The 72,089-nt window shown below is 42.1% G+C and overlaps 3 protein-coding genes across 4 annotated transcripts; 2 read left to right on the plus strand and 1 right to left on the minus strand.

The window, feature by feature from the left end:
• The first annotated feature begins 3,292 nt into the window (after positions 1-3,292).
• peli2 (pellino E3 ubiquitin protein ligase family member 2) lies at positions 3,293-17,062 on the plus strand. Its single transcript, XM_083924096.1, has 6 exons — positions 3,293-3,573; positions 9,727-9,856; positions 12,194-12,295; positions 13,401-13,598; positions 13,819-14,007; positions 14,214-17,062. Exons 1-6 carry the CDS (start codon positions 3,470-3,472, stop codon positions 14,790-14,792), a joined length of 1,302 nt encoding a protein of 433 aa, XP_083780222.1. The 5' UTR covers positions 3,293-3,469; the 3' UTR covers positions 14,793-17,062.
• Positions 17,063-24,280: 7,218 nt separating this feature from the next.
• Positions 24,281-49,326, plus strand: tmem260 (transmembrane protein 260). The gene is made up of 16 exons (XM_083924490.1): positions 24,281-24,536; positions 27,787-27,818; positions 29,439-29,590; positions 38,517-38,694; positions 38,822-38,935; positions 39,661-39,840; positions 39,984-40,024; positions 41,288-41,374; positions 42,466-42,574; positions 42,995-43,167; positions 44,321-44,492; positions 45,175-45,314; positions 45,958-46,134; positions 47,303-47,356; positions 47,627-47,711; positions 47,892-49,326. The coding sequence occupies exons 1-16, from the start codon at positions 24,428-24,430 to the stop codon at positions 48,150-48,152; spliced, it is 2,064 nt and encodes a 687-aa protein (XP_083780616.1). The 5' UTR covers positions 24,281-24,427; the 3' UTR covers positions 48,153-49,326.
• A 20,148-nt stretch (positions 49,327-69,474) lies between these two features.
• Positions 69,475-71,486, minus strand: otx2b (orthodenticle homeobox 2b; the record flags this gene model as incomplete). Of its 2 annotated transcripts, none has more annotated exons than XM_083924780.1 (3): positions 69,475-70,098; positions 70,691-70,842; positions 71,390-71,486. In XM_083924780.1, 3 exons carry the CDS (start codon positions 71,484-71,486, stop codon positions 69,475-69,477), a joined length of 873 nt encoding a protein of 290 aa, XP_083780906.1. The 2 variants fall into 2 exon arrangements, with proteins under 2 accessions (XP_083780906.1, XP_083780905.1); XM_083924779.1 differs by having other exon boundaries at positions 71,354-71,486.
• Positions 71,487-72,089: the final 603 nt, after the last annotated feature.

Consider the following 72,089-nt stretch of genomic DNA (forward strand, 5'->3'; position numbering starts at 1 on the left):
ATTTAGGGTTTCTACTAAAACAGAACATGTTTCCCTCTGTCTGAAACGCTCCGTTTTAAAGTCTGTCTCTTTAAGCCCATTGCTCAGTGTTTCCGGATCTTGGCACTTTCTACCTGTATACTGTGTAGTATAGTTGTGACATCACAGCTCTGTTAAAGGCATGTTTCTGAATGTGGACTATGCATTTCTCTTAATGCATTTGCAGTAGTTGTATAGCACAAATGTTTTAGATTTATCTTCACCACTACTACCTGTCTATTTTAAAAAGAATAAATACAGGTTCTGTACGACCGGACCAGACTTGACTTTAGGTATCTGACCAGAAAGCTCTTACTCTAATCTTTCGCATGTTTAAAGGCCTTTAAAACAACGGGACTGTTGTGCTAGCTGGGGGGTCAGGTCAGGGGCGTGAGCAACATGGGATCAGCACATTCCTCACATTCTCCCACACTGTCATGCTGCAGTCAGCTGATTGGAGATCTGGCTTTTACCTTCATGGAAACCTCGCGGCAAAACGGGCATTGCTGTATCTTCAACATACTCGTTAACAGGATAACAGGGAGTGCCTTTCACTACTTGCTGCTGGGGGCTGCTGTTATAAGTACACAGTCCCCTGTAACGTAACTGGGATATGTCTTCATTTCTGTTTGCATACATTTCACTGTATGATGATCTTAAAAGTGACTAATTTATGATGATGTTCTAACAGTTCTGTCACTTATATACTGTTTGCGTCTCACAGTGCAAGGGAAAGAATGCTGTCCCATGTTGGCAAATGAAAGATTTTTAAAAAACAGCAATAAATCTGCCTGAGGTTACACTTAGTCACAGACACTTGCGGACAGCCTCATGACTTCCATAGAAAGTCTGATGCGTAAAGCCTGCCAAAGAGCAGCGGGGAAGCTAATAGGGAGGCTTTGTCTTTCCTATGTCATCATTGCTCATGCTGATGATCTCAACTGCGCAATTTAGCTTGTTGTGGTGGGTCTCTGCTTTGCATGCTTCTTGCCTGGTAACATTTAACTCCTCCTCCTAAACATAGATTCATACTCACACTACGCCAGCACAACTTCAGCAAAGCAGCCCACTCCCTGCATCTGCTCTCCATCAGTGTGGTATGTGCTAGAGAGCCTTTGATCCCCCCCCCAACTCTGTGTGTGTGTGTGTGTGCCTGTGTGTGCATGCGGGAGGGTGAGTCAGACAGACATAGAAAAGACTGTAGTGCTCGTTTACACAGACAATGCCCAATGGATGAAAGCAAGCGGAAAGAGACAGTGACACAAAAGAGCAGTAAACATTCATTATACCCACAATTTTAAGTCCGGCCCTAGGCCTGTAGTTAAAGGCCCAGTGCAGCTTGATCCTTGTGCACAACTGCTGAAGGAGCTGAAGTTCACTCCTCTGTACTATTAATGGACAAGTATGTGCAGCTATGAACAGAACCAACAAATGCCACAGATTAATCAGAGTTGTATTGCTCACAAACAGAATAACATATGAGTGTATCTTATAGGACTGCAGAGTTTAAGTACATACGGCTGGGGAGGCAAGTGTCTTCATGGGCCCCAGTGACCCCCTACTACCTTTTGTTTTTGTGTCAAGTGTTATTGCACTTTGAAACTGAACACCAGTTCAAACAGAAGGCCATAATTGCAGAGGCCATAAGACCACTGAAGCTGGGGGGGCTGGAGCAGTAAGAGCCCCTCCAGCCATGCAGGTTCTTGTGAAAACAAGACAGAGGCAGTAAAATGTTGATGAGACTGCCAGACAAAAGTGGAGAAGTGGCACATTCATCAGAAAGGTGTGAGAACCACTGGAAATTGTAAGAGAGGTTCTTGACATCCACACAAAACGTGTGGACATTTGGTTACATTGGACAGTCATTGTCAGAAGAAGCAATAAAGCAAATTACTAGGCCTTGGTATTATTATTAGATTGATTTGCATCTTTTCACACAGAGCTGGGTGACTAATAAGATATTGCATAAAGAAATAAACACATACCTGTAGGCCGGCACCCAACAAAAGGAAAGATGAGAACAGGAAGCTAGACAACAAAATGAAACAATGATAATGAGCAATGGTAATGTGGAAATAAAACTCCTGGGCATGCAGATAAATAGCTACGTCATTAGGTTGCATAAACAATCACATGCATTAGCCAACTGCAATAAAGTCATAATCAGATAAAGTTCTTGAAAGAACCCCAGGGGTCACCAGTAAAATAACTAAACCTGATTTCACCGTCCTTTCACTCTCTGCATGTTATCTCAGTCAGGGAATGTACCAGGGTGATTATTTTCACCATGTGTTTCCCACTCCTGCCTCACCCTCTGTGGGTTAACTGCCTGTGTCACTTTAATACAAAAGCAGTCATATCTTATACAATTGTGTGCTGAAAAAGAAGTGATGCACATGAATCTTTATGTGCAGTGAAGCCGGGGAACAGACTGAGTTTGTCGCTAAGGCAATGTCCAAGCATGACCCAGATTAAAAAGCAGGAAAAAAATATGTTTTTCACAAGGTACAAGGAGGAAGAAGGAGTATTTTGACCGGGGGTTGTGACAGATTATTTATTTATTTATTAACATTATTTATTTTCTATGGTGAATATATATACATTTGTAAATATGTATGTTTTCTTATTGTGATGTGTGCGTACATACATACAGAATTTAACAAAGTGTGTTAATGTATTAAAGATAGGATATGATAGAAATATGAAGCGATTCATTGTGATTATACTATAGTAGTATCACTATAGTAGTGGATATTGGGTAGGGTTGAATAAGATGTTGCTTCTTCCTATTCCTTTTCATGTTAAGTTTATATTGTATTTTTTTATTTTACATGTTCGAAATAAAGCATCAATTCATGCCAGCATTCAAAGGATGTTATGACGAAGAAGTGCGTAAACCCCTAATTTCAGGAAACTGGAAACTTTGCAAACATATCAAGAAAAGTACGACCCCTTTAAGAATTCCCAGATTGTACTCTTTGTTTACATAACACAGGGTGCGACCCATGGACCATGTGAGGTGGCAAAAGTATGGCGTTTTACTCCAACTACCATAACATTGTTTACCCAACAATTCATTAAACGCAAAATACTTCCCTCTTCAGTAATAAATAACTTGTATACCCATACACAGCACACTTTAGGTCAAAACAGTATTTTAAACAAATATTTGGTTCACTCCCCCCCTACAGAAAGTAAAGAAAAAGAGAATGGTACATCCCGGCCCTGCTGCTCGCTGTTTTTGTATCTGCTTCAGAGCGGATTCAACCGCCAAGTAAGTTACATTTTTGCCATGTCACGCTAAAGACGTTTGAGACCAGTTTATTTATAGAATAATTGGTTGGTGTGGTGCGCAGAGGCGGATATATGATCTGAAATGAGAGCCCATCGTGTTTTTTGAAGGTATTTCCCTGTGTTTTGTCCTGAGCCGCTGTTATTACTGTATAGCTTAATGTTACACAGTGAAGCCAGAAGCCTCATGTTTTCGTCAAGCCAAGAGGAGCACTGCGCCCCGTCCAAAGACCCGGTGAAATACGGGGAGCTGGTGGTGCTGGGGTAAGTTTTACCTCGCTGTTTTGCTGCTGTATATATAAATATACATGTTTTTTCATACGTTACTGAATCAACGTTAACGTGAATGGGAGTATTTGTCTTTGAGGAAGCTCACAAGAGGGGGCACGCACATAGGTAACTCTTGAGTGTTGTGAAAGTTTTGAAAATAAGGTGTGTTCTGTTTTTTTTTTTTATAATGTTAGACAAACTAAGTTAGTTACCTCCCCCAGGAAAAAGTGTCCAGTTTAGATTCACGCGCTCACGTTACTCCACTAATGAAGACACGTGCGCAATCAGAAATGTTTAGGTTGGTGACGAAGTTTAATTCTCTGACAAACTGGGAAAAAGGGCAACAGTGTTGTTATATCACAACCGAGTGATGTTCACCACGTAGAGACGTTCAGGGACAACTTAAAAAACCCAGGTGAAATGAAGCCCACACTCAGCAGCAACTGTGGGACCAGGGCGCTCCTCTTCCTACCTTTTAGAAGTTGGATTCATGGGGTTTCAGGAATTCGGAAGTGGTGATGGTCCCCTCCCCCAGCCCCCAGGGTTCTCCCTATTTTCACAACGTATCTGTAGCTCAGACCGCACAACTTCAGGCTGTAACTTTAAGACACGTCCTGAAAGACACAAGGCCTGGTTCGTTTTATTTACAAGGTGCTAAAATGGGCCTACAGATCATTGTTGGGTCAATAGTTTGAAATCGCACACCTTGCTTATCCCCAACACAAAGTATATTTACACTCACAAATGTCTGTCTGTCCGCATGGTCAGGTAAGTATGGAAACCAATTTCTGCCAGTGTGAGGGAAAAAAAGATCCTGAAAGTCATTATAATGAGTTTGTATCTCAAAATAATGAGTTTGTATCTCAAAATAATGACTTAGTATCTCAAAATAATGACTTAGTATCTCAAAATAATGAGTTTGTATCTCAAAATGATGACTTAGTATCTCAAAAATAATTAGAAAGGATCTCAAACTTATAGCCCCTCATTATGATTACTTACAGGATCCTTTTTTTTCATCACACTACCCACTACACACAAACACACACACACACACACACACACACACACATGGGTACACACTGTGACCACAATTTTGGACCACCAAAGACCAACTTCAGCGTAGAGTGGAGGGTAGTCCTATGTATAAAATCCTATATCATGATACGCAATTTTCTATCAAATATCCATGTAAATCGTGATATAACCTAATAATGGGGAAAAGTGGAGTAAATGTTTATGGATACAATTACCAAACGGGATACATCTATCATCGCTAATCCAACAAATGAAACACTCGGAACCAAGAACTGTTTCTACTAGAATCAAAGATTTAAACCATCAATCACAATTAGCAAAATAGTTGTTGATTCATTATGTCGACTAATCAACTATCTGCTTCAAACCTGCTGTAAAAGTTGGCATCAAATAGTCAGATCTTGTTTACTTATTCATTTATCAGATGTATTTTTAGACTATAGACTATTTAAATAATATACTCTTATTAAGGCAAAGTTCTGCCATTATGTTTATACGGCAGTTTACATGAGTTATTTGGCATCGTTTGTTAGATGTTAAAGGCTTTTGTAGAAATTATTTTTTCAAACACAATAGTTTTGGCGTACTGAAACTATCAAATTGACACCTGTATTTGAAAATGTTATGCAAGGCAGTTATAGTGGCGGTAGTATATGTTAGTCTCATCCTGCCAGTGAGTAAAAACAGTCTGGTGTGGCTTTTTCTTTGTTTATGTCAGAACTATTTCTAGACCACTAGTGTGTTTTTCAGGATTTGTTCAGGAGAAAGTGCAGCCTGATATCACTCTCAATCAGGATAATCACGTTTTATATTTATAAAGTGTTTAAGGGAAACGGCTGCCACATCTAATGGGACACCTGCTGTGTTATCAGTGATTGCAGCTGATTTAAGATTAACATTTTTAGGTGTTTGTGCTGCGGAAGTAACACCTAGCTTTTGTTTGAACCACTTGAAATTAGATGCTTACAAACGTTATATATGCAGAGCATGGTAGAGGGTGGTTTTGTCCCTTGCCCTCCACCCATACACTCACAGCCATACTGCTTATTATAAGGGACAAAAAAGTGCTGACTGCTTATTACCCCAGGCTGAACATGTGGCATGTTTGAAGCTGATACTTTTGTTCTCTCCCCTAACATAAAGACACATATTCGAATCAGATGTGACGGGTGTATAATCACTGCCATGACATCACATCCCACTGATACAACTGATGGTAGACAAGATAGCTGACAGCATGGAACAAAGCTTGTCTGAGCAGCAGTTCCCTCAGTGGTTTGTTGCCATGACCGTGGTGGCTCTTATTACTTGCATGGCTGCCCCCCATCTCTGCCTGGGTGGATTGGCTTGGTGCTGTCCAGTGAGAGGGGGGTAGTGGCTGCGTGGGCATCCTGAAAATGAAAGGATGGATTGATCAGGACTCAGCCTTTGCCTCTCCTCAGCTTCCTCTGTCCATTGTGGCTGGGAGACTGGGCCTATTGATTGAACGTTGTACATTTCTCCCTAAAGAACCACTCGGTAAAGGAAGTGTACAAATCAACTTGAACACATCTTTGGTGCAAACTGGCACCGATTGTTGAGATGCGATGCCTTTTTTTTATACCATTCATTCAAGAAGGCGAAGAGTTATCCTTTTGTGTTCCTCAGCTCAACAATAAGGTCAGAGTGTAGGTGAAGCTGGTGTGGTTGTCAGTGTCTTGTGCAGGGTTATATCAGTCAGATGGATACTTGGGGCCATGGCAGCTTAAGTCTGAGTCAGTTGACTGATGCTCTTCTCACTCACTGTGCCATCTGGCTTCCTCCCATGTAGTGATGACATACTGTTGTATTTGTACGGTTTATCAACCTATCTGAAGCACTAATAGCCTGTAGTCTTTTACTTTGCAGCATCATCTAACCTCTGTGCCATCTTGTAGAACCCTTTAAGGCCACCCTTCCTCTGTGTCATGCCAACGGGGGTTATAACAGCTCAGCATATCTCCTCCTCATTCTGCGAACAGAAACCTTTCATGTTAGCATAAGAGGTAGGAGGTGCTGTTGGCTCCTTAGTGCAGCCCTGCAGGATAGGTGATACGCCAGAGTCTTGTAATCCCTGCTCCTAAAGTATTGGAAGGTAAATCCGCTGTCTGTCTGGCACAGGTCAAAAGGGAAAGCGATCACAATTGGTTGGAGTGCTGCTTTTTAAAAGCCTGTCCCAGCTGATGTGACGGTGGCGGTTCCTAGATGACAGGATATTGTTACTCTATGTAATGGTGAATAATAGAAGGCATGTGTGGCGTTTCTCAAAGAGCCAGGGTTATATTCTACAGTTAGAATTCATCATGGCGAAATGCTAAGCTGCATATCATCTTATTGTGTGTTGTATGTGAGGAGACATCCAGAAACGGGTATCCAGCAGATAGTCATCCCCCAACGAAGTAGACATCTGAATGATATATAGGTCTTATATTGGAATGTACAGTGAGCAGCACGCTTGTTAACTTGGCTTCTATTGCGCGTTTATTAATGAGACCATCAGTATATCTGTTCCATATGAATTACATTTTTATGATCAAGACCACATAAAGGATTGCTGGAGAAAATGTAATGGTTTTTCTCTTTAATTTTGATGTGCTTTCTGTCTTATACATTGTTACCAGAGTGGATGTCTTTGAAAAACCACCACCATTAGAAAATAATTGACAATAGAAGTTAAAGCTGAATAGCCTTTAAAATGGTGAAAATAGTTAAAATACTAATACAATTATTTATCCACAATTATTTGTCATTTTCTTTCTGCTGTCACACTTTCAGTGTTTCCGTTGTAGTTCTGTCCACAGTATAGTAGATCTCTGTGGGTGGCTTGTTCTACAGGCCAGCTTTGTGCACTGTGCTGACTGGGACCATGTGTTTCCATGTCTGGCCAGCCGTGAGGAGACATGGGACAGGTGGACGAGCTTGGAGGGAGATAGGGAAGAGCAGAAACGGGCTCTTGTTGCTACTGTTGCATTTATGTTGCAACAAAGAGGAGAAATGTCGGACTATGTAGTGGAAGGGAGAGCTCACTCGCTTATGATGTGTATTGCTATGCAAACTTGAGAGTTTTAATAGTAATATTTCGGTTTTCCAAAGTGTCTATTCAGCACACTGTGGTTACATTTGAGCGTGTGACAGAAGGTCTGTGTGTTGGATGGGAGTAGCGCATGTGGTGTCCCAGCTGTAGGAACCAGCTGGTGGATGGGGAGAGGGACACTCCTATCGGAAGGGGCTTCTTCATTCACAAAGAGCTGCCTAGGTTAGGGGCCTCACAGCAGACTGAGGGGCAAAACAGGAGTCCGATATTGAGAAGTGAGAACCGAGAATGTTCTTCGGTGCTCTTCTGGTGGTGCTGAGGCTTTGAAATTGAGATCTTATGGTTTTGTGTATCAGTGTAAAAAAATCTAGTTATGAAACATTGGGCCTCATTCAAGAAGCAAAAGACAAATACATTTTCTCATTTGTTTGTATCCACAATTTGTTCTTATTGTGTTAGTACTCATAGGTTTTTGGGATTCACCAATGTTTTCTTATTTTTGCTCATCTCTTAGGTAAGAAAACATTTTTTAACGAGTGGTTGAGAGCGTTCTTACCTACATAAGAAAATCTGTCTTGTTTTTATAGTCCCCAAATTGTTTGTATAACGCAACAACGCGTATATGTTTGAGTGTATCATTTGTCACATGGTCCGTGTATCTTTTGGATTACAGTCACTTTACCTTTATGGACTCGTACTAACATAGCGCCTTTCTAGTCTTCTGACTACTCAAGGCGCTTTCACACAGACATTCACACAGATGGCAGTGGATCTACATAACATCTAATTTAATCTAACCATTCACACAGACATTCACAAACCCATGCGTAGCACAAGGGGCAATTCATCGTCAGTGTCCTGCCCATGGACACTTCGTCATGCGGACTGGAGGAGCCGGGGATCGAACACACCTGAGTCTATATAGCCTATATGTTTATTAGTTCTCTTATTACATATGCATATACATTTACTAAATACCCGTTTACAGACTGTTTACTTTCACTTTGTTCATTTGCAAATACTGTCGATATAAATGTATACAGATTACTTTATTTATAGTTTATATTTATTTTATATTTAGCCCTATAATCCAACTCTACTATTATGTTATAGATTCTCATTTTGCTTTTACTTGTGTGATTTTCTTTTTTAGACCATATTTAATGAGCATTGTTTGAGGGAGCCTGAAATCATATATTTTTCATGCCAACGACTGCTTCTCGTAATTCTCGTGGACATGGCAATAAATAAGTTAAAACTTGTGGTGTTTGTTTTAAAAACATCATATCATGAATATCATAAAGTTTCAAATATTAAAAATATATATTCTACTCATTATACCGTGTTTTATTAATATGTTTGTGATTTCTCTGTAACACCAGTAATGACACTCTGTAAAATAACAGCGTTTTTTTGGTGGGATCTCCAGTTCAGTTGCACACGGCACAACACCTGTCCTTATGTAACGCTTAGGGGTTAATAAACAATTATGTAAACAATTATGATCAAGTGGGATGCATCATTTAGCCCACCTGAGTAAAAGCAGATTTGGATGGTCAAGGGTTGTTGATGCATCTGGATTCTGGAGTTGACATAAATTCCAAAGAATGTTGCTCGATGAGGCCAAATGTGTTTCAGTCATGTGAACCACTTCTCCACCCAGACTGTGCATTCCCAAAGTGATAGCAAACCTGACGTGCATCTTAAACCCTGCTCCTTCCTGGGTCACAGAGCCAAGGAACAGCTGCAGTTCACACAGAGTTGGCTCACTGAAATCACAAGTACCAGAGTGCATTATGTAATAAGAGACATTATCCAAGGTAACGCTTAGATTGCTAATAGGGTGCATTAGATTGCCGCTGATGTAATGCATGGCAAAGCTCCTTTTCCGAAACACATGAATGTTTCTAATTCTCTATGTCTACTTGATATGCTTATGAGAATTGAGTCTGTAAATATCATTAGAAACAATTGTTTGCAGCTAAATGTTTGCATATTCATATCATTGTTAACTTTTTGCTAATGTGCTGTCCTTCCCTCCACCCCTCCTGTGACAGGTACAATGGCTCTCTGCCCAATGGAGATCGGGGTAGACGGAAAAGCAGATTTGCGCTATACAGGAGGACCAAAGCCAATGGTGTTAAGCCAAGCACTGTGCACATCCTCAACACTCCCCAGGCAAGCAAGGTACAGGAGACATCAGAGGATGAATAAGTGATTTGTTCAGCAGACTCTCAGTGAGAATGAACAGTTGGTTGCTTGACGTTTGATGTATTTTTTAGACAAACGAATAACCGAGACATTGGGTGATGAGTAAATTTCCCATTATACTTAGGCAGTTTTGAATTCATATAGTGCTTAAACTTAGCAGATTACAGGTAGAGGAATCTCAGAAGGGAGGTCTTTCAGCAGAATGGGGTTTCAGTGACTTCAGTGGCTCATGGAACGTGCAGTGAGCTCCTTTACATTATTGTTGGCAGGCCTTAATATTGACATTTCCAGTACAATAACTGTAGTTCCAACCCGAGCCTCATAGCTTTTCTTTGCACCAGAGTGCATGCCAGAAACTGCCCCGTCCAGTATAACACGTCGGCCTTCTTGCATTCCTGCCTTTGGTTTTCCCAAGCAAAACTGCTAAACTTGCGATAGGACCTCTGCACCTCCTGGAGGCCAATATTCCAGACACTTGTTGGGGAATTTAACTCGCTGGCCAAAGGCCCTGGTTCAGGTTACTCTCACCTTGTGGAACATGAATCCTGATATCTGCTCTGAGGTTTTTCTATGACAGAGACTTTTTCATCACAGAGACTGTGCATCATTCCAATCGAGTTGAATGTTGTGCTGCGGTGGCCTATGAAATCTTTTTAATGTACTCCCACCTCCAGTTCTTTTTCAGACAGTTTGTGCAGAAAACCATGTTGCGCAGGACCTAACTTTTTTCTTTTTTTTTAATCTGCGTAGCTCAACTGAACAAACAGTGCCCATAACACAATTAGTCACAAGCTGTATCAGAGATGGGAACTGCTGTAACCTTCTTCCCCTTTCAGCACTGTTGCTCCATGCCCTGTTACCAGGCCTGGGATTAAGAGGGTGAACTGAGTAGGAAGTTGTTGGAGTTGCCCGACCCTGCACTCCCAGCTGTACACACGGTCAAATATAGACATTCCCTAAGAGACAATCAGGGTGGTCAACTTGATGGAGGAGAGGAGAGTCTTCATTTTTGAGTAAAGAGAAAAGTTAACCAAGCCATCGCCCGTTTTTTAAATTTTTTATATTTTCTTTTCTACAGCAGTCCCCCAACCTACATACGAATGAACTGAGAATGCTCTGTGGCTCAGAAGCTGAGAGGAAAGCTCACGTGTTTGTGCACACTATGGTGTTCATGACAGATAATGCGGAGCTCCCACAATGCCACTACCATCCTCCTATTCAACCCCCCCCCCCCCCGCGCTTTCTTATTTCCCCATTTGAACTCAGTTACTGCATTTATATGTGGAAGTGTGGTGGTTTACATTGGCCGTTTTCTTTGTTTTCACTCCTTCCAATGAGGGAGACTGTGTGTGGCATTTGGGGGTGTGGTGTTGTGCTTTTAAAAATATGTAACTGTTTTGTTGTGAGCATGGACTTTTTTTTTTTAGCCGCTGAGTAGGTGGAGCACCATTTGTTTGTAGCGGTGCAGTCAAGACAAGACTGCATGTGATGATGACATTTGTCCCCATCTGTCTCTGATGTTACTGCAGAGTGTGGTTGCACTGATGACCCACTTTCTCTCTCCCTGTTGCACGTGACAAAGAGGGTTGGGGGGGTTTGGGAAATGGAATCCACAGATTAGAGCGCAATGATAGTAGCATGTGGCAAAGTGTTGATTTGGAGCTGGGTTTGAGTTGCTTTAACCCACCCTGTCCCTACCTCACTACAGAGGCAGTTTAGCAGTAGGCAAGCTGAGGCCAGCGAGGTGGTTTACGACCACTGGGAGTGTGACTTTACATGCTCTTCTTTGTTCCTTTACCAGAAATTCCTGCCACAGATCTTTGGTTGCAGATAATGTTATGAAGAAAAGTTCTTGCGTTATTGTCTGCTATAAACAACACTGTAATGATATATTGTAATAAAAAGCCTGAAATGTTGTGCTTTTGTAAATAGCCGAGGGGGAATAAGGGAAAATGTATATTCCCTTCCAACAAGCGCTAACGTTGTTGTTCAATCTTAACATGTGACTCATTAATGAGTGCTGTGCATTTTAATAGTGGGGTTTGTTTTGCCTTGATCTGTAATTTAACTTGAACACCGATGCAGTGATAACGCATATGGTAGTGTTGCTCTTGTTTGTGAACCTTTGGCATGCTCAGATCCAGTATTAAAGCCACAAGCCAAGACATCAAAGGGTTTCACTATAACACACAATGGTAACCCCCCTTGTTGTTGGCATGCGTAAACTTAAATTGTTAAAATATGTATTTGTTTTGTTAAATATTGTATCACAATTCGCATCATGTTTGTAATGACTTGCTTGTTATATTTCAGGCTGTGCACTGTAAAGGCCAACACAGCATCTCCTACACACTGTCCAGGAACCATACAGTCGTGGTGGAGTACAGTCATGATAAAGACACAGACATGTTTCAGGTAAAAAAACAAACATGAAATTACAGTAACCTGTTAGGTTTGCACTTTGAATAACCTTTATTTGATTAGGGCTGCAACTAACAATTACTTCCATTATTGATCCATTATAGTGTCCCAGAGCCCAATTGGGATGTTTTCAAATAGCTTGTTTTTTATGACAAGCTTGTTTTACTGTACTTTTTTACAGTCCCAACTCAATAGTATAAAGTTAATACTATATATGATGAAGAGAGGCATCAACACCTTATATTTGAGAAGCTCATATATATATTTTTTCTTTGAGACCAACTGGACTATGAAGAAATTCTCAAAATAGCGTTTTATTTTCTGTTGATTGACTAATGGTTTCATTTACTGAATTTTCCAGCTCTATATTTTATTAGGAATATTTGCAGCTGCACATTTAGAAATATGAACATTTAGGTTGTTCTACCCTCCCTGGATTTAACACTCAAGCAGTGAGTGCGTGTGTCCTGTATGTGTACTGTCAACTGTTCTGTCTGTAGCATTAATCTGAATGTACAACAAGGAGATGATGGCCAGAGGGAAGTCAGCACTGCAGACACGTGCTTCACATTCGGCCCATGTGTCTTTGAACAACACTGGATAAATAGAAACACAGACAAAGCAGAGAAGGGGAAACTTTATTTGAAAAAAAGGACTTCAGGACAGGTTTGAGCTGAAAAATAGAGGAAATGAAAGAGGGAAATGCTTATTTTAACCTCTGCTTGTTCAGCTGAGAGCTTGAGAACTGTTTGGACATTTTTCAAAGTTGAACCCTGTGGTCTGCTTGAATAAGCCTGAAATATTATTTTTTAAGAAAAGGAACTTGGATTCTCCTCAGAAATGCATTGATATAACAACAATAAACTGCTGCTGAAACTTGCTGCGACATGACACAGTTTGGTGCATGCACTGCAACATGATCTTGTGCCCCGTCATTCAGATGTCAAACCGCCACAAACTGACAAAGTGCCTGACGAACTGCAGTTCAAATGTCTGCAGGGAATTAAAAAACTATTTTTTACCCATGCCAATACACTGACAAGAGAATTCAAGAAACCATGTAATAATAATTAATATTAATTGCTGTGTTGCTTTTTAGATTGGGCGTTCGACTGAGAGTCCCATAGACTTTGTGGTGACTGACACAGTAGCAGGAGGTCAGGAGGGAGAGGAGACTCCCATCACACAGAGCACCATTTCCCGCTTTGCCTGCCGAGTCGTCTGCGAGCGCATCCCTCCATACACGGCTCGCATCTATGCAGCTGGTTTTGATTCCTCCAAAAACATCTTCCTTGGGGTAATTACTATTTGTGTACCATGGTAGATATACAGTATCTCTGTTTACACTGCTGTCGTAATGAAAGGTTGGATGTCCAGTTTGTGTCTTTTAAATCTAGTTCTAGCAGAGTTCTAACCAGATAAACAAAATGCAGTTTCTTTCACTGGCAGTGTTGTGTAAAAAAGCGGACTGCCACACAAGCACATCAGTTTGCATCTATGCTCCATTTCGCCTATAGGAAAAAGCCGCAAAGTGGAAGAACCCTGACGGTCACATGGACGGACTAACAACCAATGGCGTGCTGGTAATGCACCCTAAGGGTGGCTTCACAGAGGAGTCAAAGCCTGGTGTATGGAGAGAGATCTCTGTTTGTGGGGATGTTTACACACTAAGAGAGACCCGCTCAGCACAGACCCCAGGCAAACTGGTCAGTAGCTTCATACATACAGTATATGTTCACAGCACTGCGTCACTGTGACTTAAATGGAGCAGATACTGTATTAACTTGGATGTTTTTCAATTCACAAAAAGAATATGGTGATAATGGTTACCTGCATGATGTAAGCTTTCTTTCTTCCTTTTTTTGTTAACTATATGAAACTAAATGTGTATCTGCTACATCACCTTCTTCAGGTGGAGCATGAGAGTAATATACTGCAGGACGGCTCCCTGGTGGATCTATGTGGAGCCACTTTGCTGTGGCGTACTGCAGAAGGCCTCTTTCACACTCCCACCCAAAAACATCTTGAGGCTCTCAGGCAGGAGATCAACGCAGGGCGCCCCCAGTGCCCCGTGGGTCTCAACACGCTCGCCTTCCCGAGCATGCAACGGAGCCGCGCCCTCTCCTCTCTGGAGGACAAGCAGCCTTGGGTCTACTTGGCCTGCGGCCACGTGCACGGCTACCACAACTGGGGCCACCGTTCAGAGCAGGAGCCCAACACTCAGCGAGAGTGTCCCATGTGCCGGGTGGTCGGGCCCTACGTACCACTGTGGCTGGGCTGTGAGGCGGCCTTCTACGTGGACACAGGTGCACCCACTCACGCCTTTGTGCCATGTGGACACGTGTGTTCAGAGAAGTCAGTCAAGTACTGGGCGGAGATCCCCCTGCCCCATGGCACCCACGCCTTCCATGCCGCCTGCCCCTTCTGTGCCACCCAGCTCAGCCTTATTCAAGGCTGTTCCAAGCTAATCTTCCAGGGCCCGGTGGACTGAGCTGAAGGGTCCTGCTCCTGCAGAGATTAGACAGGAATGCCAACATGCTGTGAAACCGTTCAGATTATTTTATGCTTTCTTTTATTCATGTAAACCAGCTGCGGAAAAGAGTAAGTCTTCTCGAGTTCTGGTCATATGCTGTGGATCCTGCACAGAAAGAGAGCCATTACAGATTGTTCAGGGCCTCTTGTGGCTATTTGGATGGCCACCGTGGGACAAAGAGGCATGGAGCACACTGGACCTCAGGTGCCTTGCTCCTCCAGGATGAAATACTGTTGCAGCTCTCCTGCAAACCAACCATTTTAAACAAGGCTGTTTTTAAACTATAGTGACTGCTGGTTTTCCATCAGAGAGCTGTAGAATTAAGTTTGTAGAAAGAATTAATTGATATTACTAATGAATCAGACTGAACCAGATAACAATGCATTGGGTCTGTTGGGAAGGAAAAGGGGGGAGGGGTTATAGTTCAATTCCTGGTGGGTCTGAGAGAAACTTTTTACAGAGCCAGACAGCTGGACTGTTGGCTGGGAGAAAACCAGGAGAAACTTGGAGTGTAATGTCTATCTAGTTTAGTGCACCGATAATGGCATCTAGATCATGTAGCTCTCCAGATTTTAGCTTCCATTTGCTGAACAAACTTTGATGGGGGGGACTTTTTTGTGTACAGCGATATAATCCAGTGCCTCAAATCCCATTAAATGGTGGGAATATTTTTAATAAATGAGAAAAGATATTTTGTTGAAGGCAAAGGGAGAGATAGTTTTGCATACATAAGACATGGAAATGGCAGCCCACGTGGATTCTTCAACACATTTTTATCTGACAGAAGAGGTATTTTACTACACTGAGGCCCTTGTACTGTTTTGTAATGCAAATGTTAATATATTTTTCTCCTGCATAAATAATGTGAGAATGTTTGAGTGTGCATGCATGTGCGATTGTGTGTGTGCGTGTGTGGGTTGGACTGTGTGGGTGCCCTTGGGCTCTGTTTAAATCGCCCTGCATCATTTCACCCCAATCCCCTTTCTATGATCTCGCCCACCACCCAAAACACTACCAGAGAGAACAGGAATTAAACCAACCTTGCACGGTTTAGACGATGAATGTACTGAAATACATTGACTCTCCTCACTGGTGGCGCTTCAATTATACAACTTGCTTTCTCTACGGCTGTGCTGTTAAAGGTATATGAAAGGCCTGTTTGCAGTGAAGGACAACTTTGGAACCTGCTTGCTAGCTAGCTGTGACCATGTCCCACACACGTACTGTATTCAGTCTGCACTGTTGTTAGCTTTATCCCATGCTGGGTCTGATCCAATGATTAGTACGCTGTCAAACCTGGGCACAGTCTCATCAGCATCCAGAGATTATACCAAATATAAGGAGGAGCTGTTTTTTTCTCTCTCCACATGCAAGATGTAACAACCACTCTCTCCGATTCCAAAGTGTTTCTCTAAACAATCCTAAACCCAAACTGCTGCTATGGTGGAATTTTGACAGCTCTGGATTACAGTCGAGGCTGTTCAGTTGCTCGGGACCAGCTCCGTGGGAATAATGATATTATCTCACACCATGCCAAATTTGGTAAGTTCTATTGTGTGTGGATGAGTCATGAGTTGTCCAAAACGAAGTAGCAGATTAATCAAAACTAAAGAATCTGGGACAAATGTGTGCATTCTTATGTGATGTTAGCTCACCAGACTATGCCTGTATGTAGGGTGTAGTTAAAGGCATTTCTGCCTCCAGTTTATCAGACAATATTGAGCATTAAAATCATGAGATATTGAGGGTACTGTTTTGTTATAGTATTCAAATTTTCTTCAGGTTGCATTATGATGAATACAATTCATTGGTGTCATTGATGGGCAGAAGCCATCTTGATTAAGGGCTCCCTTGACTTCACAAAAAAGGATCTCAATAGCAGTGGTGGACTGCTGGAGTATCTTTTTATACCAAGCATTCTTAAAAGTATCTACATTATGCTTCACTCATGCCACGGAGCATTTCTGAAACACTCGATTCCTTCAGATTTTATGTAACTGCCGAGCAGGGTCAAGTACCAGGCCGCATATTGTACAGTAGCATTCCTCTCCAACACTTTCAGCTCAAACACTGTGCCCATTGCTTAAGACCGTGTTCTGTAACAGCTGCAGAGTAGCTGCCTCAAACATTCCTCCTTGGTAAACATGGGTGGGGCCCTCAGTTCACCCAAGGGCTTGTTCTATGATTTTGTCTCCAACAGGAACAGTGTACACAAGCCATAGAACGCACTGATGCTCCCGATGCCTCCTTTGCAAAGAATAAAATATTTTTTAAAAATAACTTGAGGGTTGGTTGTCTCTGATTTAAGGCCTCCTTAATTGTTGAGGTATGGTTGTGATACTGATTCAGTGGTTTGAAAAGGTATGTGCGGCCACTTTTGCGTAGCCACTGCTTTTGAACTCCAGATGTCTCAGCTGTGTACACACAACATTGCAGTAATGTTTAATCACAGTTACACATGTGTTTCATCATTCCTCAGTGTGAGCATTTCCCTGCTATCGTGGTTTGCCAAAATGGCTCATTATTTTGACTGCTCTATCAAACATGGTATTTTTTAAGATAAGGGACCCATTTTTCTTGAAGTCTATTTAATCCACATTTCATGTTATATCTTATCACCCTCATCTTAATATTCACCATAGAAAATGACTGCACAAGTAACACTCCCTGGTGTTTAGTGCTTGAGTGTAGTGTCCCAATGAAGCCACAAGAGGACACTGTTTCCTCAACAATAGAGGTTGTTCACCAAACCACTGAGCCTGCAGCATTCAAAAGCCGAAAACACAGAGCAAAAAAAAGAAAGTTTGATGTTTATTATGAAAAAGACTCAGTAAAAGTACATTACAAATATATCTGAAATTGAATTGACTACATTTGCATGCCCATAGATGAATAAAATCCTCCCTATGTAGGCTATAGTTGGACATTTACTGATTAATCTTTACCATTCCATGTTTTTGCTTTTGTTTGTTTTTACAAATTAATTATACTGTTCTTAGACTTGTTCCAGATTTAAATCCTGGCAACATACATCAGACATGGCAATGTATGCAATTTTTTTTGGCTTTTATTTTTATGTACATGCAAAATATTGTATGATGATGATGACATTTTCCATCATTCGCATGTGACTTCATCTCTATAATAAGGACACATGAAAGGGATTTAAATACATAACATCCCAGTTAGGCGTTTGGAGAGGAATGGAGCTGTGGGATGCCATGCTTCCTAATTAACATTTCTGCAGTAGATGTGAGATGGGTTCATATGTCTGCACACTCGCCTGTTTTTCTGAATGACAGAAGAGACACTGAAGGTGACAGCATGCTAATTCTGAGATCACTCGGTGGCTCCCCTGCCTTAAGCAGGGCAGGGTTATGCAAATAAAGTGAAATGGTACAATTTTTTTTTTTTTCTTGAACCAGCTTCCTGGATGAGAAAGTAAGGTTCATATGCTATAATGACGCTCGTCTCTGTAATGGATTGACACAAACCACAGTACTTCTATAATCACCTTTTTAAAACTAATTAACTTCTAACATATTTCACAGCGACACAACTCATCATATTTTTCAGCTGGATCATAATTGTACTAAAAAATCCTCTTTGAATAAGTAACACACTCACACACACATGTGCAAACGCACACACAGTTATTAGTACCTAGCCTGACAATTTGCTTATGGAATAAGTGAAGTGCTGAAAGAAATGTCAATAAATACGTATTGCATTTCCATAAAGTTGGGGAACTCACAAGAGACAGATTTATTTATTTTTAAAGCAGGAAAGGCGAGATACCCTGACTTTTACCTGCTAATGAATGGGTACACTGCTAACACACTGAATCCTACGTTCCCCATTATGCAACTCAATAGCGTCTTTCATTAGACAAGGCTTTAAAATATTGTAGCTCTTTTCCAGTCCAGTTATCCCAATACTGCTGTTTTCAATTTCAGACTCCAGTCTGCTCTGCGTCAAGACATTTCTGTCAAACTAAAATTATTTCAATAGCAGGATGTGAAATAGTGATAATTTTCTTGTATCATGAAAAATGGAGATTTTCACCTGACAACATTCAGCAATATGTAGGCTGGACTATAATATGCAACAGCTGTCTGTCATCCAGCTGTCACATAGAGGAAACCTTGAACTAGCTGTTCTAAAGGCTTCAGCCTAGTTTCTATGGTTTTCTTTGCACCAAGACCAAATGGGAAATGCCACAGGTGGCTGTGGGCTGTGCGCCAAGTTATCAGCAGGACACCTTAGCTGGCAAGTTGAAGGCTATGATATTTACCTCAATTACACAGCATGCAACTGAAGCAAATGATATGCAGATCATCATCTGTAAATAAGAGATAGTGCTCTTACCCTCACCTAAATTAAGTAACAACCCTCAGAAGCAAACACAAGGCACATTTGGCTCCCATGGTTTTTAATATATTAAACTTGGCTGTCCTTTATTTTTCATCTCCTCTGCAAATTGGACTGCCATGGCATGGTGGCACATATTTGACGGTGTTGTTTATTCCTCACTATTTCTCTCTTGTGTGGTCTGACACTATTTGTTTTTTCCCAACACTACACTGATATTTTGCTGTAAATTGGGTCCACCTTTCTTTATCAATGCTCAAGGTCAAACACCTCACATGACTCTCACTTTGGATTCATGCAATTTGATCTTGTCAAACAAAAGCATCCCTTTTTTCCCCTTGTATTTTTGCCCTCAGCGATTTTTGAGGCACTAACATTACACAATTCAAGCTGTATGCAGTGCAGTTTGAAGAGGATTATGATGATATCAGGCCTATTTACTATTTCATGTGGCTCTTGATGATACTTTGTACTCAGCCTACTCAGCTTATTACTTTCTCAATGAATAACAAATGAGTTGTCAAATAAAAGGCAAATAAACACAGGCTAAAGAGAAGCTGGTACAAATATTTTATTAGAACATATGAGGGTGAAATAGGTTTGGAAAATCAAGCATTAAATTCAAGCATTACCTCTTTGAGCCTCTGATGCCCTCTCCCTCTCATCTGCTCTTATAGAGGCATGTGGCGTCTTGCCTACTCATCCAAACAAGGGGACAAATGACTTTAATTATGGAGTAATTGCAGAGTCTTGTGTTAATTAAATCTTTATCAGTTCAAGTAAGTGGATTTCTCCCACATGGAAACCATGCAGAGACGTGCTGTCTTGCTCTTCCCCCCTCCTGCTCTGTCTAAATTTTCTACCAGTACCACAGTCTGAGATCATCTTTTATTTCCATTCTCACCCAACTCTCCCTCCCTCTCTCTCTGTCTCTCTCTCTCTCTCTCTCTCAACCCTAGGTCTCACACTGAAATGATTGGGATTAGCATCATTTGGGGAAGGGGGTTGTTTAAGCAACTCTGTCAGTAGCCAGCTGTTTCTTAAAAAAAAACATAACAAACATGATTGCACCGGCGTGAGGCGGTGTCCTCCGCTGGAAAATGAGATACTAGATTTATCTTAGGTTCCTGGTGTTTGACAAAATTGAATCCTCTCATTTTAATTGCTCTCGACTAGGTGTGCTGCTCCAGGCGACGGGAACAGCAGCTCTGTATGTTGTCCCTTGTTCTCTTCAGACTATTATATTCCATTGTGCAAAATGCAGATTATGATTTGCTTTATCCTTGTCATCTATCTTATTTAGGATCATTTAGGTAGCCACATGTTACAAAGGAACAGCAGTCCGCCCTGTTATTATGTGTGTTTGAGTCCCCTGCTTCTTGTAATGAGAACAGGATCACAGAGGAGAATTAATCTCTCTGAAGACTTATTCGCTGGTTCAAGGCCTCACTGCAGTTTAGAGAAAATGTAGGAAAACTGACTTGTTTTGTTGATTTTCAGCGGGGTCCAGCATATGATACAAGATTTGGAATATTAATACAAACACTTGTCATGTGTCTTGCAGCTTTCACTTGACAGTTTTGCTCAGAATAATGCTCCATGGTTTTCTGAGTAAAAGGAGAGGGTGACAATGTTGCATGATAGGCTGTGGTGGGTCTCCAGAGTGACTTGACTCACTGTATACCATATTATATTGTGCCTAAAATGTGTTGTGTGTTGTTAAATAGCCTTTTGTTAATAGATGAACGAACGGAAATAGCGCATTGTTTGATCTTTTAACTTCTACAGTATGTGAATTTGGGCTTGTGGACACTCAGTGAGCTACTGTTTAACAGTGAAAATGTTTATGAGACGACGAATGGGTGTAATATGGCTGTGAAGCAGATTCAAAAGGGCTTAACTGGATTACAACTCATTTCAAGGATGCTTAAGGTAAGATTAAAACAGATATGTGGTAAGTGAGGAAAATACAAAATCAAATAGATTGAATTTCACTCACTGCTCCCATAAGCCACTTGCTCATGCATGGCTATCCTGTGTGTTGTTGTAGGGCACTGAGTTAAAAAAAAAATCAGATGCCTTTCTATGCGAGACAATATGTAGATTGTTAGTGTAAAAAACGATTCAGCAAAGGGAGCATACGCACTTTTCAAACAACAGTTTTGCTCTGTTGGACCGTCACAATTCACCATTAATGCCCTTTCTTATCTCATGCTACAAATCCCTAGAGCTGGAACATTAGAAGTCTCTAATCACACACACTGGCACACATTGAGTGTGTGTACATGCACTCTCGCACCACTCTCTCTCACACACACACAAAATCACACACCTCGCATAGAAAAGATAATGAATTTAATACCACTGCTATTACAGTCAACTAATGTTTGTTAATAGCCTGGTGCCATATGGAACGAGGGCATCAACCATGTGGGTAATTCCTCTTTTTGGACAAACTGTCAATAAAAAAAGGCCTTGCATTTTGTGGATGCATGTGGAGAAGGGGGAGGCAGGAGCATGTGCTTAATCCAGCAGACTCTCTAATGATTCCTCTGTGCCTCAAATGGGAGCTACAGGCCTCTGTGAATATACTCGCAGCTATGTTTTATCTTCCCTATCAGAGCTGAAATATGTGTTCATATTAACAGTGAGCATTTAGTGCATAATGCTGTTCAGTTTGGTGTTGGTGGTGATGGGGGGCATGATAGAAGTGGTGGTTTTAGAGAGAAAACTTTATGACGTTTTGATTACCCTGCCCCCCACCCCCACCCCCAACTCCCCCTCCATCACAACCTCCCCAAAATTCACTCCATCTCTTCCCCCGTATCCCTCTGGCAGCACTGCAGCCCTGCGGATAACCAAGCGTGGATTAGCAGTGACATCACACTGAAGAGATGGCTGAGCCCGAGTGTGAGGAAGGGTGAGTACTTGGGTGCGTGTGTGTGTCAGATGGGGTGTGAGCCTTATGTGTGTGTTCAAGACTGATTAGACGATGAGGGTGGTGGTGAGAGGGAAGCGAGGATTAGAGAGCCATCTGAGAGTTGGCTAGGTGCTGACACCACTCCACCTCACCAAGGGCTCAATTTACTGAGGGATCAGACTCATTTATGGTGGGCTGGGATTATTATCAGTTCAATAGGGCAATTTCCTTATAACAGTCACCCTTTGACCTGTGAAATATGGACACTTGTGAGACATTTATAGGTACATGTATCTTGTTTCAGTTATAATCTACTGCTTTCCTGCAACAATTTACTGTGTATTAGCAGCAGGTAAAGTAACAACTCTGGTACTATAGCGTTTAAATGAAGTAGTATTAGTATTAGTCTTACTACAAGGTCTAAATTGAATGCTTCAGAGGGCAATCAAAGTGTCTGTGTGCTGGCAGTGTACCACAAAAAAATAATTTTCTTTCTTTTTTAGGAAAGGCTCATCACAATAAACCATCTATTAGGAATTTCAGACAAATCCATCCATCATACTTCCACTCCCCGGAGTTTAAAGAGGCCTACAGTGACTGACAGATGAGACAGGAAGCTATGTTTGATTTTAGGTTTACCTGGAATGTCAACACTCTTGAGCTGGCCCTTTGTATTGAACCCCTTGTGTTACATTGAGCATCACTCACCTGATTCGTTGACAGCACCACAGTCCACTGATAAAAAAACAACAGGTATCGGCTGCATCTAAGACAACAGAACATTACAGAATGTGAGGGAAGTGAGAACTGTGCAGGCTGTGCCATTGAGTCAGGGTTGAGATTTGTTGTACTATAAACAAAGACTCCAAACTGCTTTCACAATCCAGTTTGTACGGTAGATATGAAGAATGTATGAACAATTACATTAACTTCATAGTCAAGACTGGAGGTTCATGTTTAACCTTAGAAACAGTTCCTGGCAAAACAATCTCACCACAAGGTCCATTCAACTACTTGATTATTAAAAGATGGCTGTTAAAATGTCCATACCTCTGTAGACATTAAGTACCGGTACTTGTGGTTCATAAAATAATTCATTCTTGACCTTGGAGAAAAAAAAAGGTACATCATTATTTGTCTGTAGATAGATTGTATAATCTACCACACATTCAAATTATAGGCTTACTTGAAAAACCTTAGAAATACAGTGTATACGGATTTGGATAAAGTAACACACATGGAACAAATAAATTTTTTATCGTTGTTATTTTCAGATGACTTTATACAGAAGTAGCAGCCGCTGTGCTTGTGTGTCGACTGTACGTGCAGACACTCACCCAGTCATAAAAACAGAGGTATCAGCTCTTTATTATTAGCCTCTGAGTCAGTGAACGAGAAAGTAAAGTCGTTAGATTTTCAAAGGCAACATGTCCGGAAAAAAAATACAACATTTTGTCTTTTTATAAAAAATATATATTTATTCATTTTTTACACTATATTTGCAAATTCTTTACAAACGTCATGTAACACAAACAATTATGGAACCCTTTTGGCATCATAGCCTATTTAAAACAAACAAAAAAAACAGTATTTTTTCCTTTCCATGAACTAAACAATCTTATATTTTGGTTAAATACCATAAGTAAACTTAAGAACAGAGAGTACTTGAATACACAACTAGGAAAAAAAGGAGTAGAAAATAAAACCATACATATAGCGTGAATAAATAAATACTAAATTAAATTGAAAGGTAAGCTATATTATCACATTTCCTTCAAAAAAATTTGTAGTACAGTATATCAACTGTATTTATACTTTCCTTATTATTAATAATTTTTCAAAATGATTCCGGAGTTCAATTTTGAAAGGATAAACAGTTGGCCGAGATTTTGAAAATTTAGCTTCATGGATGTGAAATTTTCAGATCATTTTGTCTTCAATGAACAGAAATAGTTATTTATTCCGTAACATCATAAAATCACAACAATTTCAACTGCTGTAACTTTAAAGAATGGCGCGGCACGGTACTCTCGCGAGGTTACGTCGTCGGCGTGCATTAGGTTGCTTTCTTCCCGGGAACAGAAACGCTCAAATTAAACCTGCTCAAATACAGCCGCTAAGTTAAGTCCCTACTTTGTCTCATACTGCCTTTACTTCAGCTGTTCACTTACATCGGGTGTCAGGTAACTGGTGGCTTATTTACAGTCCTCAGCGTCCGAAATGGATGGATGCTAACGTCAGCTAGCTCGCTAGTTAGTCGACATTAGCAGTTGTTTAAAAACTATCGACATTTATCCGGAAAATGTCTGCGGACCAGAGGAAAAGCTGGATACTGACAGGCGCTACGGTCGCTTGCGTCACTGCTCTGTATGTGCCCTGTGTGCAGAGGACTGTCCCCGGTGGAGACTCAGGTTGGTGGTGCTAGATGGCTAACTAAGCTAGCTAATGCTCCTCTGGTCACGTGGCTTTGTTGTGTCGCCAGGCAGCCAATCATGTAGCGCCTTCTTGATCGCAGCTGCTGAAGCTGCTGAGCGGGTACTGTCCGTGGTGCTGCAGATGCAGGTTTACTCAAAACAAACTTGTATATGAGAAAAAGCGTACATAACTCTGTACTGATACATTGATTTAAAACGGAACTGAACCCCCTCACTTTCAGCTTACTTCACTTTCTGTGCACCTTTGTATAATAACACCTCGTTGTATATTATTTGTCTTCTTTCTTACATTTTATTTTACTTTAAAAAAATTTTTTTTTATATTTTTGCTATTTTGTATAGCCGATTCTTGCTTAACGGTGTTTCGTTGTCCTAAATATAACATTAAAGAAATTCTACGTCTAATTGAAACGCTCAACGTTTTGACGTAAGACATATTCTTGGAGAGCTTGGAAAGAGTTCATCATTAATTAGCTTTAAACTCACTTGCCATAACATATCACACAGCACCGATTTCACAGTCGGCTCTGTGTTATTGATTGAATGTTGAAGGCAGAATGAATGTAGAGTAAATACATTTGAAGAAATGCCTGTGGGATGAACGTTTCTAGTAAAGGGGGAAAAAAGGGATATAAAGGAATATTAATGATTTGTGAAGTGTGTAACATATTGTTTTGACTGTGTTCAATGTCTTTTTTGGTGAAACATGACGATTGGGAACTAAATTCATTTATTAATTACATAAATCATTTTGAAAGGGGTTTGAATTGTAGATATGCCATTAAAGGTAATTGAGTGTTACATTTGACTGAAATTGTGATAAGAAGGTTTCTTTGAACTCCAATTTTTTTTAAATTATACTCTGTCAGCCTCAAAAACAAATTTGGATAACATAAATAAGTGGATTATGGTATGATTATTGGCTATGATAATTATCACAATATTCATGTCTGCCAATTTGACCCGCACCTAATTTCAGTCACTTGCACTGCAACCAAGCATTTGTTATTCAAAAAAGTTATTGAGAAATGATTGACTGTGTCAATATATTTTCCTTTTCCGTATCGGCAATAGTTATTTTTAACCAACTTTTGCTGCCATAAAGGGGGAACAAGTAGAGCATAATTTCTTATATTGACTGCACTTCCACGCTGCGTAATATAAACACAATTTATAATGACTAAGTTTTGTTGACAGCCCTTGACTTATAAATAACATGGGTTGTTTCTTTACATTTTATATTATGTATGCATAAATTTAATTTGGACTCTTCTGTAACCAGTCTTAACGGTGAATGTATTTAACTCTACCTTCCTATGTTGTAGGCCAACATATTTTCCAACATTCTTGTAATGTAGTTCATGAAGGACTGCTTTGCACAATTACAAACAGTGTTTAGAAGCGATAGCAAGGTTACAAACTTGTAAATGTGGACTTGAGGGCATGAAGGCTCTGCTTGTTAGGTTTGCACTGCTCTGGCATACGAGCTGCTGTGGAGGGGAATGCACATTTTGCAGAATGAAAGCATGTGAAAAGCTCGGCCAGATATGAGCAAGGAGGGAGCAGGCAATTGGAGCGCTGAGTAGCCCTGCTGGTTGTGCTGCTGTCTAGCAAACGGGGCCTTTGAAAAAATAGCCAGCCCCTTCTCCACAGTGTTTAGGGACCGTGCAGGATGCCCGCTCTGATAGTGCCAGCTGAACACCCTTCTGAATTCTCCAGGTCTCCGTCTCTGTGTCCTAATCTCTTTAGGTGTGATGTGCCCTGGAGAGGCTTGAGCACAGCCCCGCGGGTACACTGTTGTCTAGGAATGTGAAGTGTGGAAATGATGGGGATTATGGGAAGACTGGTGTGGGTGCCCATGCTCCACTATCACAAAGACTCTTGGCACCCATGCTGCTACCCCGTTGAGTCAATATTTTCCCTTTTTAGTATTGGGGCTGCAGAACTGCATCTATGTGGCACTGAGATGGATGTTTTGGCTCAGTATTACTTTGAGTTTTTCTGTGTTGAATGGTGTAAAAGTGTGCCACTACTGATGGAAAATAAGTGAAATTGAGAAACCGATGATGGATGAGAGTGTGATGTAAAAGGATGGCAGGTAGCTGGCGGCTCATGCCAGGTGAAATGGAGCTGAGAAAACATTTAAGCTGTGCAGGTGGAGGAGTTCTGACTTCATGGTCTATTAGAGTGATAAGAGTTGAGGCTCCTCATGTGGCAGACATTTAGGCATAATAATTCACTGTATCAGCAAGGTTGTAAAATATGTGATGCAGCCAACTCCATCTGAAACTTATTGAAAATACTCCCCCTACTCTGTTGCTGTTTTTAATGGTTGAAAATTAATTTGAAAACATTTTTACCTTTTTAATATGATGTCTATTTATTTGACTATCAAGTCAGTGATGCAGGAACCAAGGCCACTGTTTTATTGGTTGTACTGGATGGGGGAGATGACTACCCATCTAGTACCAGTAGAGGGAGCTGTCTTGAACCCAAAACATTTATCATTGTAATTTAATCTGAACCAAATTTCAATTTTCAAGAGTGGGAGATGCAAACATTGGGTGGGAAATCAGTATAATTTGAAACGCTTTGGGTGTATTCTGGCACAAATGGGTTTGTGCCCAGATACATTAAAGCTTCCTCAAATAGCTTTTAGGGTTTTTCTTTTCACTTTGTGCTGCGCCGCACACAGAGCTTGTCAAAAAATTGTGCAACTGACTCTTATTTTCACAGCTTACCTCATTCTGTGACTGTCACCAACGTCGCCTTTCTGTTTTTGCCCAATGGACTAAACGAGACATTGAGGCATTGGGAGTGTGGGAGCAGGAGAGAGGCACGTAGAGAGGCAGAAGAAAGAGGAAGGGAAAGGACCCTGATGCATTGGGAGGAAGGGACTGAAAGCATTATTCTCAGATCAGCATATGTGTGTCTTTGTGTGACAGAGCATTGGAGAGGGAGTCTAATGGTTTGTGTGTGTATGTTTATATCTGTGTGGATGTGCTGGAGACAGGGAGGGAGGCATCAGGGGAGAAGCGAGAGATGAAGAGAATGAGCGTGCCGCTTAGGAAATGTCACACTGGGAAGATTTGTAGGTTTTGATCCTGGCAAATTAATGCAAAACCCCAGTGCAAGTATTTGATTTGGGAAAACTTTGGGAGCAGACTTGTCTCTTAATAATAATTATTGGGTTTACATTAATTTCCTCCCCTATTCTCTTCCACAGGAGAGCTGATCACCACTGCTTGTGAGCTGGGGGTAAGTATTAGCTGTATTGTTTAATCAATTCACTCATTAACTCTTATAAGCATTAAGGAAGTTTAATTAAGCATGGGCAGAAAGCAGATTAATTTACTTTCAGTCCACAGGTTTCCCCCTTCTTTTCTATACACTTATTTTACTAAGTTGCAAGTAGAGAATGCTATAATTTGCAACCCGTTTTTCAAATCCAATTAAAGTCAATGGTAAGGCGATGGCTTTTGTAGGCTTTGCCTTATGTACGGTATAAGGCTTATTATATCCACCCCTCTTTTTTGTGTGTGTGTGTAAGCCGCAAAGAATGAACTAAATCGGGTTAACAGTTATAATAAGTTTTATTATTTAATAAAGTTTATTACGCCGCTGTGATCCTTTTAGGGAGGCTGTGTCGGTGTCACTATGCCAGTAATCCTGCCGTTAGTGCTGCAGTCCGTGTGGCCTGCCTGTCTGCCTTTCAGGCCTCCCCAGAGCCTTGCAGGCCGTCCCTGGGCCCCAGGCTGCTGTCCCCCCTTTCTGATCCCCAGAGCTCCTGAATACTGCTTCCCCGTTCTCCCTGTGGCCTTTGTCCCTCAGCTGTCCTTTTGAAACATGTCTGTCCACTACTGTCGGCCACACAGTCCCTCCTCCACATGCTCCTAACTGATGCTCATTTCGGTTGAGTTGCCTACCTGTCTGACACTAACACTTAGTTCACCAAGCTGTCGGCTGCTAATTTGCTAGCTTTTTGCTTTCTTTTATTCTCTACATCACTTCTTACTCTTTTGCTCCTTTTCCTGACAAGCATGCTCTATCCTCAGCCCGTCCCTCTGATTTGAGTGGAGTTGTTTCTATGTTTGAATGTAACCAAGGAGGCTTTGTGGTGTCTGAGGTGACCGGTGATGCAGTCTCTCACTCTCACCTTTCAGCTCTTTGCTCATTTGAAGAGCTGCCCCTTCTCCCTGCCTGCATGGCTCATGTTATCAGTTCCAGGGAATGAGTCTGTGTTTAATGACTGAGCCCTTATCTGGGTGGAGGAGACTTAGTGGCTAATTGCTGTGATTGCAGAGATCCCCCAGGCGAGAATGACTGCGGCTCGGTGGTGGTTTGGGGGCTGGGGTTGCCGAGCACCACGTGCTCTACCACAGGCTCTAGGGAACTGCACTGTCCTTGGGAAGAGGCCAGAAGAAATGAAGTGCAAAGAGGGAGGAAGGGATGGAGAGGAGGGCTCTGGAATCATAGCAGAGTCAGTTTGCGGTCAAGTCAGGCAGAGTGTGTCTTGCTTACTTCTATTACTGCAGTTCTACAGAACACCACTACCGGCATCTAAAGAGGGCAGAAGAGCAACTAGATTTTCCACTCAATCGGAGGGGGCTGGTACACGTAACACATCCTTACTGCTTCACTCTTGCTTGCCGGTCACCTCCTATATTCTTATTCTGGCTTTTGTATCCTTGATTACTTTTCTCCAGTTCCTCCTCGATCTTTTCAAAAGATTGTACATTTGCACTTTTACCATCTTAGTTTGCCGCCCAAACAAGTACATCACAAATGAGACATTACTCGCTGTTCTCTTGAAGCCGTGACTTTAGATCTCATTGCGTCTCTGCATTTGGATTTCAAATGTTGTCATTTTGTTCTTAGGTGGCCCATCCTCCAGGATACCCTGTCTTTACCCTGCTAGCTCGCCTAGCTATGTGTCTTCTGCCTTCACTCTCTCCAGCCCACAGTGTCAACCTGATGAGTAGCATGCTGGGGGCTGCAGCTTGCGGTGCCCTCTGCATTACTGTCTGCAGGTACAGTAGGAACATGACATATACCATTCCCATGTAATTTTCCATAATTTCTTGTTATATTTGTGTTATTGCTCTGCCATCACTGTGCTTTTATTTTAAGGGATGTGCTCCAGTAAAAATAATGCCCACATAGTGCATTTGGTCCAGTTTTCTCTCATAATTAGCATCTAAATGTCTTAAAACTGACAAACTTAGATTTTTTTGGAGAGCACAGGGATGCTTTCCTCCTTCAGCAGATGACTATGACAGCAGCCTTCTAGTGAAAAACTCTGCACATGCATTGATCTGTATAGCAAAAGTCAAACATTTGAGAGGAGGAAAACTGAAAAGAAGAGTGGAGAGGGTCTTCAAACATTCCCTGATGTTACTGATGTTTTGCGTCCTGATGCTGTCCGGAACAGAGAGTGGTATTTTTGGGTCCTGCCAGTCTGGCAGTGTCATCCCTGATCCTCTGATCAGTATTCAGAAACAGGGCCCAGCCGCACTCCTCCCTCCTACCACCCTGTCCTGCCTGTTTACCCATCAGCCACCCGTTGTGAGAGTGCGTGTATGTGTATGTATATCACAATTATCGCGCCCTCCAACCCCCAACCCGATGTCCCTGTTCTCCTGCCGCCCCCCTTCTGCCCAGCATGCCCCCAATCCTGACATGGCACGATTTCTTATCTCCCCCCTTCTTGCCTCCTGGGTCTGAGAGGAACAGGATCACTAACTCTGCTCCTCCCTTTCCCTTCTCTTCAACCATCTTTCCCCTCGCTCAGGCATGAGCACAGTTTACGGTCTCTACATTGCCATCTACCAGCCTGCAGTTTCCCCTGCTGCTGACCCTATCATGTGAGGGGTATTTTACCCCTTCCCTCTTTGTGTGTGTGTTTATCTTCCATGGTTGGCTGTTCTACCTTACATCACCTTTTTGCTGATGTTAGTAATTTTCTACATTGCATTGTTGGTGGCAGCTTAGTGTCAACATTTTTCCTTTTTGTCACTGTTTATGCATACTGGGGCATTTCCAAGCATGTCATATACTTCTAATTTACTTTTTCCAGAATAGGAATTGTTGAATATGATGTAATTTCTTTTTGCTCTAGGTAGGTAGGCTGTGAGAAACCAGTGATCGTGGGGAAAAGCAGTTGAAAATGGAGCTGTGTGTGTTCCCAGGTGCTCAGCAATGGGCCTACTTCCTGTGTGCTTGGCGCGTGTGTTCTAAGTGGCAGGAGGTCCAGAGTTCGGTCAGGGTACAGGTTCAGCCCTTCTGCAGTAGGGTAGAGGCTTAGGAGGAAGAGCTCCCCAGGGAGCTGGCCCTAAGCCCGCCCAATTTCAACCAGTCTTCCTAGGAGAGTACAGGAGAAGAATAAAGAGAATACATCAAGAAAGGGAAGAACACTGTGCTTCTCTGGGGCTTTTACTTACTATTCCCCTCGTCTTATTACATTTGATGAGTTACCAGTCAACTGGAGGATTGGACTCTGTCCTTGGCCGGACATTGACAGACAGTTATTTTGAGGCCAGAAAATATCCATGCAGTCTGGGTGATATTTGGCTCACAGTGTGCATGTTAACTGTAGCCATGTTTGTAATCTCTGGGGATTTAGATCCAATTTTGGATTATGGTCAAGTAAAAAGTCATTATGAGGACCTCCAAGCCCACCCACTTCCCAACAAGGGATGATGGGTAGTGAGGACTTCAGCCAGAGTACATAGTCACACCATATAAGCTCTTAAGTATGAACGTATAATCTATGCTTTCAATTTGAAAAATAAGCATAAAAGGTTTTAGTCATTATCTGCTCAGAGCCTAGTTTGGGATGAGCTTGTGGCCGTGGATCAGCTGGCAGACTCTGTCTGGTGAGAGGTTACTGGAGAGGGCAAGAGATGAAGGGAGGGGGCTCCGGATGGTCAAGACCTCCCTCTCGGTTCTGGCACCGAGGGCATTGGGTGCTTTGACCATACAGACTGACTGGCATAGATGTCATGCCACATCCCTGCAGGGATTCTCCGGACAGTCTTTCCTTCAGATGAAGTGCCAAAACTGACCAGTTGACACCCGTTGATACCTGCTCTGTTCTGAGATGTATTTTGTTGTTTTTGTCCCTTCTGAGGCCCTTATAAACTTTTTCAGTTCTTTTTATTTTTAGGTTTGCAGCAGCTGAGAAGTAGACTTTCCTACCCCAAACAAATCATCGCTTTGTGTGATTATTTTTTGATGGCAAAATGTATTGAAGTTAATACGGGTACTTGAAGGCAGTTTCTCTCAAATAGTAAATTGTAAGACCTTGAAATTCATCTGGAGTATACCCAACATGGCAAGCCTTTGATGTATCAATTTAAATTAGTCGGCCCGATTGCCGTGTTTAATGTGGGGGAATGTAAGTTGATAGGCTTGGAAGCCACTTCTCTCTCTTGCATAAGTTTAAATGTAGCACTTAGCCTCCCTTTGATTTGTCAATTACAGTTCTCTTGGCTTGATCATATGGTTTGATGGCCAAATTGCATGTCTTGTTATGTTTTCACACCATGGCCTGACAAGCCTTTGAGGATGGTGGACGTAATGATAATTAATATCGATTGCACTTGGAGGTTCACAGAAAGAAACATTCTCCCGGTGGAATGCTAAAGGCCTTAGCCATGAGTCTCTAGAGGAATGCACCCTTCATAGCAGGATAATCCAGACAGCTCAGTATTCTGTGCTCTCTCGTTTCACAGTTTATCTGCTAAAGCTGCTCTGAATCTCTGCTACCTGGGAGGAATCTCTCTCCATTCCTAAGCTTATCCGTAGAAACCAGGAGCCGACACGTTAGCGCGCTGACAGCCATCAGAGCAGAAAAACAACCTCGCTCAGTCATCAGCACTTTTTGGTTTGATCACATGATTACGTAAGAGGACTGTTGAAGCACACCAAACATGCCTGGCCTCCCCTTTCTTTGGTGGCCCTCGAAACAAGATGCACACCTGCGAGAGGCTCCACCGCCAAGAGCTGGCCCATGTGGCACAGCGGATGCCCCAGTGGACCGGAGGGTGGGCGCGGTGCCATCCCTTGCCTTGTGCTGCGTCCCCGACTCCTTATAAGGACCGTTTACCATATGGTCCCAATGGCACCTTCCCTCCTCGCTCAGGTGGGTTGTTTTACCACTAGGGCGGGGTTGTGTTTATCTTGTTGGGGTCATGTCAGGAGCAATGTGTTTATGGTTTTGCAGCCAGAGTTTTGTTTTGAGTGTGAGTTGTAATATCTTGTAAACAGCTGAATAGAGTTGTTTTGTTGGATAACGTTCTCACCTCTCCCTCTCACATCTGTGCCAATAGAGAATATACCCATTCCTATTTTTTTTCTGGAAATGCAGTAGACGATTTAAGGTTTGTCTTTTTAAAAGGACCCAATCTCTGGACCTTTTCTTTCATTTCTATAGTATCTCATCCGTTATATTGTAGTCCAACAGACCTCCTTTACTCTCCCCATCCTCAGCATGACCAATGGTCCCCCCAGGACTCATCCTTTAATACAGTTAAACAGATGTCTAATGGAGATGTTATTTCCTCATTACTGGCTATGGGATGGGGATAGAGAGGAGGAGGGAGGAGGGCTAGATAGACAGCAGAATACAGTACCAGTTTAATATTCCTTTCGCCCGTGGGCCCGAGATTGTGTCTGCCTTGGACGTCAATATTACATTCCTCACCCACCACAGGCAGTCTTAATAAGGCACCAGGCACGGAGACGGATCAGACTCGGCAATTACAATTCACCCAGAATTAGTTAATGGAATCTATACAGCAACATTTATATATCACTGTTGTGTGCCTAATGACTTTGTTGGAAAAAGCAGCAATAAAAATGGCATTCAGTGAATTGCATGAACACAGGATTTTTGTAAATTGTTTTTTTCCCCCCTCTTCCTGTAATTTTTGTGTGTTGGGTGGAGATTAAGATGGCATTCTGGGAGAAATTGTCATGTCAGTGGCTGCATTGTTTGAGCAGAATTGTGGTGATTAATTTTACACGCACTCGGAGCACTGGAGCGCTCTCCTGGAGGAGGGGTGTCTGAGCGGTAGAGCAAACGGCCTCCTCTTCGCACACCAGATGAGGCAGGGAAGTGCCTGGTTTGGTTGAACTGAAAATTAGGTTGTGGCATCCCAGATTCCAATTTCCTTTTTTTGGAACTCGGTTATAAAAAGGATTTTACCTCAATATTAATAGTATGGTATTTGATGATGACTATTAGTTCATTTGGAAGATAATTCCACACCAAAAAAATTTTTTTAAATGAAAAAGATGTGATACAAACAAGTTGATAATGATGACCTGGACAAATGAGAACATTCACAGGCTTATCAAACAAGTAGAAGCATTCACTGGGTATTTCATCCAGACAGAACACCCTAACAAGTTCAATATGTCATGATATCAGTACTATATCTATAAAACGGCTGGATAATATGGCTGAAATCAATATCATGATACTAGAAAAAAAGGTTTTTGATATTAATAGTTATCAAAGTATGGTGAATTTATGCAAAGTAACGTATAATATAGTCAGTGCTATTAATTAAGTTGCAACGTTATGCTCTTCACACACAAAATAAAAACATTAATAACCTCATAACATTTAGTTTGTCTTCAATTACAATTGTTATTAACTTATGAAATACATTTTTTTTTTAAAAATCAACCCAAAGTCACGCTGCAGGGCCAAACATATAACCGGAGATCAGACTTGTCAGTCCATTTGGAGGTGATGTGAGAGTCCTGTATAGTAAAGTCTAAGCATACCTCTATCACTGCCACAAGTAAGTTAAAAAATAAACTATGAAGGTAACAAAACCCCAAGCATTTATTTGCCTGGGAGTTTGTCTAATGGCTGATTGTATCCTGCAGCAAGCTCCAGCACAAAGCCCGGCGCCTCCGTCCCTTTTTTTCTTTCTCTTTCTCTGCTAAATGAAGTTGCCTTGAAGTCCGGTCAGAAATGTAGAGATCATATAATTGTGAAATAAAAAGCCTTCATGTGCTACATTTGGAAGCTAAAGAACAAAACATGTCATTACACAAACGAGCCATTTAAGTACCACTCCCACTACTGCACGAACGGCGGCCTTGATGTCAAGTTTATGTGGGACAGCCAAAACCCTAACTCCTACAATTCCCATAATACAATAGCATCTTCATTAAACTCTCCCTGACTGGTCAACATGTTAAATACAATATGATCATATTGTAATTCTATAATTTCATGGAAAGTTGTTATTGCTCAGCGCTGAGCCATACATTAACTGGCTTAAAAACACTTTGTGGTATTTTATTTACGTGCCTCTTCCCGATTACTTGACCTCCAGTATTGCCGCCTGTGGCTTCCTCAAGAACTGCTTTTCCCAACAACTTCACACTCAACACTGTGCTTCCTTGGGTTCTGAGCAATACATCTACTATAGTTCCCCTAGCAATGCTGCAGTATAGCATAATTTGCGATCATCTAGCTATTTGGAACCAGGCCATTTCCTAGAACAAATGCATTCATTCTGAAAAGTTATATCACTGATGATTTTAAATGCTTGAGCTCTCTACAATGTCACATCTCTGGTCTCTCTTTTTTCATCTGCTCTTGAATGTTCTGTAGCAACGATGGAGAGCAAGCTGTAGTTCAGTGGTTTAATAGTTAACAGGGGTCCCCTTTCAATTCACTACTGTGTGTAAACAACACACTAAATATGTTCCGTAGATCTCAAGAGCTCGACACTGCACTTCCATGTAATCCACCCACCAAGTGTGAAGTCGATCGGATAAAAGATGTGGAGAAAATCCAAGGATTGACAGAGAAACCTTCCATTTTAGTTAATATTTGGTTTCCAGACACATACATATTGTTTTATTTCAAAGCTTAGATTTGTATATCATTTGCTGCTTGGCTTTGAAATTTCAAAGCAGTGCATCAGACACTTACACTGTCATATAATAGCTACTATAAGTACCCTGCTTGGTGTCCTGGCCAGAGGAGAGCCCTGGGGTGTCAGCGAGGGCCAGCTGGAAACCTTTGCCTCAGCCCGAGCAGGCCACCTCCTCTCTCGGGCTCTTTACCCTCTTCAGGAATGTGTGATTCATTTCCAGCGCTGCTTCCCCAAACCACCATTCGGTTAGAGAACAGTGCAGCGACTGATCCGCGATGGCACAGCTGTGGTATTGTTTGTTCCCCGGGGTGATGTGTGACAGTGGCCCCCTTGGCCAGCTTCATTGTGAAGCCTCATTCAGTGAAGAGTGCTGGTGTAGGCTTTTTGTGTGCTGTTATTTAGCACAGACGACTGGTGCTGGCACCTCTCTGGCCCATACTTTAGAACTGAGGGGGTAAATGAGGCAGGTCCCATTTTGACACTTCAAAGTGATTATACTGAGCTTTTGTTGTATCCTTGAAGGGGTTATTGCTCATCATAGCCAGTTGTATAATTGTCATTCATTAGTTGTTTTATTTGCCTTTTGATCATTCTGTTTGAACCTGTATTTGGAATAGTTTTGTATTAAATATTGAATTGCTTTTCTTTATACCATCTTCATTCCTTATGTTTGACTTTTAGCAAAAAAAAAATTGAATTATTGGTAATTTTCTTTTCTAACCACTTACATTATTACCAAGTTTGTGCTTCATTCCAGACTTTACACATACTATTAGTCATTCAGTTAATTAGTCAGGTAATGACACAGACATTTTGGCAGGGTGGATCATTCCAGGGTAGAATAGTCTCGTTGTCAGCTGTGTTTTTCTCCTGCCACGTCTCAACTAGGCCATTGTCACTGAGCCACAACATTTCAACACAGCAGCATCCTGCACTGCATTGAGTCTTGATAACAGGGAACACGGCCACACTGGTGTCAGAATATGTCCTGCTTTATCTGTGCGCCCTGGGAGCAGCCAGCCTGGAGAATGAGCTGGGGGGAGGCTGAGAGGCTGACTGGGACCCAGGTGGTCCAGCGCAGACAGACAGGTCATTTACAGCTTGCACTGTACACACATCACTGGGCTCTTACGGACTGACAAGCTCTAACAGAGAGATTTGTCAGGCACTCGGGGAGACCAAAGAAGTTGAAGAACAGGAATGTGAGTGTGTGCCTGTGTGTGTATGCATGTTTGTGTGCGTCTCTGAATATGTGACAAATGTTGCCTGACTGTCAGACGAGGCTTCAGAGGCAGGGACATACTTTGTGTAATAACCTAGTCAGTGGACCCCCATGACTGTTCTGCACCCAGTGCTGCCCCCAAGTCAGCCCCCCTGCTAAGTGTATGAGCTATGGGTTAATTGTCATGCAGAGAGGTAAAATTATGGGTGCGGGGGGTCTCTGCACCTCAACAAAAGTCCCCCCCTCCTCCCCATCCTTCTTCATCCTTCCTTCAAGTTACAACTAATTCCTGGAGCGGTGCAGCGAGAAAGACGCTGCTATCTCTTATTAAGACCCACTCCTAGACACCCCATCAACACAGCCCCCCCCACCCCCCACCTTTAAGTGCACACACATATACATACTCATTCACCAAGCTCGCCTTACAGTGAACACAGAGAAAAAAAATAGTGGAGAGAAGGAGAGAGAAAACCCAAGAAAAAAAGGGGAAGTAGTCAGCAAGCAAAGAGTTTTTTTTCTACCCTGCTCTCGCTCTCCCTCTCCTTTTTTTTCCTGATTTACCGCGCTTTCCTCAGAAAGCTCCATTGTTCCCCTAGCCTAAGTCTCATCAGGCCTTTTGTGGCTGACTATCACAGCAGCAGGCAGAGAGCTGGAAATGTATAAATGGTATCATGCCTTGTGATTAATGGCGGTGCTTATGAGTCAGGTCTGATAACGGGCCTGCTCTCTACTCAATTTCAGATACCGTTAATGGAATCTGTCTTCTGCGATTGTAATGTGAGAGCGCCTAATTTGCTATGGAGCTTGAAGCTGTCACCGGCAAGGGATTGTGGGGTCATAAGGGACCTGGCAGCCGTTTGGCCTGCAGCTTGTATCTGCGGTGCTGAATAGAGCAGCTCTCTGCCTGTCAGTTAGCTGATAGGCTGATGAGGACTCTAAGCCACTCCACACAATGGCGAAAAGGGCCATACTGCCTGACTTCCCTAATTGTCGAGCCTGCTCATATTTCAGAGCCAGCATGCCGGGGACTGGGCTTCTTTTTTTTCTCCTTTCTCTTTTTTCCCCTCTCTCTTCTTGAACTTTTTTCTTCCCTTTTCTATATTTCATCCTTTATCCCGCACACTGTCTCACCCCTTTAACGCACACTTCTCGGCACTATTTTTCTTTTCTTTCCCTTTTCCTCATCATTTGTCGCCCCTCTCTCTCCCCCTCTGTCTCTCATTTTAGTAAGTGGTGGGTCTTAGCGTATGACAGATTATCCCAAGTTTGCTTCAATTACCGCAAAGGAGATGGAGACAGTACAGGAGGGGAGGAAAGGGAAACTTTTGTGCACACATTATATTTAAGAAGCTGAGGATAAAGTGCTATCTCTACCATGGTGGTTTCTGTGCCAGTCTGCTCGAGATCCACCGGCTGCTGGGGAGGGAGTTCTCATGATATGTGAATGGCCCAATTCACTGGGTGTTTTTCAAGGTCTTGTCCGAGAACCAAACTTGGGTCGAGGGAAGATTATAATGGGTCCCCAAATTAGTCTGGGTGAAGTGGTGGCTTTTGTTACCGCAAAAATTTTAATTTGTGTGAACTGCTGACTTTGTTGTTTTTCTTTTTTTCAGTAAGTATAACTTACTTATTTAAACACCTGAAGCTCTGCAGCCTTTAAAACTGACTATAATAAAGTAATGCTCGAGGTATATTTGAATAATGGGCTGTCTAATTTGGTTGGAATCAGGTACTGAATGGGATTTTAAATACACATGGGTTTGTGTCGGAAGTCGCAGATATTTCTAAAGTTGTGTATAATTATGTAGGCCTGTCCTCCCTCACTGTCAGGTTGGAGGGCCCCGGCCCTGGAGCTGTTCTGGCTGGAGGGCTGTTCGCTGTGTCCAGGCTGAGCTGGCAGTGGTCCATGGTGGCAGAGGTCTTCACCCTCAACAACCTTTTCGTTGGTCTGCTTTTCTTCTTGACTGCAAGCTTCCACTGTGCCGAGAATGCCCTCCAAAGGAGGAAGGTAACTCCTCCACCCCCACTGGGGAGTAAACCTAGCTATCAGTTACCTGTGATCATTCAGTAGACGCCTCTTGAGATAACTTCAAATTGAACTCACAGTCCTGTACTAAAATGCTTGACCTTGTCAGATTGCACATTGGGGAGCGCTATGCTGTGGCTTGGGGCTCTGCAACCAGCACACCCTGGTGCTGTATGTACTGATTATCATTCCCTGGGTCATCTACCAACTTCACTTTCTCAGGGTAAGTTCTGGAGTCTTATTCATAAAACAGATTCTAAATTTGTGTTTAAGAAACCTAAAGATGGGCAAGAAAAGGACGATTGGAAACTTACATTAGGTTTCTCTAGTTGTTGCCATTCCGTCTACATCATACAGTCCCATCTACATATTTCATCTACAGTGTAGGACCTTGCACTTGGAAAATGTATATTAGTCTGGAACATCTCAGTTCAATCTCGTTTTCCAAGTGGCGTTATTAACAGTGCAATCAGATATGCATTTCGATCTAATTGGATAGACCTAGCAACGAAACAACGTAGCGCTGTGCGCTGCATGCAAGTTGTGGTGGGTCCATTTGAAGCAGGAAAAATGGTGGCAGGGTTACAAACTTTCTCAAATTACACTACACTAAATGTTTCTGAAAAAGGTAACAAAATCTTGATTTGTATTTGATCTGAGTTTTTTGAGCTTGGTGTGTTGCACTGGGTGAAGGACGCCAGTAACGCTCAGTAACTAATGTTCCACTGTCAGTCATCGTCTTAAACCCGCCCCACTTGAGATAAATGGTTTTGATTGGTCCGTCACATCTTAAAGTGCTGAAAATCTGTCTGAATGTGAGCAGGGGGCATACGTATCTACTAGAGCAAATGAAACATGATTTGTCTGGTTGGGCTTGATTAGGCTTTTACTTCCATTTTGGAGAGCATAAAATAATCATTAACATGTCTTCCTTAAAAATCTCGACAGGAGCTCTCTCTGCGTGGCCTTGTCTCTCTAGGAGTGTGTTTCCTTGCTGGCTTTCTGCCGTATATCTACATGCCCATTTCTTCCTTCATCAACACAGCCCGCTGGAGCTGGGGGGATCAGACCACCCTGTCAGGCCTGCTGACCCACCTGCTGAGGGCTGAGTATGGCACCTTCAGTCTGGTATGTTCTGCTTGCCCTGCTATAATAAAACTAACACACTATTCAAGATTTCTTTTATCATGTGCCATTAGTCTGTATAGGTAATCTGGTGACAATTTTTTTCCTTGTATACCAGTTTTTTTCATTTTATTCTGTGTTTGCAGGCAAAGACAGAGAGCTCTGTACACCTGACCTCAATGCTAAAGTAAGTCTGCTAAATAACGGCACACATTTTCAGACAGTCTTTCTGGGAAGGTTTATGGCTTAAAGTGGGTGTGAATGTCAAACAGTTTCAGAAAGTTAGAGATGATATTTGATCGTCCAATTCCATTTCTGACAGAGTACACGGGTCCGTCTATACAACCTTGGTGTTCTCCCATGGACAATAGATTCAGAAAGAGACAATAAAGAAAACTGGGGATATTTTATCTGAGGTACAGTGAGATCACACCTGGACCTTACCACTTTTTGCGCCGGTTTTGATGTTTTACACAGGTATAACCAGAGACACTCCAATCTGTTCTGAGAGCCCACATTCATTTCTGCAGCCCATCTCTCTCTCTCTCTTCTCCCCAGAAGCTTTTGTTCTTCCCATTCCACTCTCTCCCATCAAAGCAGAACTGAACCCGCTTAGAGGGCCAAATCGCTGTGTTCTGTTTCTCCAGCAGTTTGAAATGATCACTCAGCTCTGGTGTTTAAGCGTGACAAGCTGTGATGACAGACACTGCAATAGAGCTGGAGAAATTGTATTTTTCCACTCCAGCAACCCCCCATCTCCTCCACCCGATTCCCTCCACTACCCGCTACCACCACCGCTGCAGTCATCCCACTCCTGGTATCTTTCTCCAGCTGACGAGATGGGGGTGCATGTGCGTCTTAAGACCCCCCACTACCAGCCCCCCCTCTGCCAGGCACCCACCCCTTCCCATCACCCCTGCTGCTTGATGGACAAGCACACCTTCAAGATGGGGAAGAGAGGCGAACATGACAGGCATGTCACACTGGAGACGTAAACCCACTGGAGAAGCTGACACACACACACACACACACACACACACACACACACACACACACACACACACACACACACACACACACACACACACACACTCGTGAGCACATTCACACATAGTGTATATTGGGAGATATAGAGACTCAATAAGCTGTCAAATAGAGATGGGTATTAAGGAAGAGGCAGGAAACTATCTCTCTGCTCTGAGCAAGCGCTCTGTGACTGACAGGCACTGTGAGGAGAGGATGGGGCAGTGGGGGGTGGATGACACAGTCATTCGTATCTGTCAATCCGATTGAAAGAAAGAGCCCACAGTCCAAGGAGTTTGTTTTGATAGAGGATGGAAGGCATTTAATAATTGGTGTCCTTGAGTTCAGTAGCAGGGAGGGTAATTGAGCTCATCTTTGGTGTCCATCATATATATGTGTGTGTGTGCGTGTGTGTGTGTGTGCGCAGGGCCCAGTTGGACCACTGTCTAGAAGACCTTTCACCTCCTGTTCTGGTGCTGGCAGGAATAGGTCTTCTCCTCTCCTCGTGGGACAGGTGGGATGAGTGAGATGCCGGCATACAAAACACCAAACTCTGTCATACACATCTCAGCAGCCACTTCAACCAAAAATCTAATCCCCTGGAGTAAAAGACGAGGAACAAAACCACTGACAAAATGCTGATCTTAGAAAAAGAGAAAACAAAAAAACACTGAGGCACCTAACTGTCAAGCTGTCGCAACGCTCCACATTCACATCAAGAGATGTTGATGTGTATTTTGGATTTTCAAAAACACTATTGTGTGTACAAATAAACCGCTGCTTATATGTAACTGTTTGTGGCAGTGTGGTGGTGTGATCCACTAATTCATTACAGCGATGCCTTTTTCTGCAGTCTAAGGGGTGGAGCTGATAAAGCCTAGTGAAGCCCCCCGACCACTTCCCCCTCTCCTGGGGTGCACTTTGATAAACTTGGCTGCATACACACACAGATGAAAAAGAGCAAGGTCATTTCAATGGATGCCAAAAGGAAGCCATGCAAATACCAATTTACCTAATGTTGAATCAAACTCTTTGTATATCAAGAACATCAGAACTTTTTTTTTATTACTGAAAAATCTGCTTTTATTTTTTGTGCATAATTTGAAGAGAAAATACAAACGCTGAATATTGACAGTATGTCAGGTCCAGTGGAACCCATCAGATCAATGTATTGGGAGGAAAACCAAAAGTCATTTTCTCTGGCTTGAGAGTGTCTCTTCAGGTTCAGATGATTTGTTATTGCCACAAGAGTAACATATTTTCTTTTTAGTGCATAAGTACATTTTACAGCTGTACTGTAATGAGTTTGTGATTCAGCGGTTGGCACCAGCTCATTATGACTCAGTCTGCATTAGAAAATCAATCATGCACTTCTTAGCTGGCTGGCGTATACATTTGCTCTCAGGCTTGAAATCTCCATCCCTGCATTAATGTTTTTATGGACTTATTCAAAACAAGTATATTTTTACAGAGCAAACAGACAAAATAATACATTAGACTAAATATGTAGAAATTACAGTCCAATAGTATATAGAACAATATTCATGAAGTGATAATGAGAACAATATTTGTTTACTGAATAACTAGTGTCCTGTCCTATCCTAGGATGGGTTGCTCAGTGTCCTGGCTGTTGACTGCAATGCTGGTGGTCTACTCGCTGTTTTTTGCTTGGAGAGCCAACCTGGACATCAGCAGACCCCTACTGCTTGGAGTGGTGAGCTATGGGACTTAGACTCATTGCGACATCCTCCTAGGTGTTTCTGTTGTCTTAATTTACTTGTAGTGGTCTAAAAAGCATGTTCATACATTGTGTGTGTGTGTGTGTGTGTGTGTGTGTGTGTGTGTGTGTGTGTGTGTGTGTGTGTGTGTGTGTGTGTGTGTGTGTGTGTGTGTGTGTGTGTGTGTGTGTGTGTGTGTGTGTGTGTGTGTGTGTGTGTGTGTGTGTGTGTGTGTGTGTGTGTGTGTGTGTGTGTGTGTGTGTGTGTGTGTGTGTGTGTGTGTGTGTGTGTGTGTGTGTGTGTGTGTGTGTGTGTGTGTGTGTGTGTGTGGGGCATGTTGTTTTCTTCCTCATACTGACTTGAGGTTGTAACATTGGTATCATTGTACCTTAAAGCATTATCTATGTTTGCACCAGGTTGAGCGTTTTTGGCTCCAGAGTGATGCTGCAGTGTGCGTGCTGGCAGGCCTCGGCTTGAGCCGGACACACGCTGAGCTGGAGAGGAGGCTGGGCCGTGGTGGGGTGTGGAAGACCACAGGCTGGGTCCTCACCATGGCTCTGCTGGCACATATGGTGCACACCAATCACAGGTATGCATTGCACAGTAACAAACTTCCTGGGTGTGATGAACACAAACATGGTCGTCCATTAATATCACAACAATAGTATTATATGCTTTTCATTGTTAAGGTACAACAACACATTAGGACAATGAGATTAAAAAGCTGACACGAATGCTGAAATGCAGTTTTAAGATTTGTGTGGGTGTTAACATGCATTTTGGATGAAAAGTGACTCTCAGTACTTTTTCGCCCCTGGGTTGTTTGATTTATTTGGTTAGGGCTAAACATAAAGTGAGTTTATTAACGAACACTTTGCAGACAGTTAAAAAACCTAGTTCTGCAACAGCAAAGATTGTGATCACAGTACACGAGTAAACTTGACACAAAATGTTCACACATAAATGTCGCTTCATTGTACTGTTTGTGATTTCAAGCTCTAATAGTTTTCATGCAAGTTTCTTTTGTTTTTTCTTGATATATAAAAAAGCAGTCAGATTCTGCACAATCTGTGTGCATTTATTTGTGTAATCTGTTTACTTTGTTAGCCCTGTTGCCGTAACTACGCCAGAGTGGTATGTGTCCCTAACTATTAAATACTTCTGTATTTCAACTTCTAGCAAAGTTTAGTGAAATAAAAACTCCTTTCTCATTCGAAAATCCCCATGCATAAGTTTTCCCTGAGTCAACCTGATTTGTTTCTTCCTTGCGCTTCATACCGCAGGTCTGAACTCCACATGTCAGGTTTTTCTCTGCACACCCCATGGTAGGGGCTAAAGAGGGGCACGGTTAGCACATAGATTCCACTCACAGAGCTCAGACTGAGATGTTAGCTGTCCGAGAAGGCAGATTACACCGGCGTAGTGCTGGGGAGTACCAGACAGCCATCACTGAGCAGCTTTGATCAAGGGGAGAGCATGGCCTGTGCTGTCAGACCCATCACACCTGTCTCCCCCCGATTAGATAGACAGAGCGCTCTGCAGAGGGGATGGGGCGGGGGCACTGACAACTTACCCTCAGAGCACCTTGAAAGCATACCTACAAACACATTCCCACAGTTGTACACATCACACACACTTCTAAGCGGGAGTACACTCAACCTCCTCTTTTAAATTCAAGTAAACACAACTTGTGTTTTGATGATATTATTCAGTATGATGGTGACTGTGCTGATAATCCCCAGGGAGTGCGATCAGAGCAGAAACAGCGTAGTCGAGAGGTTCGGAAGGGAGCTTCTGGCCTCCATCCCAACAGATTCAATCATCCTGACCAGGGGAGATCTGCCTGGAAACTCCCTGCGCTACTTATACTACTGCCAGGGTGTGCGGCCCGATGTGCGTCTGGTCGACCAGGAGGTGAGAGCTTTGATTTCTCCACAGTCTTGTCTTTTTTAAGATGTTTTCATTTTGATACAAATGATTTTGATACAAAAGTAAGAATTTGGTCTTATTAAGAACATTTCAAAAATCAAAATCAAATCAAAAATCAGCTCAAATAAAAGTTCCCTCTGACGTAGAGGAGAGAGAAGTAGTAGTTAAACACTTTTGCATTGTGTATTGTATTGCAATGTTCTTCCTTTATATTATAAGCTGCTAATTTGATTTATGACAAAATTGCTTCAGTATATGTAAAAAGGATATATTTCAGATCAGCAGGATTTGTATGGATTTGTGTTTGTATGTAACTGACTGAAATTCATACAAAATACATAAATTACAGCCTGATGTCTGGAGCTGTCTTGCAGGCTTTTTTTCTTTTCTAATTTGGGAATATAGTCTTTATGTATATACGTTTGTATATCTCTTCAACATCACAATCATAAAGCGCATTTAGAGTGATGTAATAAAAATGTATAGGGAAAACAAAAGCCTCAACTTTAAGTAAGAAAAGAAAACCCCTGTTGACGGAGTAAAAAAAACTGCTGAAATAGTCAATAAATCCTATTCTTTAAGTGACTTGTACACTGTTAATTTCACTACTAATCACAGTGGTACAAAAAATTGAACAGAGTTGGTGATACTCTTTTCTTCTTTCTAGATGATGACATATACTTGGTATGTGGCCAAGCTGGCGCAGCACCACCCTGGGGTGCACTTCCCCGGCCTCTGGTGGGACCCGGTCCACCCTGAGGAGAAAGACACCTTCAATCTGGAGCAGTTTTTGTCCCACAACACACAGTGAGTCGCCAAGTTACAAAAGAGAGAGCCAAAAGAGAATGGTGGTCTGAACAGATAAATAGAAGAGTGTAAAGAAAAGGAAAGAGGAAAGAGAGTGTACTGGGAGGGCAACAATTGTCCAAATGTACAAGTGGGTGATCTAATGAGGCAGAGATCAGTGGAATGGTCGACACAGCGGTGAGTGCAGGGAGAAGATAAGCCTGTAGAACTGTTGAGGCCATAAAAGGAGTTTGATGAACTAAAGAAGTCGACTAATCTACTTGATTTGGTTAAACAGTCTCTGGTGGACTCATTGCTGCTCCCTGCTCTCATCAAACACTCCTCCAAAAGGAATTGAGACCAAGAAACAGTCTGGAAACCTGTTAATACCAAGGCCACCAGGGGGCAGTGTTTGCCAGGCCAACATGCCTTTCTCTCAGTGGGGCAACCCTGACCCATGGGATTAACCCACAGGGCCAGAGTCTTTGGTGAGTAGCACCAGACTGGAGGGAAGCTAGAAAGTGTTGAGATGTTAGGAATTGTTTGTCTACATGGTGTTCCTGTGTGTCTCTGTCTCATCATCACTTACCTGGGGAAAGAGGAGTGTTTACATGGAGAATAATAGAGGATGTGAGTAAGCCTCTTTCTGGTTGTTTTTCTGCAGGAGGCCTGTGGTCGCCTGCATTGGGCTGTCTGATGGAGACACAAGCTGGGGGTATAGTTTCTCTCGTTGGCCCCTGGGTGTGTGTGACTACCTGGTGCCAGCTCAGAGGCAGTTTCACCCTGAAAGTTGGGCCAATCAAACTCGCAACATCTACAATTGGAGTGAGCCACATGACAGGTGCAGATGCACAATTATACATGAATCATTACCATCTCCCACAGACATGTTTTAGTCATACAGCTTTGCTTTATTTCTCCTCTTAAGTAGCTTTAATGTTGAAAAAATGACATAATTCTACATAGTTGGACAGTAACATAGGTACTTGTTCCAGCATTTCATTGATGATATATATGATGTCAACACTCAGTGAAATATTCAAACATAAAAGTCCATGTTTTTGCATCATTTTAAACACATTCCTCTGAAGTTCAGCCTGACATATTTGTTATCTTTGAAAACTTCAGGATCTCAGTTAGAATTTAAAATAAAGTTCTGTGAGATTGATCACTGTTTAGCGTCACAGTATAATTTTATAAAGACTGGCCCACTGGCAAGTCAGTAGTATGTCATTTCTTGGAGGCCTACTAGAAGAATCCTTTTGCATATTGTTTAAAACAACTCATGATCTTTAAATTAAAACAAAAATATTTTTTCAGCAAGAAAACAATCCCCCAACCAGAATCCTCTTCACATATTTCATCGCTAACATCTCCTTGCCCCCTTGTCTCTCTGTGGTCTTCTGAATCACCCTTCCAGAGACTCCACAGAGCTTTCCTCAGTGAGGTTGTCCTCACTGAGGAATTCACTTTGTGAATTCAACCAGAGCAAGACATTAGGCCCTGAGCCATCTGAAATGAGACTGAAGATGAAAAATAATGAGTTTCTTATTGCATTTTGTCAATAACTGTGTCAAAAGTGGAATTAGTCAAAGCTCCGTATTCTGTTGCTGTTGCCAGCAGCCCTTCATTCACTCAGATATCCACGGCTGAATACTGTGACATTATTTCCCGCACCCTCACGAGAAGCGTGTCCGCCGTTGCCCACAAGCCAAATATTAGCGGGAACTCTGCTAAAATATTCTTTTGAAGAAGAGGTCAAGTGTTTACAGTCAACAAAGTGAAAAAAAGGGAGTTGTGGTTTTACTCCATGTCTAATATGCTAGCTGGTATTGTTGCTCAGTCATTTAATGTTTATGCAGCAAACATTGATGTTTCGTGTATCAAAGCCTCCACAGTCAAGTGGAACAATATATTCACATAAATGATAATTTATAGTTAGTGGAACTGTGCACAAACCAACGCCTGGAGCTGTTTAGATAAAGATTTTTTTTTTCATGTGTGAACAGTTTCCATCCTGCGTCCTGGGAGCGTGTCGCTAATGAGGAGATGTGGCAAGCCAGGTACAGTAAAGTTTTTTCCAAAATACACTGGTTTCCTCTTTGTAGAGGTTGTATACATTAGTTTGCAGATAAAAAGCTGCGTCACGATGCATACTAGCCCACTAGAACATCTCCATAAACCAGTCTTGTGCGGTAGAGCATATACATGTACATTCTATTTGGTGTCGGCATCTACATAAATCACTCCATTGGAGTGGTGCGTCTGTGAGTGTGGATCTGCATGGCTCATCCATCCAGCACTTAGCTCTGAGCCTGCGTGCTTTGTTTCAGGATGAAGACGGCTTTCTTTCTGTTTGACCTGGCAGAAAGGATGCAGGGAGAGGGGAAAGCTCGCCTCTTTGAGCTGTCTTACACTGTGAGTTTGACCTCGACAAACATGCAAAAATACTGTTGTTAACCATAATGAGGCAGATTTAACTGCCACAACTAGGAAAAGTATGGCATTTAAAGGCTTTTTTTTCATTATTTGTCATGACCTCTGCTTTTGTGTGTATGTGTGTCTCTGTGTTTATATGTATGTGTGTTTGCTGGACAGCTGTATAAGGAAATTGTGGAGGCCCAATCAGACTACCCTCCAAACTGGGACAAGAACTTGGCACTAGCCTGTGAAAGGCTGCTTCGCTCAGGTCATCGGGGCTACAGTCCAGACAGTCTGCTGACCTGCAGCACCCAGCACTTTAGTCTCTACTTAGAGAAGGAATCTACGGATCCCCAGGCCCTGGCCATACGCTCGGCCATTACTGGCCTGCTCAAAGAGAGAGATGAGCTCCGCCAGAGCTGGAGGCAAACGCCATAACAAGATTCAGAGAGACCTACATGTAGCTGGTACACTTGAGTGTACGACATGAGTCCAGCCGAAGTGCAAGGCACCAGAGACGAAGTCTGAGCCAATGTGCCCCTTTGCATGGTTTAAAGGTGGAACTCCAGAAGGAAAGAATGACGTTTAGTTAAAGTTTTGGCTAAATGGACTGAGTTGGGAATTAAGTGGAATGCTGATGCAGAAGTACTGGGACATAGTTCAAGCAGAACTCTACACAAAGCACAGAAGACAAAACTCAGCAATGCTTCAATTCTTCATGAACGGTTACAGTTGACCAGTGGCGGAGCTTGACTTCAGGAAGCCTTGACTGAACCCAATCAAATAGTGCGTGCGCCCCTTAAAGTCACCCATTCGATTGCTTTATCATTACATCTCCTTTTTTTCTCTTCTGCTCTCACAGCTTTTAACATGCTGATTATTTTGCCTCAGCCACTGCTCTACTTCTCTTTTTCTCACATTAGGATAGCAAGGCCGAGATTGAGGGAAAACCAATTTGGGGGCAGAAATGGGGGATTAGAGCGGTTGTTTAATCTAGCACAGACTTGTGCTGTACCACACAGTCCTCACTCCGTGTAACCAGCACTACCCACCCACCACCCCTCTATCCTTCCATCAGTCTATCTTAGATGGTCCTTTAAATGTTTAAAACTAATGGATTCGATGAGTGTTTTTTTCCCCCTCTCTTCCTTCCTAACGGGAGGGCTGTAATCCCTCATGGATTTAAATGAAATGTGAAATGTCACAATGCCAGGGACCCTTTTAGAGGTGCGTTTCTGTGTGCATGTGTGTTGATTTATGTTCGCATGTTGGCGCGTGTGTGTGTATGAACATGGTTAAATCAGCACCCAAGCCTTTTTCCTGCGGAACTGCATATAAACATAGTCGATGAACAGATCGGCACACTGAAAAGTACTTTGATCATCATACAAGCACAAAGTCATGCAAACTCCAGGGACATGCAAGACCATCAGCCATCTCCCAGGAATTGTAGCCCTTCGATGGTTGCTGGAGAGAAAATGTAGCATGCGAACACAGGGAGTGGACCAGAGTCACTTGTCAGAGTGTTCTCAGTGTCCAAAACCTCAGTTACAAACAGTTTTTTAAATCCTGGTGCTGATGTTAAGGAACCTTGTGGCCAGGAAATGTGTTGGATAGGGGTGAAACCAGTCTATTGCCATAAGATTTATGAAAAACTGCTGGAGGAGCCTGGTGTTTGAGTCACCGCTAGAAACCGAAGGACAGTGAGTGGATGTGTCAGCTAGCTGGATGATAAGATTCAACCTGCTGTAGCAGATGGTTTCATTTCTTTAAAAAAAAAAAAAGAAACTCCTTTACGTTCTAGTTTCAAATATTTCAATAAAGATTCTGTCTATTTTAACACATTTTGGAATATTTTTTTCCCACGGTAGACTAGGCCTTATATACAGTATATCAGTATTGATCATATTTGTTCAACCATTTACATATTCATGTTTGTTTTTGTGTAAACATCACAATCATTTGCTGTCCTGTAATTTTTCCTTACTTTCTTCCTGTCCTCCCCTTTGTCATCCATCTCTTGTCTCCCACCCTCTCATCCCCTCTCACCCTGTCTTTCCCTAACCCCTCTGTTCTTTTCTTCTCCCCTGTCTCTGAGAGTCAGTTGCCCACCCTAAATCAGCAAGCTGCCGAGGATTGTGGGAACCCATGGAATCGCCGTGACCAGGGATGCAGGCAGGGAGCCACGGCAACGCTGGAATGTGGGGCGTCTGAGGAGATAAGAGCTGTGAGCCCAGCCAGGGAGAGGGGAGGGATGCAGCGAGAGGAGCGGGGGGGTGGAGGAGGACGAGGCAGAGTGAGGAGGGTGAGACAGAAACAGGGAGAGCAGCAAGTCTGTGAATGGGGAGACAGAAACACAACACCATAAACAGCCCAGAGAGCAAGACAGAGAGAGACACAGAAAGAGGGGCGGAGGACTTAGGGGGGCACACACTGGAGATGGGAAGCCAGCCTTATTCCTCTTTGCATTTCATTTACATCCCTGGCCGTATCGACCAATCGGATTGGGAGCAAAGCCCAGGGCTTAGGAGGGGAATAAAAAGACAAAATGCCTTTGCTGCTCTCATCCCTCCCTGATAATACCCCTTCTGTTTTTCTTTTCTCTTTTTCTCCCGTCTATAAGTAGATACTGTCCGAAATGCCAGCGGAAAAGCGACACCTCCGCTTGCTGTGTATCTCAGATAGACCGAGCGGGAGCAGGGGCTGAAAAGACAGCTTTAGCAACTGGGCCTATCTCCTCTCCTCTCCACTCCCTGGCTGGATGGAAGCTTGGAGTGGAGGGAGGCGGAGGGCCGGGGTGTGTTGGTTAGTGTTTGGGAAGAGAATAGCGGGTGTGAGAGGCATGATATACTGAGCTGGCCACAGATTTTGCAGAATCTTGCACTCTGAAAAACTTTGCCTGCAGATCCCATTCCTAAGTATGAGAAACCTGTTTCAAGGATGTTTACGAGGTGCCACCCATCTTTGTGGAGGTTGCCAATACCTGCTACCAAACTCCACACACATTTTTTGCTTTGGATTGTTTTTATTCTAGCGCACTAAGTTGCAGGTTTACCTGAAATGGCAACTCTTGTCAGTTCCCTGTAATGTCTTAGTTACACAACAGTAGATTTTCAACACAGTGGAACCTTAACTTTAAAAATCTCTAACATACTGAAAGCTATTGTTATTTTAGCTAAATTAAATATTTTCTTATGAACTCAGCGTTGTGTATTGGGAAGAATTGGGCCCATTAACGTCTGCGTTGACATGATGTCATGATTGACTTGTCTCAGGTTTTTGTTTGCTCCCACTCTTGATGTGTGTGTTTCTCCGTGTGTGGTAGCCACTGTTTGTATGTCAGGTACAGTATGTTTGCAGGTTTACTGAGTTTATTTATACAGGTGTTTTGTAGTGCTTTCTATTGTGTTTCCTGTTTGTATTTGGGTTGCTATGCGTCTATTGTGCCAAAATGGAGAAAGTGTCTTCGCTGTTTCTAAGTGTCTTTCTTGTATTTAAAGACTTTCCCATTGTCTTGTTGCTCACGTCTTTGTGTAGGTGCACTATTGTACTGCCTCGGCATCACTGTTGATATAGAGCTTATTGAAAATGATTGTTGCTGCACAGATGAGAATTCCTCTCAATAGGGGTCTGCAGAAAAGCCTTCAGACATAGAGAGGGTCCTTTACCTGCCTTTGCCAGATGCATGTGAGAGATAAGGTCACCTTAGGACCCTGTGTGGAACCCCTCCACCCTTCACAGCATCCTCATCCCACTCAGCCCGCACAGCCTCACCCCTTTAGTAAAACAAACCAAACAATAGAGGCATATATGTGAGGGATTAGAGGTCAGAGGGTTGGGGAATGCGACATCTCCATTTCCAGGATCAATCTTCAACCACTTGGTAATCTCTGGCCCCAGGCCCCACATACCTCCAGTGGTCTGTGTGAGAGCTGGCATTGCCAGGCTGTAGGAGCTGGTACTGCTGCTGGGTGTGGGGTGTTGATGGGATAGTCGGGGTTATAGCCTGATATGGATGGATGGAAGAGCAAGGGGATGAGTAACAGGGTCCCCACTTTTTTTTTTTCCAAACTTCACCTAAATTCTTACAGAAAGGGTAAATGCTTGTGTGTGATTTTGCCTATGCATGACACATTGTTAATGTGTACTTTGTGTGTTCAGGTTTGTAAAGTTTGTTTTAATCTGTACATTTGTAAATGTGAACTGAGTTATTCAGAGCAAACTGAATATTATCCCCAAGTTCCCGTTATCTTGTGTACACACATTTGTTTATTTGATACAGCCCCTCTCCACTACAGCACTTCTGTATATCAAAGACAGCAGTGTTGAGCGCAATTGAAAATGGCTACCGTGGAGAAAGGTCTCTCCCTGCCTTAGACTGCGAAGAGGCAGAAAAAGCCTCATTCTCCACTCCCTTCTTAGATCTATTTAAATAATTGAGGAGTAAACTGACAAATTAGGCACCTTTATGGACGCCCCTGGGCTCTCTCTGGGGTCCTTCAGTTTCCCCAATACAAGAGAGTGCCACCAGCCACAGGATAATATCTTTGTGTGCTTTGAGAGGGGGGAGGAAGGAGGGTAGTGGGCCAGGAGGGGTTTCGCCAATCAAGCGGGCCACACTTCCTCCCCCAGGTTCTAATTTTGTGCCACATTAAAGAGCTCGGCCTCCATTTAGGACACAGAGAGGCATTTTCATAATTTGCCGGGTCTCTCTACTAGCTCGGGGTGCCTTTTTTCCTCTCTCTCCTCCCTCTCTCTCTCTCTCTCACTCCGTGTCTGAATGGAAGGCCTGGGGAGGAAGAGGGGTAATTCATTCGCTTCCTTTCAACCAACCAGCTTCAGTGCTGCATAATGTTGCTGCTAGGTGTGTATAGTAGCAAATATTTATCTCTTCAATAATTCTCTATTAGACCTGAATAGTATTTTCCGTATAAAAGCTAACACTGCTCATTGTCATCTATACAAAAAAAATGGTGTCATTCACATTTTGTTAATACATTAAGGTCTGTATTTAGCATTGTGGTGGTAAAGACTATAGTGTACCTAATCTGTGACCATACAGCTGTGATGCTTACATTGATAAAAATCAGGGATGTAGTGTACATACAGTACATAATCTAGGTTAAGGATGTTTCATTTTCTCTTGCTGACACCATCCATTCATGCACCATTGATTCATATGCGATTGGTCACATAATTCACAGTCTCAGGGGGCATTTCATCGCTGACAGACAAGCTAATCTAAAATCCCCCAATTTACAAATGAAAATCCCACCATCCAATTGGGCTAATAGAGGGACTTGAATGGGATAATAAGATGTGGTGTAATACTGTGTAAAAAGCCTGTAATGTTGTGTTGGTGTAAGAGCCTGTGTGACTGGATGTTTGACTGTTTGCAGTGATTACAGGGGCCTGCGGGCCTGGCGGCGGCTCTGTGGCTGGGGCAGGGAGCTTCTCCCTGGGTAAGGAGATACGCCTGTCTGCCCCTTCCGCTGGAGCTACAGGAACCAGGATGTCAGGAGGGAGACTGCTCCCTGTGAGCTCTCTCTCTCTCTTTTTCACTCTGTCTCTGTCTGTCTGTCTGTCTCTCTCCCTCTCATTCCCTGTCTAGCTGTGTCTGTACTATTGCAGTGCTTGCAGATGTGCACAAACAAGGGAGGATTAAAGCAAAACGAATCTAAACAGACAAATGGAATTAGAGTGATGGGTGTCGGTGGGCTGGTTCACAGTGATAAACATAATGATGCTCTGTATGTGTGTTTGTGTGTGAGTGAGTGTGTTCCTGTGTCTAGGGGATTATCAGTGGATAGGTGTGTGGTGTGTATGGCTGGGTGACTGCTTCTGGGTGTCTTTGTGTGTTTGCCTATCTGTCTATGTTTTTTTAATTATGTGTGTGTATATTTACTCGGTCTCTACTTGTGTGATGAATGTGCTATTCTACGTTGCCTCACAAAAACAAGTCTCTGCGCCCTCTGCATGTGCGTGGATATGTTTCTCTGTTTTCCTGTTGATCCGGGTCATATTTCCTTCTCGTCTTTCATAGTGTCTGTTTGTATTTGTGTACCGGAGCCACTACCTAAGCCTGTATGCCTCTACTGGACGTCATAACTCTTCACCCAATATTGACATGTACCTAGAAAGATGAGAGAAGGTTTGTGGAATATGAAGGTCTCATGAACTGATCTTGCATAGCACCCTGCAATTTATGTGCAGGCTTGTTTTCTTTGTGACAGGGGTTCAGTGTTTGTGCACTGAAGAGGTCAGGAGTTTGGAGGTGCCAGCAGGGGGGCAGCGATCAGCAGACTGGGGCTCCCCTGCCGAGGGGCTCTGGGATTAGGGCTAAACCCTGCCCTGCCAGATGGGCACAACACACCCCCAGCATCACACACCAGCATCTTCTTGTGTGGAAACTAGGTGACTGGAACCATGGTGATACTCACTGGTAGACTTCTCAACTGACTCAGAGGTCAATACAAGTGCATCGATATGATCACAATAAATTCTTTATGTAAATCTATCCAGCGTTATTTATTTGAAAGAAATCCCTAATTGTTGCATTAAAAAATATCCCCTCATTAATTAAAGTTTAGAATTGCTATTCATTAGTTTATTATTGATATGGATTGGTTAACTAAATTAATCCTTTTTCGTTCCGAGCAGCCGTGTTAGTGAATGTATCATCTCTTCTCAGGACCACACAGAATGGCGGCAGGCAGGAGAGACGACTGAGATGAGGTACTCTTCAAAGTGTCAGCTAGTGGACATTATGGCCAGTCAGCATGTTCAAGGGTATCGGAAATGAAACTTACAGGTTGTTTTGATGTGGTGTATTTCAGAGCCACAGGCAACACTGAAATGATATAGTGTGTGTGTGTGTGTATGTGCAGGTATGTGTGTGAGGGTAGATTGGTGGCTCAGGAATCAGCAGTGTGTTGACTGCTTCCTGCTCGACTTTTATCGCACACAACTGGCACTAAATAGTGTCCAATTCAGTTCATGGATCTCTGAATTTCAGGTTAGCTTCACTATTGGTTATAAATGTTATAATGTTGTAATAGAGTCCCATAAAGGTTGCTTCTCTTACCTAAAATAAGTAGTTTAAACTAGCCAATCAACATTTCCATGCTTGGATTAAGTCACTCTTGCTAGCAGACCTATATGACTTTCAAACTGATAACCGAGGACACCTACTTAACATTTAATCTAGATGTCACGATTCACACACCCATGCGCAGCTCGGGGAGCAATTTGGGGTTCAGTTTCGGCACGAGGACACGTCGACATGCGCACCGGAGGAGCCGGGAATCGAACCGCCGATTTCTCAAATGGAGGACGACCCACTTTTACTTTAAGCCACATCCGCCCCCCAAGTGTAGCCTCGCATGTTAAAATCCAGTAGTATAGAGTGAGTCAACCTGCTGCGAGTCTTGGTGATATTACCCCACCTGGATCTGTTATCCACGGGTTCCCCAGCATGACTTAGAAAATCGTCTCTGTATTAGTAGAAAGCAGATTACATGAGTAAAGTGTACAAACAAATAAAAGATTACAGGCTGTGAACATGTTTCAGTCTAATGCCCTTTCAACAAGCAGTGCTCAGCACAATGCTTTTCTCTCCCCAAGCTAAATTTGGATTTCCCCTCTGATGTGAAGGCCTGCTGGCCAGCTGTCTTCCACCAAGAGCACAACCTCTGTAATGACAGTGTTCCACACGACTGGCCTGTCTCCTCTGCTGGTATTAGTTAGGCTTTGGAGTTCAAGTGACTACGGGGTTTAAACACAGATTTTTTTTTTTTAAAAAAGGGGGGAAGAAAGACTCGCTGTTGTTCTTGAAAAGCTGTGTTTATCCAGGATTAGAGACACCAACATGTTAATAATTGTTTCTCACAGAACTGCAAAGAAGCACTTTCCTGTAATCCCCTAATCAGGCATTACACCTCTGAGCGAAGCCACAACGCAGGCGCGTGGTGTCTGTGACGCAGCACGCCCACACTGTGTGATATGCCCGCGTCTTCCCCGACACCACACCCACTATGCACAAAAGCACCTGCTCTATTCATTTCCCTTTTTAAATCAACTTTCCTGTAACCACATCCACTCACTAGCAAAGATCTATTGAGACCAAATTTTTTTTCTTTCATTGATGCATCTGCTGGCATATAGCTGTACTCATTATTTTCAGTAAAGTAAGAGTACTTTTTTATGTTTTAACATGTTGACGTGTACAAAGGTAGATAAAGTCACCAGGTTTGTTGATCCTCCAGAAGTGGTGTGAAGCATTAACAGTCTACAAATTAAACTTTCCTTTTTTGTCTTCAGGGTAATTTGTGTTGCCTTGGATGATGATATGGTCAACTGGTGGTTTCTTTCAGAATAAAAGCTTATTAAAAAAAAGCTAGATGTTACTCATAAAACCAGTTTGAAAGTAATTTCTGCACCCTGCACTTTAGTGGCGGTAGAATGTATCACCTCCTCTGATGTTGCCAAGGTCACATAGTTTGCTAGTGGTTGGTCAGCATGTCAGTACAGTGGCACAGGGTCAGACACAAGGCCACTGTACATGCTGAGATGATGACAGGTCTGAGGCTAGTCCTAGGAATGTGAGGGCAGAGTCCCACAGGCAGTCAACATGGGAGCTGCTGGTTAACTTATTAAGTCTCTATATTAGAAAATGCTGTAATCAGCAGAAGCATCATTTTACTTTACATTTATTCAACAAATGTTTTGACATCTATGAAGAAGACCTGAGATGAAGATGATTAATCATCATGGCGAACCATGAGTATTTTCCTTGGGATGCATCAGTGTGTGAGGCGATGTTTAAACCGCACCCCAAAGCATGCAGTGTCTCTGTCTTTTTGTGTTCACATTCAGCCTCTTTTTTTCTTCTTTTTTTTTTTTTGAATTTATTTGTGCCCATTGTTGATGTTGAATGTTTGTTTGTTGTTCCCCCAGTCTTAGCCCCCTGTCTCCTTGCAGGGCCTTGTTGGAGAGTGCAATGAGAGGCTCGGCAGGGATTAACCTGGGGAATTGAATTAGTGGAGCTGTCGTCCCTGCTCTTAACATTTCAATCTCCCTGGGCTGGCTGGCGGTGCTGGAGCTGGACCTGTGATGGCCAGCAGCTGGGGAAGGAGGGAGGGGTGCAGAAGCAAGACACACGTTTGACAAACAGATTAGTCCGGCACCCTGGTGGAGTGTTGCTGGTGGGGGGAGGTGATGAAGACGGGAGAAGGATGGAGTAGAAAAGGGAGCAGAAAGAAAAGAAACACAACTGTATTTCTTAACTTAAAAATTGTAATAACCAACTATGGCCATAGGAGGGAGCACATTTAGTTTTTTAATCACTTATATAGACTCAGTGACTGATAGTGTTAGCACAAATGAACATTTTTAGCACGTTTATTTCTTTAAAAAACATTTACCTGTATTGTGGAAAATCACTGTTTTTGGCACTTTTTGGTTAAATCAATAGTTTCTATATTTACCTGTGCAATTAGAATGCCCAAGATGCATTTTTATTTTTCATTTACGTATGTTTACCCAAAAATTTATCAAGGGACAGTGTGCATCATTACATTGATGATTCAGAAAATAAGATACGTGCACCACATTTAGAAAAAAACTAATTTCCATCTGTAGTCTGCAAAACAAGTAGACAAAAATAAAATAAAATACAAATAGACGCAAAAACAACAAAATGCTCACAAAATGAATAACACCCTACACAAAACCACACGCACACAATCTAAAAAGCACTAAAATTAGAACAGATATTCTGTACTATGAACATGATAGAAAGCATCCTACGCTATACAGTTCATGGTACATAAGGCACCCAATACAATTAAAGTGATGATACACAATCTACAATTACATTTGTTTTTAAGGTCAAAACATTTTGTAGATTATTTCCTATTCATGAATTATTTTCTGAAGATTTTGGTAAGTATTTGTTGGTACATGTAACCACGCCCTGTGTCATTGGCCCAGCGGTGGTGTTGGTGAGCACTAGAAGGAGGCTAACCAGTGTGAGCTTGGAGTAATCACTACTCAATCTGAAGCCACACTGTTGCATTGTAATCCTGATGCTAAACTTCCCATTAACCCATCTGGGACCCTACAACTGCTCACCCCCCACGAACACACACACACACACATGCACACGCTAAAAGCAACCCTGGCTGTGTGTTAAAAGTGCTGTCTGTCCCGTTAGCGCCTGCTAGGGGGGGTCATGTCCAGCAAATTAAAAAAGCTGCCGTAGGAATGTCGCCAAGTCCCACAGGAGCAACCAGCACCCGTCCCTCTTCCAGCTCTGACCCACTGGTCACCGGTGAATCCCCTGTTTGTATTCCACGCACAATCCCAGCCCTCGGGAGCGGTCCCAGAAGCCTCCTGTGGGACTGCTGATAATTTAAGTCAAACATTATGTCCCTGCTTGTTTGACACCCATTTAAAGCTTTTCAATCACATGTGTTTGCTACAGTCCATTGCCTAGCCTTTGAGTGCTATCCCTTTCACAGACCTAATCAGTTTTGTTTGATCAAGTTCCTCATGTCAAAACAATTGATTTTCTTTAGAAATCCAATAGTTGGACTGATAATTCAGAATAGATTAGATGTCCTTTTTGTTTTTTTTTAACAAGATGTATTCTTTTGACAGCGAAGCCAACAGTGGACTTAGAAACTCAATTCCCCTCCCCCAGTGTGCCTCACCGACTTCCCCGCATGCTCCTCCTGACGCATGGCTGGCCAGTGTCAGTGTACCACTAATTAAGGACTCTTTGAGAGCTATAGAGCACGCTCATTAACGACCTGTAGCATCCTTACTGTCCATGGAGTGAGAGAAGAGGGGAGGGAGGGCCAATTCAGTTTGAGGGTCTGCTGGCCTCGTGTCCAGAATGTCAGGGAAGACCCACTTAGATAATATTTGGCATGCTGATCGTTAAAAACCTACAGTATTGGGTTATTAGTTCATGTTAATTAATGTAGTATTTTTGACAAGTTTCCAGAGAGGCAGTCTTTAGTTAGTTTGAGTGTAATTTTATCGTGCATTTACAATTTTTACACTTAATGTTTAGCAGACATTATTATTGGCTTATTCTGATATATTTACATTTTTTTGTGTTTGTAATTTTCCAGCAATTATTGGTTGTTTTTTTTATGGCCGCTCCAAAGTCGCCCTTCCCAGTTATTCCCCACCCCATACAAAAAAAAAGCTGCTCCAACTGTCAGCCTCCCTGCCACTTGTTTATTCCATTTTCATGGAAATGCAAAACAAAACAAATGACCGTGTTTGTCTTTATGAAAGTAGGCCAAACAACCGCTGACAAACAAGAGGGGGAGTTGTAGGTCAGGGTGCCACAAGCCATGTGTAACCGTGCCTGACGAGAGAGCATGACACGATGTAGTAAGCCACAATAGACACAATAACATGCAAACACCCCTGCCAGAATGATGTAACATTGTCTAGACTACACAATAACACGCATAAATACATGAGTTTCCAGAGCAAGCATACAGGGGGTGGACAAAATAACAGGAACGCCACATTATAAAATACCTGAACAGTTCAGAGACAAATCTACCTTTACTAACTGCTGATGCAACGTCAGTTTTAAATAGGGCTAATAATAAAGATTTCGAAGCAAAGATGTGAATCTTACAGAACTCTAAAGAGGTCAGATAGGATTGATGAAAATGTCGCTCTTTATGGCAGTTCATAAATCACACAGCAGCACAGTCAGCAGGGGTCTGATGGGAACAGCTGATCATTGCTTGTTTGAACTGATCAATTTTGTCAATCTGTGAGCAATGAGTGAGCAAGGACCGTAACAAGTTCTGACCAAGATTAAATGTTGCCAAAATGTCTGAACACATTAATTATATAGTATTCTGTGAAACAGTGGAAGTTTAAGTTGGCATGTATTCCTTAACCTCCATTACAGAGGCCATAAAAGGAACTTAATGTTTGAGCGGCTTTCTAAAAATAGTAAATATTAAAAAAAATCTTTAGGGCTTTTATTTGTACTGACTCACTACAGTTACTTTTTCCTGCATGTTAAAAGCAGCAATATGAATTTCATTCACAGCAGAAGTTGACCTGTTATTATAATATTCAATTTTAGACCTCGTTTAATTATAATAGATGAGATTGTTTTTAAGTGCCCCCCCTTCTCCCTCACATATAAAAATGCAAACACACGTCATATTCTTTGTCTCTTGCCCCCTCGTCTGGCATAAGACCTCAGGTTAGACACATGCACACACATAACAGATGCCCCCTGACGCTCATTCACACAAAGCGGGCACGTGATCGACGGCCCTGAGTCCACAGGCCTGCCAGCCTCATGGCATTGTGTTCCCCTTGGGCAGGCAGCCGGCCCCCGTAAATACCCCTTTGTCTTGAGTGAGATAACAAAGCAGTGGCCAAGCCGCTGGTGTGGCACGCGCACAACCACTCATCATCCCCCTGGTCTGCGACCTAAACAGGTGGATACGAGGGAAGGGCTGGTTGTGGCGGGTGGACGAAGAGGGGGGGAGGGGAGAGAAGAGGCTGCATCTGTCCCCACACTCAACGACACCCTGGGTCAGCCACTGCCCCATATGCTATCAGAAGAGAGGGAGGCACGCATTCAAACCCAGACAAACAGGTGGAGGGGGTAAAAAGGGGGATTAAGAGAGGTAAAATTGATCATAGGAGGATAGAGGGGTTTTGAAACTGTCAAATTAGCTGTATAAGAAGAAAAGGAGATTTGGATATCCCCCGAAGATTTCACTTAGAGGAGATTCTCACCCCTTAAGCCATATTAAATGTTTGGCCTGCATTATGACAAGCACTTTTTGTCTCTGTCTAACAGCCATATTGGCTCTCTTGCCCTAGAGCGTTCTCTCCTCAACAGGCAACTGTTGCTCTGTTTATGTTTTCAAGACAGAAACTCATTTGTTCTGTAAAATATCAAAAGCTTCATATTAAGCTGGGTTTTATGCACTTTCTCCCTGAGTTGTATCTCTGTAATATAATGTATGTGTGTGTGTTCTGGGCCTTTTCTTTGGACATTTGTGGGTATATAAATGGTAAAGCCACATTCACATATGGCAGTAGAGGCATAATGCTGCTCTCCAGACAAAGAAGGCACCCCTCTCTAGAACCCTTATTTCTAAGGTGATTTTACATAGATTTGTAGTTGTGCCTTTAACTTGTATTAGAACAGTTGAAACAGAAGGACAGAGATACTTTTTCAGCTGTGAGCAGCTTTCATGAGAAGTTCACAGTGAAGCATAATAGACCTTTTTTCACAGCAGACGTCTTGATACGTTTTGACTTGTCATAGGTGGAAAAAGCACAAATGAAACAAACTGAACGGCTCAGCTCCAACAAGTGTTCCAGTAAGCCATGTCAGTGAGCCAGCACGTACATACCAGCTCACCCTTTTCATCTTATCAATTACACCTGCGCTTTTCCTGCTACAACATGCCAAAATGTCTGCTGTGAAAAAGGTCTTTTGAGTGTGAGTATGGCAGCAAGGGGTCGCAGGTGTGAGCACAGGAGCTTGCAGCATACACTGTGTAAAATACATCAAGAATTAAGACCTTTGAGCTACAGCTGCAAGACATGAAATGTGCTTACTGAAAGTAGCAATAGACCTTTTTTTCACACCAGACATTGTGACTCATAATAACAGGATGCACAGATGTAGCTAATAACATTAACGAAGGCTCAGCTCCCTGCAGCCATCACTAATGTTATTGATTACACCTGTGTGTTTCCAGCTATTACAAGTCAAAATGCCTGCTTTTGACAAAAAAACATTTTTATTGCATTGTTTTTATCTTGTGAGTCTGTGCTAAATGTGGTCCCGGAGACACCTACTGTAGCAGGAACTAACACACAACCACCTCGGTTGTGAATATTACACCAGGTGTTTACATCATATGTCTGTCTGCGGCCAGAGTTTGTCACTGCAATAATGTAACAAATGTACAAGATACAGTCATGAAACCTTACTTGTGTGAAGTTGAGATCAGAATAAAGGCCAAGTTAAAAATTGGATATGATCCAAGCAAAGGGGCTGGAAAAAGAGAGATAGAAAGCTGGGAAGGGGCTTTGGCACCCCTACTTTACGCCCCTGGCCCAATAATTTTGCAAGATGCATTGGTCTCTAGTAACTCTTTAGCTGTCCCTGGTCCATAATGCATGCTTATTCTAATGGGGGTTTTGAGCACAGTATTTACATCATGTGACAATATAAAGTTCAGAGGTGTCAGTATAATACTGAATTGGCTTGATTTTTGTGTTTAGAGTTGTTTCTGTGCTGCTGGTAGAAGTAAGGGTCGGTCCTTTTGGATGTGTTGTTTCTCAAAGTTGAACTTGTGTGATACAGATGCCTGTTTTCATGTATTCAGGGCACGTTGGATGAAGGCATACTCTTGCGGGCCATGAATTCAAGTGGCTTAGCTTCTGTGCGATGACACCCTGAAACAGTTCATTGATGTATAACACTCAAGGAAATATTGAAATAAGCAAAGAAAAGATTCTGCCTTTGGGCTGATTTGCCTTTCCTCCCTCTCTGCATTCTCAGCTGTCCTCCTGGGGGGGGGGGGGGGGGGGTCTCTTAGCTTCTCTTAGCTTCAATCTGTTGGATACGTCTAATTAAATTTTGGTTCCTCCTATAGGCCCACAGTCTCACAAGAGAATAGTGTTTGCAGGAGATTAAGAGATAGTGTTTGTTAGAAAGGTGTAAATGATCAGTGTGGCCTCATCACGTGCACCTGTGTTAATTGTTATAAATAGTCTCGTGGGCTCAGCGGACTGATGAGGAGAAGACAAGTGGGTCTTTCACAGGTAACTACAGTTTCATATGGCTTATTGGAAACAGGGGGACCACACGTACTTATCTAAACACACTGAAGAAATATTAAACATTCTTGTATTGTGTTGCTCGTAATGGTGAATTACACATAAAGAAAGCTTGGCTTTTATAAATGTGTTCATTGACATTGCTGAATTCATTGGGCCAGGGATTAATGTGAAATGAATAAATATTATTGCACTACTTTTTCTCGTCTGAGATACACTGTAGCTCTTTTTGATATACCGTGTAGCCTGTGGTGAGAATACTGTCAGAATAAAGAGAAATTGACTCCGTTCGCCATGAAGTCATTAAATTTGTAAGCTATTTGTGATCAAAAGGTGTGTTTGAGGCTGTTAACTATGGAAGAGTTTGATCACGGCTTACATGCAATGACAAATGTCAGCTGTTCCTACTATTCCCTAAGTAAGTATTAAGCCAGAAGAGAATATCAAAAGTTTCCTATGCAAATGTTTTGAAATAGCACTACAGAAATCATACACTGTTTTGTTTCTGGCTCACATTTAATCCCCACATTCCTTACTTTGCTTTGACTCATTGAGACCACATGGCCCCGATAGTGTACATTTACATTTTATGGACTAAACCATGCAGAAATATTTTGAACTGGAAGGTTCATTCTTGACCTTGGAAACGGGGGGGAAAAAATCCAAGGGTCCAACTTACTTGTTGTTTCCGGAGGTTTCAACGACATCTTGGGGTGTTTCTTCAATTTAACTTGGGGGAGGAATAGAAGGAAAAATTCATGACAACTTCTTCCATCAATTGAGCAAAGCCTCAATATGTGGTTGAAAATTTAGGACCTTTCATTGAGGATATCTTTGTCAGTGTGCTTATTTTGAGTTGTAAATTGCAAAACAAGTTCATTTCCCTACATATGTATTAAAGGTCTAAGGAGCCCACTGCTGATTATATGGCAGTGGTATTTTCTCATACAGTGGCTTTACATTCTGTATGTATGGCATGTATGACACAAACCAACATAGCAATAATGAGAACTGACCTTTGCTTTGAAGCTTAACTTGACTCCATTTAATACTGAGTGGCCAAATTGTCCTTTTGAACTCTAGGACTTCAGCATTAATAAGACCATCAGCCATCAGTTAAGGGCGAGTACACTTGTAATATTTCAGCACTTTACTCTTTACCACCCCGCTGTGTGGGGGACATCACCATTAGGATGAAGCATAATCCACTATGGAAATATTACCATTTGTCTCATAAGGAGATTTTTTTTATTAATGTTCAGAATATTTAATCCAAGGAGTTTGAAAGACCTGCACGCTCACAGTGCATTACGACTCAATTTCAAAGTTGTTCACGAGAACAATGTGGTCATTAAACATATATTTACTGACTTTATCTGTTATTTTTATTTTTATGTTTGCACATTTTTTTTTATATTGTCCTAAACTGTCAAAATAAAACATAAACTCACATGCAACAATGTCATTTTTTAATGGAGTGCCGCTTTAGTTCTAACTAGGCGAGCTTTAACTAACTAGGTATTAACTCAACCCATAAGCATAGTAATAATGTGTTTTTTTTAACATATGCTGAGATCTGATAATCTTCTTATGGGTTTTTTGAGGTTTTTTTTCCTGTGCTCCTGAATAGCTTAACAAAATATGCCTCAGTAATGGATGGTTGTGTCCTCATCCATCTCCCTCCTCCCACATACTATAACTTGAAATAGGCCATCAAGTGGCTAATGAACTGATAAGCCCTCTGTGTCCTTTGGGGCTTATGAACATCATAAGCCAAATGTTTGGGCATATTTGGTGAGACCGTTTTTTAAAAGAGCACTTATGTGGGCAAAGGATCCTGCTGAAAAAAAATCCCTACAGTTGAGAGAGTGGGAATGCGTGTTAATAAATCACTGCAGGTTATATTTTGGGTGTTTTTTGTTTTTATTGATCTTGTGGTTTCTGTGATGCCTACTGGTGTAGAAGCATGTGTGGCCCTTTTTGCTTCATCAGACGTCCAGCTAGTCAAGCTGCTAGTATCATTATCAGTGTTGGATCTCTGTAAATCCATGGATTTGTGTGAGCAGTCTGAGAAATTAAAATAACATGCTTTTTACTGCGCTTACTTCAAATCTCTTTAGACTTCATTTTTTAAAACATCTAAATCTGTTATTATGTAGGCAATAGAAAACCATTTTAATTTAATCTTTGACAAGATTATCAAATTCATTGATGATGTCACAAACTTAAATAATTTCATAAAATGGCGACTAAGCCTGGATAAGCACTTTCAAGGGGATACTGCTGGATTATCTTTAAAAAAAAAGATTTATTTTTGTTTTTATTTATTAGTTGTTGGCACATTTTTTCCACATCATTACCTTATTGCTTTAATTTATAATTTAATTACAATGTCTAGCAATAAATACCCATGCATATACTGTATATAATATATCATGAACCTCACCATGCAGGCTACCAAACAAGTTGTAAGATCTGAATCTAAATTTGAATCTAAATGACTGTGATTTTCTTTTTTTTAATTTAGAGCCATGAATTAAATGTTCACAACAGACTGTCCCACATTTCTAGTTTTGATAATTACTCTCTGTATGTATACTGCTTTTTTCTATTTTTTTGGTTTCCTTTTTATCTCCAATACTTACGCTTTATATTTATTGAAAGTCCCAGCGACAGCAGCAAAAGTAGATGGTACTTTGACTCGGATTACTTGAATTTGGAGGAAAACACCTGCAGACTTTTTAGGAAAAGAACCTTGAGGTTATCCCATAATCACCCGATATAACTATGACATTTCCCTTTGATATTTTGTAAATAAGATCCCCTGTTCAACCTACTCTCATATCATTTTCATAACTGATGATCAGACTCACACACTCGGTGAGCAATCCCCCTCCGGCCTCCCTGCAGGCGTTGCGGCCTTGAACCACCAACTTTTGAACAGGCCGATGATTCGCGGAGGATGACTCGTGTCTGTGACCGACCGGACAGCATCCAGACCGGGGGACGAGGGGCGCTGTGCAGCCCGCTGTTAGACACAAACCAAGAGGGATTAATGCAGCGTCTGTTGGTCCCATATGCTCCTCAGCGCTGCTTTGCTCTTGATTAAAAACTCATTGTATGTATGAAGCATTGTGGAGGCCGGATGCCTAATCCTCCTCATGACTTGTGCACTTTTGAAGACACGAGGCTCCGAGGTTACAATAACAGGCGGGGTGAAGCCATTGTGTCTCGGTTGATATTGGATGTATCAGTGAGCATTGATTAGGGCCACGTGAGAGCATCGTTTAGCGTGGTAATTTCAAGTGACACCGACGGTGACTTTTTTTTGTTTTTGTTTTGTCATCTCTTTAAATCACAATATTTGCTCCCTTAAATAAAGGCTTTAATTGGCAGTTTATAGTGACTTCAACTTCACGCATATGGTAAATGTATGACCATCTTATTATCTCAAACACTGAGAGGGATATGTTTGTAGGAGGTACAGTTTTTTCTTATTTGGATGGAGTCTAAAAACCTTTCTCCTTTCAGTCACTTGATGCTCGGTCGTTAGAAATGAGTTGTTTTTTTTTGTTTTTTTTAAAGTGACCTCGCAGCATCAAACACTTTTTTCTGTCTCTCTTTTGCTTGAACAGTCTGGATGGAGGAGTTGTTGAGAGGAGACGCGTCTCATGAATATTCAGGGTTTTTTTTGGGGGGGGGGGGGGGCTATTGTTTCCAAGTTCAATTGTTGCATTGTTATCTCCATAAAGATGCATATGCGTGTTGCTCAACTCGGCCTCCTGTTGTGTTGATATTATAATTGATTATTGAATATTATAACGAATAAAAAATTACCTGCAAATTAAAATAGCACATGCGCTCAGCAGCACCCGGATATAAACAGCAATTTCGGGTTCACCCTTGAATAAGTTATAGATACGAGCTTTGTATAAGTCTTCCAAAAAAAGACACACACACACACACACACACACACACACACCTCTATTTTTCTGTCCACGCAGGAGTGGAATCAAAGTCGCTCTTCTCTTTAACGCTTCGATTATTTCAAGCAACGCTTTTAATTAGTGCGCTCCTTTAGCGGAGACTCTAGTGAAAGAGAGATTATTGGCAATGTCAAGGATGCTAATTGAATGTTGGACTTCTAACAAGCCCACTGCAGAGCCATGTCGACTCATTACAGATCCCATAGTCGCTCTGACTTTATTGTCTCCTGTCTTCAAGCTGACAGTAGTGTTAGACTTGAGAGTTGGAGCTAAAAAAACAACAACATAAAAGTGTCTAAATACAAACAAACCCGCCTTTTAAAGAAAGCAGCCTTCACCTTCTGACGCCTCAGATTTAGTTGAAGAAGCTGTACCCTCTCCTGAGCACTTCAGTAGAGTTACAACTTAATTACCGTCCCGAGACATGTGTAAATAAACCCATTCACTTTGTGCAGCATATGGTGAAAAAGTTATAATCCTGTATAAAGCATTTCAAAGTCACCGACATACTTTATAGCCCATTTGATATTTTACAGGAACATTATTGTGAGTTTCTCTTGAGTTGAAGTTCAAAAATACAGCACATAATGTTGCTTTGAGCAGTAACTTTGTAGGTTTTAGGGCCGAGTTTCTGCAGGTGGATGATTTTTTTTTTTAAATCCAGCTTCATATTTACAGAAATGATAACCTACACTGCCAAATACCCCAAATAATCAGAAACAATAATATCTCCATAGATTTCCAGTTAATTTTTTGTTACTTTAATAATCTATTGGAGGATTTTTTTTTTACTGCAGTTTTTCTCTTTCTGATACAATATAGATCCACAGAAGATGTAATTGAAACAAATCGGTGCAGTTTCTTGATGACATAATAAAACATTAACGAGTGTTTACATTTCCATTGTTAGAAGGAAATATTAGGCCTCATATTAGAGCGCACATTTGGGGATCAGCCATGTAAACCCATGCGGCGCGCTTTGAATGGGTCCACTGCCCCCAGCGCCCCAGAGAAAACACCCGCCGGTAAAATATTGGGATTAGCATCTCTTGGAGGCCGGGATTAAACACTGCTTTCTCAAATCGCACACTCTCTTTGTTGAGAATATCTGAAGTGAACTACCGGAAACTAAGAAAGGATAAAAAAAACGTTAATTCCGCCACCGCAACCTATGACCCCATATTCATATTTTAGTGCAGCTTTAGAATAAATCGACTATGTTTTTGTCAACGAACCTTTAACTAAATTGTATGGATGTATCCCCCTTTCTTACTATGGTGCTATACAAAACAACTGATTATAGATGCGTTTTCACCCCACGTCGTTTTAACATTGATAATATTTGGAGTAACTAATGATGCATGAGCACTTTAATTATTGGTCTAATTAACACATGCAAAACGGCCGTCCTCCACTTTTTGACAACAGGCTTTCTCATTAAATCAGTGCATTTCCCCCATTTTATTTACCCTCTAATTTGCCCCACAAAGCCAAAGTGCAGTGTGAAATAATTGAATCATTAAAAATGAAAAATTAATTAACTGTTTACTGGTTTGCCATGGTATCATTTTTGTTTATCCAACTCAACCTAACCTCCATACTTTGATGCACAAAACTGTGCAGAATGCATGTTATCAGTGATTTCGTAGTAACTCCACTTAGGCTGCAATAAGGCGACAGTATTTGGAAGTTATGTCTTTTTAAAATAAAAAAATAATATTTTTTCTCACTATTTCTGCGGGGGGGGGGAAATACAAAGCGTGCCTTTTATGATTTCTTCCATTATCAACTTATAAATGTAGAGTTTAAAAATAGTCCTTAAACTTAAATAAACCATAAAAAAACAAACTAGTTTTTACGTGCGGCCAATTTGTGCTATTCTTCATTTTCTCTCCCCACCACACACACACACACACACACACACACACACACACACACACACACACACACAGATCGTTTCTCGATGAAAGAGTAAGCTCACAGGACCTTTATTCATGTCTTTTCAGCGGTGAGGTCACACCATCTTTGGAGCCAGTAAAGGATCCACAATCACCGTGTGTTGAGATCAATGGAGGAGGGGGAGCAAGTGTGGAGCTCTCAGCAGCCGAGAGTCATTTCCAGTTTATGGCTAACTCTTGATAATTACTACCATTTCCTTGAAAAGTCTCGTCTCTCTTTGTGACGCCTCTCATTTAACCATTAGCATCTTTTTTTTCGTTGTTCAAAAAAAGTTAGAAATCTATTAAAATCACAGCAGAGAGTCTGATGCGAGGGGGGCTCACAAATTGCATACAATACAACAGATCACAGTTTCGAAGGCTAGCACAGATAAAAAAAACACATATGTACCATTTATATAAGACACACACTGATTGTCTCTTAGAAACTACATATTGATTCCTTATAAACACTTTTTTTTTCTTAAATAAAGTAGTGCATCCATGTCCACACACCATCCTCATGTCTCTCTGCCAGCAGGTCAGCAAAGTAAGAAGCTTAAAGGAGGTCTGTCCAGCCCGAGCACTTCACCAGGAGAATGAACTGGAGTTTTAGTTTGGATAAACATTAGTTCCGTGGCTGTGGTGTACTTTTCTTTCGGAGTCCACTCTGTGCTGCCCTCAACAGGTGTTTTTTTTACGCATAGAGGCACACACTGACTGACATGGACGAGGGGCTACAACCTGTGAATGAATGGGGGAAAAAAATCTCTTCGCCAATGCTATAATAAATTAAACCTCTCCTCTAGGAGGACCAAAGACCATCATGCCAAAAAAAACCCCGAGGCCCCTGAGAGCCCTGCCTCACCGAGCCCGGCTGACGTTTGAACGAGTCCGATGTGTTTTTATTGAGGGATGGCAGCGCTGTGTCTGATGTGATCGTCACTGTTTGTGCACTTTTTTGACAGCGGATCGCTCTGTTCACAGGACCTGGAATTTCCACGAGGAAGTTTGATCCTTATAATCCAAGCAATCGGCATTGAAGTTCAGCTTCCACGACGCCGCTTGGTCCTTATAATCCAAGCAGTCTGCTGTGGAGTTGAAGCCCAGGCCGGACGTCCCGTAGCCCTGGGTGGAGAGGGACGCCGGGGACTGGTTCAGATGACTTGTGACCGCGTTTGTGCTCATCGGACTGAGAGTTGAGCCAGGGCCTGACAACTGGTGGTGCATGGGAGTGAGGTAAGAGCCGCAGTCCATGCCGCCGAAGTAGGACGTTGAGCCGGCGTAACTCTGGCTGTAGCCCGAAGCCTGGGTGTAAGTCATGGGATATGACCTCTGCATGCAGGAGGAGGAGGTAGACAGGGGGTCTGAGAGCGGAGAGATGGACGCCGGGCTCCAGATGGACACTGGGGCGGTGGTGGTGGAGATGGCGGGGACAGTGGTGGTGCTGGTGGGGGGAGTGAACTGGCCACTGGCCCCGCTTTCTGAACTCACTTCCCTGGTTGGGGAACTTTTCTTTTTTGCAGGTCGCACCTTGTTCTGGCCCCCGTTCTGCTGTTGCTGCTGCTGCTGGCGACACTTTGCTCGCCGGTTTTTAAACCAGACCTGGAAGAGTCACATAATGGAACATGTTATTACTGAAATCCCTTTAAAATATAACCCAAACTCTACGGATATAGGCTATAGAACAGAAAGACTAAAAAAAAAATAATATCCCGTTTTTTTAATCAATACCTATGGAAAAGACTGATTAATTCATTCATTTTCAGTCCAAAACTAGAGGTTTCTAGATTGTGTTTTTTTTTCACACACCACATTTATGGTTCCTGTGGACTGATCGGCCTCACTTCAGTGCTCAAATTCGTGAAACCGGAATCTACCGTTAAGTTGAATTATCTCACCCCACTGGCAAAAGTTTTCCACTTGATTTATGGAAGACGAAATACTAAGCTTCGTCAGTCACGGTTAAGCGTGAGGAAAGTGTTTATTGCTGTGCAGATAGAAAATATATATTTAAAAAAACGTTTATAGGCCGCACCTACCAATTTAAGGAAATATAAATAAGAAAAAATAACTAAACTTTTTACATGGTTAGTGTGTGCTCTGTTGTCTCGCAAGTAGCAGCTAATTTATTTTACCTAAATGATTTATCCATATCGATCAATTTCCAAATATGAAGCTGTTCTGGTTCTCTCACCTGTACTCGGGACTCGGGTAGATTGATTTTCAGTGCCACCTCTTCGCGCATGAATATGTCCGGGTACCGAGTTTTGGCGAACAACGCCTCCAAAACGTCGAGCTGTGCGCGCGTAAAAGTAGTCCTCTCTCGCCTCTGCTTCCGTGGCGTTGCTACAAGCAAAAGACAAATGTAAATGAAATGAAACATGTTTCTCGTGTCTCCATTTGAAAACCATAAAAGCAAGTAAAAAAGATCAAAACTAATCAAAGGTAAATCTACAACAGAATCACATAATTCTTTTTTTGTTTGCGTAATTACGCACGAGTCCTGTGATACATGGAAATTATAGCACTCGACGCACTTTAGTCTTATATACCATGAATTTGTGCAGTTTGAGCAAAAATCAAAGCAATTTGACAGTGATTGATTCGAAAGGCATATCTAAAAATAAAATCACACGAAGACGTTTTTGTTCCCTTCAAGTTGAGTGCGTTTGCGCAATAAGTTTGGTAAAATAACTTGTAATCAAATGTCTTGGATTGATCATGACCAATTAATTTTACTCCTGTATTATCTCCCACAATTTAGAAGTCATTGTTAGATTTAGAAGTTTTGAAATAGGTTCTGATTTAACTCTGCGACATTTCCAGTTGGTTAAGTTGTGTAGCACAACGCCAATACTGTTCTTCCATGAAACATTGAAAAGTTGAAACCCACCTGGATAGCCCACTGATGGATGCAAAAGGTCCATTCCGGAAGTAGTTAAGCTGAGGCCATTGACTGTGTAAGGTGGTTGCTTTAGATACGACATCATGCTAATGTTTGTCTGAGGGCTGAAGTTGGAGAAAATTTTGAAAAATGGATGAGCTCCTGATATGTACTTGGTGTCCTCTGTTCACCGTGTGGTCCGTGTTACACCCGGCACCTGTTCAAAAAAACGACAAGAGAAGAAGACACCGATGGAGTTGATGAGATGTTTGGTCTGTTTACATGGCGCTGTAGCGAAATAAGCCCTCTCTTTAAAACGCCCGGTGCTCCTTTAAAAAGCACCAACTCCAGCTGTCCTCATCTCTACACCCCAACCCCCACCACAACAACAAAAAAGGCAACACACCGGCTCTATAATTGCAACAAGTCACTTGAAAGTTCAATTAAAGACTGGCTCCTGTATGTGTAAGTGCAATACAACTGGCTATATATTAAAAACATACTAAAATATATATTTTTGAATGCTTCATGTTTCGATTTGTTTCGGTTGAATTAATACCTGAATTAATATTATGGAAATGTATCCCATAAAAGACACACACAGTCAACAAAGATAATAATCATAAATGTAAGATGACCAACTATTTAAATAGGCTTTTTTTTAACTGTCCCTAAGGAATCCTAAAAAATGGCGTCTAGTCTTTTTTTT

Source organism: Echiichthys vipera (genome assembly GCF_963691815.1).
Source record: "Echiichthys vipera genome assembly, chromosome: 12".
Classification (NCBI taxonomy): domain Eukaryota; kingdom Metazoa; phylum Chordata; class Actinopteri; order Perciformes; family Trachinidae; genus Echiichthys; species Echiichthys vipera.

Coding starts and splice junctions, on each gene's coding strand:
- tmem260 (XM_083924490.1), top strand. CDS start 24,428: ATGTCTGCGGACCAGAGGAAAAGCTGGATACTGACAGGCGCTACGGTC. Junction 27,819..29,438: donor CCACTGCTTGTGAGCTGGGG/GTAAGTATTAGC, acceptor TTTTGTTCTTAG/GTGGCCCATCCTCCAGGATA. Junction 44,493..45,174: donor TGCGTCTGGTCGACCAGGAG/GTGAGAGCTTTG, acceptor TCTTCTTTCTAG/ATGATGACATATACTTGGTA.
- peli2 (XM_083924096.1), top strand. CDS start 3,470: ATGTTACACAGTGAAGCCAGAAGCCTCATGTTTTCGTCAAGCCAAGAG. Junction 9,857..12,193: donor ACACTCCCCAGGCAAGCAAG/GTACAGGAGACA, acceptor GTTATATTTCAG/GCTGTGCACTGTAAAGGCCA. Junction 14,008..14,213: donor CACAGACCCCAGGCAAACTG/GTCAGTAGCTTC, acceptor CACCTTCTTCAG/GTGGAGCATGAGAGTAATAT.